This window comes from Oreochromis aureus, linkage group 7 (assembly GCF_013358895.1).
Source record: "Oreochromis aureus strain Israel breed Guangdong linkage group 7, ZZ_aureus, whole genome shotgun sequence".
Classification (NCBI taxonomy): domain Eukaryota; kingdom Metazoa; phylum Chordata; class Actinopteri; order Cichliformes; family Cichlidae; genus Oreochromis; species Oreochromis aureus.
This window is the reverse complement of record NC_052948.1, coordinates 21,085,116-21,157,204: the sequence shown is the minus strand read 5'-3', so window position 1 is coordinate 21,157,204 and position 72,089 is coordinate 21,085,116.

The following is a 72,089-nucleotide window of genomic DNA, read 5'->3' as shown; positions in this document are numbered from 1 at the left end:
CACACAAGGATGTAATAATTTTTGGGGGTCTGGAATGAAAAACAACCAACCAAACAAACGATTCATCTAAAAGAGATGTGTGTCAACCACTATTACTTTAGGGTGTTGAGTCAAAAATGTAATTTCAGACAATGGTGGCAAGTCAAGGTGTCTGCTGTCAAAAGTGTCTTATGGCTGTTTCTGATGATAAATTATGAGGCCAGCTAATGCAGTGATGCATTCTGAAACTCAATAAAGAAGGAGACGGTTAAGCTAGAAAACTCAGACTGAACCATTTCCTGTCAGTTTCTTTTTCTTCAAAACGACTCTGGAAATGTTTTGGGAGATGAAAATGTGTTCAACATGTTTGAGTTGCAGGTGTCCCTGATGTGGGATCCAGGGACATGTCTGAATACCATGTCAAGAACATGCACTTGAAATGCTAGAATCAAGTGGTTTTTGCTCGTTTATTCAAGGAAAACATCACATGGCAAAAACGAAAATACAGCATAAAATCTCGGCGATCAAGAAATGACAAAACACGATGAAGGCGATGATGATTTCGTCTTTTCTAAATAAAGCCTCTTAGTCTTCTAACAAGTTCACACCCCCATGCTAGAATGTGCATGAATTTGAAAATATTTTATTCTTTTTTTCTTTCTTTCTTCCTTTCTTTCTTTTTTAAACCAAACCCCACACAAGTTAAGAGAAGAGCAGACAATATGATTCATAAAGGGAATGACTCATCTCCCAAGTGTGTTTGCTTGTTGTGAGATGTTGGTGTGTTTGAAGCGCACAGAGAAACGTCTTTATATTAGAGTGAAACCTTAATCGTGTTTCCACATTTTGAAGACATGAAGGGAGCAGCCATGCCTGTCTCTTTGCTTCTCACTACAACTAACCTGAGCCTCGGTTAGTGAGGGACCCTAAACCAGGCAAAATGCACTGTAGCCTCATTATGTCACTTCTCGTCTCAGTATAATGTATTCATGCTACACAGTGTTTTCTCTTTCTGAGCGCCTATCTGATGTTCTGCACAACACCTACAGTACTCGTCTTTCTCATAGCTTCCTTGAGATGTTGCGTAAATAAAAGCATGTGTTAAACAGGGACATGTCTGAATCACATGTCCAGTTAATGCTTGTTAGTGTCACAGATGTGATTGTGCTGTCACTTTTAGTTGTTGTGTCTCTTTGTATTTTTCCGTGGCGGAACAGCGTGGCTCCGTCATGTCACTTTATGCAAAGTGACATCAGAAATAAAAAACTACCAACAGGAGCAGGAGGAATAGTGGTATTGTCAACATGGTCTTAATCTCTTTCTATTGCTTAGTTCAAACCAACAACAGTTTACTCTGTTTTGGGCTTGCAGGAGACTCGAGTCTGTATTTTCATCTTTTGTGCACAGCTTTATTTGTGTTGCATGTAATTCAAAATGCTGACTCCATATGTGCTTTTCCCTTGTGCGATTCTCACTGTGAAACTGTTTTGATTTTGTTTGGCTTTGATGTTCTTAATACTAACATTTCATGTTTTTGGCATTGCTCTTTAAAACTGAACACTTTTATTCCTGTCTGCCAGCTATTGTGCTGTTGCCTATGCTCATGTGGATTTATGTTGATCACCACTGTGGGGATCGCTGATAAGTGTCCTTTGGACAGGGATAAACAGGATTTTTATTTGAAAATGCTGAATTAAAGTGATACTTGAAAACCACTAAAATATCAGTTCGGTGCAGGACAGCACCTTGTTGCAAAAACTCTATCATTTCATCTCATTCAAAAATCCAAACAGAGGAATCCAATGAGCGTGTTTGAAAGATTACAATTCAGCTTTGTGAATAAATTGGCTGACTCTACTGAAAGTAGCGTATGGAGAGAAATAAAGCAAGCATGAGCACAAGCACTGAAGCACACTCCTATCATCATTATTGTACTGAATGCTGTGGATACTGTAAGTACTTGCAAGCATTGCTAACTAAGTCACAGTGCTTTTTAAAATCACTGCTCAAAACTGAAACTGTCAGGACCACTTTAGCTGAGATAGGATTCCAATTCCAGTTTGCCCCCCAAATTTTATGGTCCATAGTTTGAACATATATATAATGATTACTCTGAAATTTTCAGTTTGATTCGTTCGAGATATATTTTCTGTCAACCTACTTTGTATAGTTTTTCACACTCTGAAATCTGAACATGAATATCTCCAAAACTATTAAATAAGAGCCTGAAATTTTCCTTTCTTTCTTCTTTTTAAACACACTTTAAGAAAATTGTAGTGCAGCAGAAGTCCAATATGGGTGCCATGACAGATGCTTACTTTGACTAGACAAACATTATGTTTAAGTAGGTAATGAATCAACAGCAGTTGGCTGTCCCACAGGAGCCAAACATTAACACCACTATGGATCGAATTGCATCTTTGTGGACATTTTTAGAATAACTCCCAAGATACATAACTGTCTTGTGTGATATAATTACATTTTTTTAACCCATATCTCACTATCTAATTATTTTACAGTGGAATATATAATCATTCTTTCTAATTTTATACAGGTTCTTGTATTTTTCTGTTGTGTATCTGCGAAACACGAAGTGAGGTGTACATCTAGGGGCGTGTCCACTCACACAGCATGCCCGTCTGTGCAGGGCGGTGTGCTTGCTGTTGCTGCACATAAAGAGTGTAATCCATGAATTGGCACTCTGTGTGAAACAAGAATCAAATTAATATGTAACAACATGACCTAATTGTAAGTTTGAAACTCTCTTAGGTTAATAACTACTTTATCAAAACTACAGTGACAAAAATTTTTGACTGGAAAATTAGTTGACTTCATGCTGGATATTAGAGGCATGCTCAAACTTTGTGCAAGACTTTTACATTAAATATTAATGTACTTTATTTTATGTGTTTAGCTGAAGTTATATTTTTAATAAATTATTAATATTCAGAAATGCAAAATAATGCATATATCCAATTGTTGAATAAATTTAGTCCAGTTTCCATGTTATTGGTATGTCTAGAGTATAAATTTTAACTCTAAAAACATAAAAATGGAGCAAACTAAATGGAGCAAAATAAAGGAAAATAAATATATAAAATAAAAAAAGTTGTACTTTTTACATTAGTGATTATTGTTGCAACAACATGTAGATTGTAGGAATCCTGGTAAAGTTGGCCCCTTTTGCTCTCTTGTGTGTGTGTGCATGCATGTGTGTACATTATAATGCTATGTTAGAATTGTCATTATATTATGAAAAAGTAATATGGCTAGAAATATGGTCTTAACAGGAAGCTGATTAGAATATTGCGCACCTATATATTTGTGACCACCTCACTGTTATTTTCAAAGTAATACTGCATTATTACAACATTGATTTCTGAAGAAAAGCTTGTGGCCTGACAGCAACCTGCCTGTCACTGAGTGTGGCCCATTTTCAGTCTTGATTGACGAGTCTATTGACAAGAGAGATGACACGCAGCTTGGTGCTCTTATTCAAGGTTTTAAGGAGCAGAGAGCAGCGAGTTGTTTATACTGATCTGTTACACGGTGACAAGTGGGGGCATCTTTGTAACAGGCGATGTTTCACTGCAGTAAACTGACTACTCGTGAGTGGCATTTAAATTAGACTGAGGGTTTGGTTGGGGGGGGGTTGTATCACTATGAATGTATGTTGTTGTGGCAAAGCAGCTAGAGCTGTTTTGATTTGCATTAAGTAAAGTGAGAGTGGAACTCTCACTGGCCAGGAAAATACACAGCGATCACAGCGAAAGCATACGGACTGACACTCTCACTGCACTGCTGAAATGTAAATTGAATACTGACAGCTACTGCTACCATTTAATGGCTGCTTCAGAAATGCTGTAGAGTGGAAAGCAGGCTGTGTGCTCCTGCAGCACAGTGCTGAGGGTTAATTGAGCCCAAAATATATAACGCACACACTTAAATTCCTAACATGAGATTTTTAAAATTTGAAACACCAAATTTAAAACATTTAGAGGCAAAAAAGTTGCATCAGATTTCGCATCATGCAAAGTATTTTAAACATTCAAACCATTGGTATGAATTTAGAAATGTACAAACGAGCACAGTGCAAACTACTTAGCCAGAGCTATTAACAGCAAGCTTCCATAACTAAACTGTGTATTCAGCAAAAAAGTATAACGTCACAACCCCTTTGGTGCTATTACTTCATCTGCCATTAGCTGGCAGTTACACAATAACAAGTAAATAATGGCAGATGTGTAATATTTCACCTAAAACATGATCTAAAAGTAAGATGAAGTCAATATCAGCTGTGATGTTTTTGTGTAACCTACACCATCAATACATCTCTGCTATGAAACTTAACCATGAGGAGAGCTGAAGGAGTCACTCAACTTTCTTAGCATAACCTATTATACTAGCATTTTCCCCCCTTTAGACTGGAGCAATTTGTGTATAGCAATAGTTTGCAAAGTGGTACTTACATTAGATACTGGTGTGATACTCACTCAAAGATGGATGGATTTGAATCTGTGACATCTGGCTGTTTTATGGGAGTGATCTATTTAAATCAAATTCTATGTTTAGTATGTCGCCTGTCAGCTTCATTCATAAGTAGAACAGTACATTTTGGTAGAAAACCTAACAAAGCATGAAGGGAGCTAATGACAAAAGATCACCAATTTGGAAGAATTCAGTTCCATTTCTTTCTCTGTGTGTACGCGTCTCTGTATACACTCACATAAGTTTTGTTTTTTTACCCGTTTACTGAAACATATTCCACTTATAGTGACAAAATGTCTAGACCCATGGCTTTCATTCAGATTGGATGAAGGGGTTTAGGAGCTTCAGCTCCTTAACATGCAGTACCCTCTTTTAAAAGAGACCAAAAGTAATTGGACACGCTAACTCAAAGGCTATTCTATGGGCAGGTGTGTGCAGTTCCTTCATTATGTCATAATTAATAAACAGATAAAAGGCCTGGAGTGCTTGCATTTGGAAGATTTTGTTGTAAACAGACAACATGTGATCAAATGAGCTCTCCATGCAGGTGAAACAAGACATACTTAAGCTGAGAAAACAGAAAAAAAAACCCATCTGAGAAACTGCTACAATATTAGGAGTGGCAAAATCTACAGTTTGGTACATCCTGGACATCCACGGATGACAACAGTGGTGGATGATCGCAGAATTTCCATGGTGATAAGAAACCCCTTTGCAACAGCCAACCAAGTGAACAACACTCTCCAGAACGTAGTCTACCAAAGTCTACCATAAAGAAGACTGCATGAAAGTAAATACAGAGGGTTCACTGCAAGGTGCAAGCCACTCCTAAGCCCCAAGAATAGAAATGCCAGCACAGTTCTAGAAAAACTTGAACTTGGACAGATGAAACCAAGATTTATCTCTATGAGAATGATGGTAAGAAAAAAGTATGTAGATGGCATAAAAATGCTAATGAGCCAAAGCAAACCACACCCTCTGCTAAACACGGCAGAGGCAGTGTGATAGCTTGGGCGTGCATGGGACAGTACTGTTGTTCCAGAGCCACATAATACAACACCAAACATAAATAAAGTGCAAAATGTCCTCCTGAGCTCCTCCATTAGCCCAATCAAAATCCTACTGATGTTGCTATCATTCAACACAACTACATCTGTCACTATGGCTATCTTCCTCTGCTTGTCCACCTGTACTATTTCCGGTTGATTAGCCATCAACAGGTTGTCTGTCTGTATTTGGAAGTCGGACAGCATCTCAGCCCAGTCATTCTGGACTACGCTAGGGGGTGTATCCCATTTTGACTTCTGGAAATCCAAGTCACAGTTGGCACAGATGTTCCTGTATACTATGTTGTTCCATTTATGCCGTGCCGTTCAGTCAATCTTTATCCAGCCACTGGTAGGATGTCTCAGTATTAGCCACTTCTTTTATCTGTTCTTCTAATTTATATGTTCACAAATATAAATTTTGTCTCTCATTTGTCAACTGAAATTTGTTGACTCTAACTACACAAAATGCAGTTTTGTTTATTTTTTGGTTATTTTTTTTCTGTATTTTGCTGTGTTTTTTGTGGTTCCTTCTTTAATGTTTAGCTTTTTTTCTTCTTCTCCGTGATTCACTTTTTGTTCCCTCTGCAGACTACTTTGCTGATTGACATTGACTTCGCTTGCCCTTAATTTGCTTTGATAGCTGGGCTAAGCTGCAGCCCTGGACATGCACGAGGATCAATGTCAGCCATAACTTTGTAGGCCCGGGACAACAGAACAAATGACTTATCCATCTTATCAACACTTTAAGCTAAACTTGCTCTCTGGATTTTCTTTTCCATTCAGGATTCATAGCAGATATTTTTAAGCTGTACTCCTGTGACAGAACAGACAGGAGTAATTAAGAGTGGTTGCTCTGTCTAGCCAAAATTGACCGATGCTTTATCTAACCAGCACTAAGAGGGTCACCACTCTGGTGGGTGATATAACAATTTCAGCTTGAGGCATGTGTACATTTTAACACTGAGGCAGTGCAGCACATATGAAATCTACTTTGTATTCCAGTCAAATCGTGTTTTTTTGTGTGTGTGTGTGTTAATGTACTAGATGCTTTAAATTAGACGGAGCCAGATACAAACAATTTCTTATCCAATTTATCATGGTTTCATGGTAATGTTGTTTCCCAATTTGCACCTATTTTCGTAGAAGTCACTCATAATCAAGTCAAAGCCAAGGGCATAAATAATTTGTTAATATGCAGTGCCAGAATCATTCTAAAGGCAATATTTTTCTCCTGAGTAGGCAAAGAAAAAAACCTCACTTGTCTTTTGTTAAATGATTACAACCTTTTTTTAGTATGCAAAGCAAACACTGAATCTAAAAAACAGTGAGTCACTGCTCAACTTGCTCCATGAAAAAACAAACAAACAACTGAGCTGTGATGATGATTGTGATAGCGTCACAAGGCAAGCAATGTCAACTGATGTGGCTTTGACTGTGAATGGACTGAGGACGGCATGCGAGCGTGTATGGATCACATTCAAGGTCATATTGATTAGGAAATGAAACCACAAAGCACCCTCGATAGCCACTACAGGGAAATAATAGACAATATATTAGACGTCTTCTGTTCTGGTTTGTAAAATGTCAAAGATAAGAGAGTTTCTTATATCTAGTGTGATTTAACACTACATTATTTCTCACATTTGGCCTGCTGTACTGAGTGCGTCACTATCAGCTGTTAGTGAATCATCTGCATTTGGCTTTGCAGAACCTGACATGCCTTCTCAAGAGTTTACTCTTGGCCCAAATCAGGGCGTGACATTTAAAGCAGGGCATCCACTTACAGATTGGATATGTCTACTGCTCTTGGCTGCGGCTGTCTTTGGCCATGTTGCCAGGATCCTCTTTTCTTGATGCCATTGAATTCATGATAACAGTGTATGGAATCTAATCTTGCCATTTTGTCTTAAATGGATTAAGAATTAGCCCTGCTGTCTTTAAGAACTCCATAAGATTGAAGGCAGTAGTAATGGTCTCAACAGCGTGGGGGCATGGGGCAGACTGCACACACTGGCCTTTTCATTTATGGTAGCAGCGCTGACTTGTTCTTGCACTGTCAGTGCAGATAACTTCATTGTCATTGTCATGCAGAACTGCTCATCTGTGTTGGCTTCCTATTTAGTCTGACACTGGTGACAGGGAGAGGTTTTGTTTTTTTTTGGTCTTGTAAGGTCAAACTAAAATGCTGACTTTTTGCTTGTTTTGCAGTCTCTGCTATGAAAGAAGAATAAAAAAAAAAGACAGTGTTTCCTTATAATATAACTTATAACTGAATACAGACTAATCTCAGGCCTTCAGGGCAGAAGGAGAAGAAGCCCCCTTCAAGGAAATTCGCTGAAATACAGCAGCACAACAGGAACTTCCGCCGCTTCCGCAGGTGCCATTTGGCTCTCTGGCCAAGCTTAATCTGATTTAGCTCTGCCTGCTCCTTACATTCTGTGTGTCTGCCACCGGTGCCTGTCGAGAACATGTATCACACTGAGCAAGAAACAAGTTGAACCAGTGACACGACACCATCTGCACATGCAGGTAGCAATCTGTGCTTTCCCTTTCCTGTCCTGGCCTGCAATCAGTGTCTCCGGCAAACTTCTTATTGATTCAAACGTCCTGTGATTTCTTAAGATGGCCACTCACAGTGGAATGGCAGGATCTTGTTCCGTGTTTCAATAAATTGTTGAGCGGTACCAGGAAAAAGAAGACGGCAAGAAGTTAAGCTTGACATAGATGTTGTTTTCCTGTTGATGTACAGTTTTCTACTAGAAGTACCAAAATGTAGAAAAAGGTATTGAAAATCACATAAACAATAGAGGTGATTTGTTTTTATTGTAGTGTCCAAGTAAACTGCCAATTTTACCAAAGTTAAATTGGTTTGTCAAACCACAAAAAAAATATTTAGTGAAGTATTGTTTTCAAGAAAAGGAAAAAAAGAGAACGTACGGCACCGAAACACACACACTTTCTTTAGTGCGGATAAAGCTATTTGGCGCTTTTTGATGCGGACATCAATTGATGTCAGTAGAGTGAAACAGCTTTTCTTGCTGGTATCACACACAACACATGAAGCCTAAGAAGGAGACTATCTGAAAGGCGAGTGACTCGCATGCATTACACGGTCCCAGACACACTCCCAGGAGACAAGGTCCAAATGGCCTCACTGAGCAAGTTCTGCACGACTGCTCCGCACAGCACAGCCAGAGTGCATGAAAGTGGTGTGAGACACGGAACTTAATATCTTTCGCTCTGGCGGGCTGCTTTAATAGAAGCTGCCCATCCCGAACAGCATAAGAGACAGAAAATAACAAAATATTCTGTTTGGTCTAATTTTACTATTGTCACAGTGTTTTTATTTACACATTCGTGTAAACAAAAGTGGGAGTTGCATGGGTTTTTTTGGAGGAGGGGCAAGCAAAGGTCAGCAAACCAAGTCATGTTATCACGAAAGAGTAAATGAATGTAATGGTTCTTGAATCAAATTTCCACATCAGAAAGAATTGGTTTGGTAATGGATGGAGTTTTACTGTGCATAGTAACTCTGCACTTCCCTGTCAAACTTATTCATCTTATAGAAACACTGAGAAAAATCATTCTCTTCAGCTAAGTCAGTTCTTTTGACCTTCATACCAATAAATTAAATATTGCGGTTGGGTGCAGGATAAACACTGACATCACAGCACATCATCCACCTTGGCTCTGTCACTCCATCCTTGGCTGATTTACTGGAGATCAAAGGCATGGCATGCATTCAGTGTTTGTCTTGGCAACTGCAAGTGTGTGGCAAAGACAGGATATTCTCTCAGTTTTGTACTGTGTTATTATATTATACAGCACATACTTTGCAAGTCATATGCAACAGTTACAGACATTAAGTAATAATTGCAGAGAAAAGTAAAAGAGTGTTCAATGACAGGTCATTAAAGATTACCGACGTCCCAAAACACAGATGGTGTACATTTGGCTGAGCTGTCACGTTTCAGCCCTGTCTCCACGATCCATATTCCAATGCTTGTAGCTTTAACTGCAGACTGATGGTTGGGACTTTCAGGTGCTATGAACACATAATTATAGCTTGTAAGCTGCACATTTAAATAAGCCTTTAACATGCATGCTAGTATAATTTTACCTGAAATAAGCTATTGGAAAGTTTTGACAGGGATCAGAAAAGTCTTTAATGATGTAAAGTCTTTGCAATTTCTAGTTTAGTAAGCATCCACATATCCATATTGATATGTCTATGCTTATGCTATGGTAGGGTATTTTAGGGTCTTTACCTTACAATATAAAGCGCTTTGTTCTTGTGTTGTGGTGCTATATTAATAAAGCTCACTTGAATTGTCATATATGTGGGTTTTTTTCATCTTTTTTTGTACGTTTTTGAGTGTTTGAGATGATCTAGAGTTTTTACATATGGGCAAGTTAAAGGCCATAAATAAATTGATTTAATTGATAATTAAATCTGGATTAAGCCATGATTTTTTTTCATAATGAAGCCATCATTATTATTATTTTTATTACTTACTAGTATGCAAATCTTCCAAATTTGCTAAATGCTGTAAAGCTTTGGGAAACTACAGCGACAGATGTGATACAGATACATGTCCCAGTTTTTATTTATTGATTTTAAATCGAGTAGTTCAAGAAAAAAAGAGGCAATTTATGTTTCAAAGGACACTGCTGGCTGCATTATGCGCAAATTAAAAATTTTCAGTACAGCAGCAGAACTTTTCTCCACAAACAAATTTCATACAGGAATCACATGTGGAAACTTTGAAATCCTTCAGACTGATACAATTTAAATTTAAACAACAAAAACAACTTGACTTACATGACCTAAAGTCAGGTTAACCGAAAAGCTCATTTTGTCATGGATAACTGATAGATCATTTTGGTGTAAATGTTGGTCCATGTTTCGGTATATGTGATCATTTTATCTTCTAGACTCGGCGGTCATGTTATTTTAAACCATTTTAAGCCTGTTAGCAATGGGATTTGAAGTTGCTTGACACTGTTCTCTTTCTGATTTACCTTGTAGCCGATCTCTTTTCCTGTTGGTTGCTAGTGTTCCTACAGATTGTCACACCGGTCAGCTTTGAAACTGCCTCTTTAGGACAGCTGAGGTGAGTCTAATTCATTGTGTGCCATTTGAGATTGTATCTGTGCCAAAGGCTTTAAGCATACTATCCTGTTTCTCTCTTCAAAAAAAGTGCAAAGTCATGAGGATGAGAGTCAGGAAGAGAGAGCGACGGGCTGTACAGATGCTGAGGGGTTGCTGCCATGGTTCACTTGGATTCATTTAGAGTATTTTGAAGTGACAGATGCCTGTGTCTATCTCATACAGACAGAGCAGTGTTCCGACTGGCTGTACGCACAAAGACAGGTTGCAGTGCCAAGCAGTCTTCTATTAAAGACAACTGGACATGGCCTGTGTGGTTATGTGAGTGCACTTAAATGACCTGATGACAGTCCTTACAACAAGACTATGCAATATGCCAGTATTATTTGCACCGTAAATAACAAAGTCCAGAGGACTTTAAAGTTGTATTTCATTTTCCATTTTATATTTTACATAGTGCACATGCAGAAGTTCATGTTAAGCTAACCTCAAACATAAGTTTCCTTCCCTCTTTTATTACCTCTGACTCTCAGACACTGCTCTCAGCTCTTAAAACTGGTATGTGTCAAAGAGTGAAATTACTTATTGAACAGCTAAGATTCACGGCACCGAATTAAATGGTATTGACTGCATTTACTTTTTGTACTGACTGTAAGTGTTCGGAATGTTCTGGTTTTAAACACCCAATTCCTGGATATTGACCTAGCTTTGTCCAAATAAGGACAAACGAACTCACCATAGTGAAACTGGGAGTCTGGAAATGAATATGTATAAACTGCTGTGATCTCACTCTTCTTTCAGCTGGTCCTTTTAGGGGTCATCTGTCTCCATCTCACCCTAGCATCCTCCTCTATCATCACACCTACCCTCTGCATGTATTCTGTCACTACATCCATGACCCTCTTCTGAGGTCTTCCTCTTTTTCTCCAGCCTGGAAACTCCAGCTTCAACATCTACTACATCCTTTTCCCAGTATATCGACTATCTCTCCTCTGCACATGTCCAAACCATCTCAGCTTTCCCTCTCTTTGTCTCTTAAACTGCTTGAGCTGAGCTCTCTGATATACTCCTTTCTAGTCTTCTCAATTCTGATCACTCCCAATGAAAATCATAACATCTTCAGCTCGGCCTGCTGTATTTTTGTCAGTACCACTATCTCCAACCATGCAGCAAGTCTCTCTGCCATGTTGTAAACATTCCCTTTCACTCTTGCTGTTATCCTTTTGTCAAAAATCACCTCTGACATTCATCTCCACCCACTCCACCCTCCCTGCCTCACCTCTCTTATGCACTACAGTTGCTTTAAATGGTTAACACTAGATATGTAAACTACTCCATCTTCACTTCCTCTGCTCCCTGCATGTACATCTTTCCACCAGCCATGTATTTTGTCTTTCTTCTACTGACTTTCATTCCTCTTCTTTCCAGTACATACCGCTCTCCCCCACCTGCTACTTACTCTCACTACAGATCACAATGTTGTCTGCAAACATCATAGTCCACAGAGACTCCTGCCTGACCTCATCTGTCAGCCTGTCCATCACCACTGCAAAAAAGAAGGGGCTCAGAGCCAATCCGTGATGAAATCTTCCCCACCTTGAACCCATATGTCACTCCTACCACACACCTCACCACTGTCTCACTGTCCTCACACACGTAGAAATTCTAATAAGATGATTTTTCAGAGGAAATGCAAGTCTTGTTGGAATATGTTTAAGATATTCCATAGAGAGTGTATTTTCTTCATGCATGATGAGTGCTTCAAGAGATGACGGGGAGTGTGTCGGGTGTGGGTGTCATAGCGCAACCACAGAACAGTTTTAGCATGTTTTAGTTGCTAAAAGCAGATATTGCGTTGCATGTGCCAGGCGCCGCTCTGAAAACACAATTTTTCAATCATTATTTTACACTTCTTTGCAAAAACATGAAAACATAATATTATTTTAAAGAGTTTTCAGGAACCAGTGATATTTCCTGTTATGTGAATTCCAAGTATTGTAAGACAGCCTACACCAGCAAGGGATCACAGTTTAGATCTGTGAAAAACAAAATTAATACCAAGCCACTGTATGGTACAAAACAGAATGATGGATGGCCCGTGAGATAGCAGCCTGTAAATGAGCAGATAGGCCCTGGTAAATGGAATGAGAAAGTGCATAAGACCAAAGTGAAAAAAGATGGCAGCGCAGAATATTTGGGTCATCCGGCCTGCAGTGAGCTGTCCCTCAGGCATCAACCCTCATAGAAGACTTTGAAGAACTTAAAAGATGGATGTTGCAATGAAGACAGCAGACTTGGCTCACACAGAATATAGACAGATGTATTTCAGATTGTTCAGAGTATTTTAAGATGGATGTGGGGAGGTCCCGGCTAGACGCTTAAGACACTGTTGATGCAAGATTATTGGTCTGGTCTGTCTAACACCCCATTTAAAGTGATCCAAAAGTCAAGACCTGATTTTGAATAAAGTAACTGTTTTTCCAGCTTTTGATTCAGAGGAATATAGTAACTGTAGTAACTAAAAAAAGTGAATGGTTCGGTCAAGAATGACTAGCAATGTCGTACCCACGAAAAATATTTCTACAATAACTGAGCTCTTGAAAATTTTGAAAGGTAAAGCGTGTGTAATGCAGTAGTTAGCACTAATGTCTCACAACAAGATGGTCCTGGCCAGCTGGAGCCTTTTCATGGGGAGTTTCCATGTTCACCTTGTGCCTGTACACAGATAAAGGTAAAAAAGAAAAGGTGGTAGCCATAACTGCTTTGGAATTCAGGATATGTCAACATCTCCAGATTGTGGCAGGATGTGAAAGGTACAACTTGTCATAGAGCTGAACAAAAAGCCAAATTCAGAATTCATGACCTGCTCACTGAAATTGATAAGGTGTTTGGCTCGATTACAAAATCCTAATGGAAAGTCATGCCTGTCAACGTGCAGCTGGTGAATGTGTTACAGCTGTCCCTTTTCCATATTAACTACTATTGTTGAGCAGAGCAGCAGAACTGCTTCTTCTACTATAACTTGGGTTAGGACACTTTCTAAAGTTTTAAAATGGAACCGAATTTTTTAAACATACATGGTTCGCACTATTGTTTTTTTTCTTTCCTTATATAAATTAATAAAAAAAGCCCCTAAAGGCATTAAAGAAGACTTTTTTCAACATAGGCATAACCGGTCAAAGGTAATAGATTGTTGGCCACATAGTTTTGATGAAAGAATACAAACTATAAGAACACAAAATCACAAGGACCTTTCCTATTTGTATTAATTTCAAGGTATCCGAGGTACATGGCCACCTAATTAAAGAATCCCTGAAGCAGTTTTTGAGTGACCTCCTCTCTAGAGGCTGAGGTAACCTCGAGAAAAGTGTCCCTATTATAATCGCTATACATTTCACGGGCATTTCATGATGATACTGCCATTAATAGCTTAAGATTAATTAATCATCATATTTATGCTCCCAAGAGAACCTTGAGGGCTTTTTATAATTATGACGATATCACCATAGCATATAATTTAGGCCATATTTTTGGCATATAAATATCATGAGATTAGGATCTGCAGTTAATTACAGAAAGTTAAGCAGAGTGGGTTCTTAATGTACACACTTATGTTCTTTCATTTTCACTTTTTAATTTGGAATTTCTTGTAATATTTAGTGTGCATGTTAAAGAAATAAGATTTCAAGCAAAGCTTGTTTTGAGAATTAGTTGAAGAGAAGACCGGAGAAGGGTCGACTTTATCATATCTGATTTTAAACTCTTCTGTTATGGCTTATAAACAAGTCATAGATTCTGTTATTGGGTTAAAATATTTGACTCTTTTTTTCATTTTCCAGGAAGGCCCTTTGCAAAAGCACTTTATAGTTGATAGCACATTAAGCTTCAATGTGAAGAAAAACTGCAAAGTTATATAAAAAATATATAAAAGCCTTCTCTTTACCCCTTCAAGGAAACCAACTTATGTAACACACTTTATGGTCAGCGCTTGAATGGCAGGAGAGTTTGGCTTCAGATGATCACTGAATGCAAAGTTATTTTAGTCAATAAAATTAAATCTTTCTTTGTGTCACTTAGATATTAAGTGGATCCCAGTGTTTACATGGTTATACAGGGAGTGCAGAATTATTAGGCAAGTTGTATTTTTGAGGAACAATTTTATTATTGAACAACAACCATGTTCTCAATGAACCCAAAAAACTCATTAATATCAAAGCTGAATGTTTTTGGAAGTAGTTTTTAGTTTGTTTTTAGTTTTAGCTATTTTAAGGGGATATCTGTGTGTGCAGGTGACTATTACTGTGCATAATTATTAGGCAACTTAACAAAAAACAAATATATACCCATTTCAATTATTTATTTTTACCAGTGAAACCAATATAACATCTCCACATTCACAAATATACATTTCTGACATTCAAAAACAAAACAAAAACAAATCAGCGACCAATATAGCCACCTTTCTTTGCAAGGACACTCAAAAGCCTGCCATCCATGGATTCTGCCAGTGTTTTGATCTGTTCACCATCAACATTGCGTGCAGCAGCAACCACAGCCTCCCAGACACTGTTCAGAGAGGTGTACTGTTTTCCCTCCTTGTAAATCTCACATTTGATGATGGACCACAGGTTCTCAATGGGGTTCAGATCAGGTGAACAAGGAGGCCATGTCATTAGTTTTTCTTCTTTTATACCCTTTCTTGCCAGCCACGCTGTGGAGTACTTGGACGCGTGTGATGGAGCATTGTCCTGCATGAAAATCATGTTTTTCTTGAAGGATGCAGAATTCTTCCTGTACCACTGCTTGAAGAAGGTGTCTTCCAGAAACTGGCAGTTTGGACTGGGAGTTGAGCTTAACTCCATCCTCAACCCGAAAAGGCCCCACAAGCTCATCTTTGATGATACCAGCCCAAACCAGTACTCCACCTCCACCTTGCTGGCGTCTGAGTCGGACTGGAGCTCTCTGCCCTTTACCAATCCAGCCACGGGCCCATCCATCTGGCCCATTAAGACTCACTCTCATTTCATCAGTCCATAAAACCTTAGAAAAATCAGTCTTGAGATATTTCTTGGCCCAGTCTTGACGTTTCAGCTTGTGTGTCTTGTTCAGTGGTGGTCGTCTTTCAGCCTTTCTTACCTTGGCCATGTCTCTGAGTATTGCACACCTTGTGCTTTTGGGCACTCCAGTGATGTTGCAGCTCTGAAATATGGCCAAACTGGTGGCAAGTGGCATCTTGGCAGCTGCACGCTTGACTTTTCTCAGTTCATGGGCAGTTATTTTGCGCCTTGGTTTTTCCACACGCTTCTTGCGACCCTGTTGACTATTTTGAATGAAACGCTTGATTGTTCGATGATCACGCTTCAGAAGCTTTGCGATTTTAAGACTGCTGCATCCCTCTGCAAGATATTTCACTATTTTTGACTTTTCTGAGCCTGTCAAGTCCTTCTTTTGACCCATTTTGCCAAAGGAAAGGAAGTTGCCTAATAATTATGCACACCTGATATAGGGTGTTGATGTCATTAGACCACACCCCTTCTCATTACAGAGATGCACATCACCTAATATGCTTAATTGGTAGTAGGCTTTCGAGCCTATACAGCTTGGAGTAAGACAACATGCATGAAGAGGATGATGTGGACAAAATACTCATTTGCCTAATAATTCTGCACTCCCTGTATATTATATGTGGCTGAGGCAACCTGTGTGACACTATGCGAGGCACCTATGGTTAATGAAGTTTAAAAGGAACTGACCGCATAGCCTGGTCTCTGCAGAACTTTTGAACCTTTTCTGAAATGAAGGTCTAGTTCTTATAACTCTTCCCTTCTTGTCTTATTTGTTTACTTGCTCAATCCCTGGAGGCCGGTTTAAATGTCACGGACAGGACTGCAAGATGAGGTCTGTGTTGGAGGTCACTGTCATCGCCTCAAGAAAAAGCTGTGATATCTTTGGCTTGGAAAATGAGAGCTGATTGTGAGCACAGGCAGAGATGGTCAACGTTCAACAGATGAAGTATTTAGAGGCTGCAAAAATGTCAAAAATATTTGTGATAGATAACTTAAATTATTAGGGAAGACAAGATAATGTGTCTGAACAATAGTCTGACTTTCTTTTTTTAGTGTCCATGTTTTATAGCTAAGCGATTAAATGCATAAAAAAATGCCATCAAGAGCATGTTGCCATATAAATGCCTTTTAATTCAATTCTGTTTTGTTTTAATGAATATCAGAACAAACCAGCTAATGTTTCAAGTGGTACTTCATAAGAAATTAGATAAGAACGGGAACATAGAGGGTAAATCCAGTAGGGTTGCGGCTATAGATTATTTCAATCAATTAATTGAATAATCGGATAAGAAATATTTTTGTCTTATTAATGAATAACAAATATTCAAAAGAGAAAAAATACAGGTCTTTCAAACTGAAGTGCTCACTGGTTTCCATTTTAGAAATTGCAATGTTTTTGTTTCATTTGTCAAAAAAAAAATCATATTCAATTTTAGTTTTTTTAATTGCAAAAATATATAAACACTCTAACAAGAGTCAGAGTCTAATAAAATAAGATAAATATACAATCTAAAATAAGGCATTAAAAACCTTTACTCTGTAATCTTGAAAGGCTTTTATACATGTGTTTCTGCGTGTTTAAGTGTGCAAGTGAATGAGTGCGTTTGTGTCTGTAAGCCTTTAAAGCAGAATGTGGTGGCTGCTGCGAGGACAAGTGAACATATCAGCATTCTGAAGTTTGCCCTGTGCTCTGAAGCAAAGTTAATTAATATTAAAAGTAATTCACTGTCCAACCTAAAGTCCCTCAGGTCAGTGTCTCAGTTTTACTGGCCCATGTACATTTTTATTAAAGAAAAAAAGCTTTCATTTTTATATTTTTAAATATTAATGCAATTTAAATGAGACTCTATTTTATATTATTTCACTTTCAATCTGAAAAATGTCATAACAGGCCTGAAGTAAATATGGTCTGATACACCCCATGCCCCCCTTTAGACTCACCCCTGTTCCTTTCCATGTAAAATAAGAGCCTGCCTTCATTAAGATGTATATTTTAAACACAGTATCAGACTAAGTTAACAGTTCATCTGCTTATTTTAATACAAATTCTGGAGCTTTACTGCGGATTTTTCGCCGGGTAAAACAGCTGGAGCAGCTACAAAGTTTGCTTTTCTTCATGTTGATAAAGGACTTCCGCTCTTTTTCCCCCAGTAAGTCATTTAATGGTGATCACAGCCTCTTTGCTGTTCTCGGTGTGTAAACAGACTCCACATTAAACTGTGCCAGCGTCATCATCACTGCTGCCGTTGTGTTATCAGTGTTTCTGTTTAAAACTGGAGGCTGTGAGCTTAATGTTGTCAAACTTTTCATTCACACGCTGCTCAAATAGGTTCGTGTTGCAGGTCTGTTTTTAGTCGCAAATGTGCGTTTCCATGGTGACAATGGCGCGCTACAGAGCGGTGCCACAAAACGAAACATCGAAGCGAAGAATTTGCGTCGAGAATTTTTTTATAATCGAATTTTTCGAAATACTCGTTGTAGCACTAAATTCCAGTGCTCAAGCTAAACAGAAAATCACGGCACTCTGTAGCTCTCATTTGATTCTGAGGTCTAATAGATGACTGTCTAAGCAAATAGCAAGTTCCTAGTCAAAAAAGTGTGCCAGAGAAAAAGAAGCAGAATGCATTGTTTTTAAGGAATTAATTAGCATCCACTATGTTTTTTTTCAGTTTGGTGTCAGCACTGTTGGATATACTTTTTGTTGGCAAAAACAGAAAAGAAACTGACAAATGGCCAAACAACTGTGAAAAGAAAAAACCCCAAAAACAGTTTGATAAGAAACACCCACAAATCTGTAGCTAGTGTTCATGCTTCCCTACTGACTGCTGGAGGCCCATACAGTGCAGAAATGACATTCACTGTGCTATCCTGCAAACAGATCCAAAGAAGCATGCTAATGAGGCCAGCTTCTCCTTTAACGGTGTAAATATTGTAGTCAATTTTTAAATCAGTGCCGTGCGGGTTGTAACTGATACAGCATGTTAAACCAAAAGAAAATCTTTAACAAAAACTAAAAGATTAAAAGCTGAAATGTTTGCTAATGTGTGCCACTGCAGAAGGTCACAGTTGTCATTATAACCTGCTACAGCCACATTCTGGGCTAAATATACTTGTGTTTTCTCAAAATCATTTCCATGAATCATCAGATAATAATGAAAGCAATCTGTTTTAAGTGGATAAGAGCATCATGAGACAGAGCTGACACTGTCCATACTGTTCATCCTATTTATATGTGTCAGTCAACAAGTTAACAGTGCTCTGAAAGATGGCTTTTGCTTTATCTATGCTTTATCATCATAACCATGACTCAAACTGATACTTACATACAGTACATAGGTATTTGATTGTACTCTGGTGCTGTGAAAGGGCATGTCAAGGTATTCAGAATTTAAGCAGACTCATTTTAAATTATGCTAAGCAACAGTTCAAGTAATTTAATATAAGCAGTTTTGCAATGCAACAAGAACTGGATTACACTAGACATTAAAAGGCATAGAGGAGGGTTTAAATGGAAAGTCATCCATAAGAACTGCAGAGGTTTGTAGAGGTTTGACCTTTAAGAAGTCTTAGGATGAATCTATTTTTTTTCACACACACACACTGCAGCTGTCTGCTGGATTGTCAGCCAGTGACTGTGAGGAGACAGATAGCTGCTGGTTTCCAACAAAAATGAGGAAAAAAGCAGCAGGAGATGATCGTGCTGTACAATATGTCTTGCCCTTAAGACCTTGCTGGCCCCTGCTGATGAATTTGACTATTATCAGAGGTAAAGGGTCCGCTGAGAGGTCTCTTAAACGAGGGATGGATTGGAGAGATTGGGGTTTGACCAATAAAATGAAAGCAGATCAGCCACGCCCAGATAATCTTATTCCAATAATTGGATTGCCTGGAGACCTCTTAGTGGTATTTGCAGCTGAAAAAACAGAAAAGACTAGACAAAAATCTATAAAGCTTTGCTGGTGTATTTTTCTACACTAATCATCACTAAACAAGACATCACTTTGGACATTTTTTGCTTCTTCTTCTTCTATTCGTCTGTGATTGACAAATTAACTCATCTGACTTCACTGGATTACAAGTTCCAGGTTTTTAAAGACACATTTCTCTGGTGAAATATCTGTTTACCTCCCATGTTGTATCTTTTCTACTCTGCTTCTGTCCATTTCCACAAAAGTTGGGGTGCTGTGTAAAACAGCAAAGCATAGAAAGTAGATCAAATGTTTAAACTGAGGCATTTTCCAATTTCATGAAAAATATTATATTATTTTGAATTTGACAGCAGCAATACACTTCAGAAGCAAACTTCATAATAAAGACTTCCAGAAATCATTGTGCGTGAATGCAGGTTGCTGCGCCATCCTCAAAATACAGGTTAAAGCCATATAGCCCCCCCCCCCCCCCAAAAAAAAAGCTATATGTGAACATGACCTAGAAACGCAGCTGTGTTCTCTGGACCAAAGGTCTGAGGCAAAACTGTGGTCAGGCAAACTGAAGTTTGAAATTCTTTTTTGAAAACATGAATGAGTGGGACCATCTGGCTTGTTATCAGCCTGCATCTCTGATGGTATATGGGTAGTAGCTAAAGAAATGGGAGCTTGCACACCTTGAAAGGAGCCATCAATGCTCAGAGGTAAATACAGCTTTTAGAGAAACCTACACTCTCATTGCAACAATGTCTTGTCAGGAAGAGCCATGCATATTTCACTCAAGACAATGCTAAACTGCACACTCCATTTATAACAACAGTATATCGAGTCTGACTTCTCTGCAGACCAGATTTTCAATAACTGAAAACATTTGGGGCATCAGGAAACAAAAGTCCCAGAACTGTTGAGGAACAAGAATCTTATATCGTATAAGAATGGGACGAAGTTGTTCTCCCAAAAGCCAACAACTCTATCCTCACTTCCCAGATATTTACAGACTGTTGTTCATAGAAGAGTACAGGGCTGCATAGTTATGGGCAAAATGATTATTATGATAAGTTTGATCAATAATGAACACGGTCCACCTTATTCACCTAAAATCAGTGCATCTCTCAGAAGAAAAATAAAGAAAGATAACGTTAATTAAACATTTTTTGTACCAAAGCTTAACACAAATTAAACTGACAGAGTAAAGAAAAATAATTGGATGAGGCAATATCATATCTTTTACTGTTATGTCTTTGTTACTCACCTTGTTTATCCAATGGGATGCGATTGCATCGGTGATTTCAGTACGTCTTTTTTTTTGAGCTTGATGGTGATGCTGATGTGTCGCTTTTATCGACGTTTGAGTTGTTATTCTTGGCCTTCATGCATTAATTATACTGCAATTTGGGGTGTGTTTGTAGGCAGTCGAATAAGTTAGTTGTGTTGCTTTGCGATGCAGACAAAACTCTGCGCATATTATTCCATCTAGGTTTGCATCACTTGACCCTAAAAAGTATTTCCAAACAACGAATGACGGTCCGAAGGACAAGCGCTTCATCATCTGCATCTGAATTGTGTTGCATGTCTGTCTTTTATGATATTGTTACTCATCCAGACTAGTCTAGATGATGCAGATGATGCAGAAAACCCCTGTGATTGGCTCATGCAGACATGTGGTCAGATGCTTATTTAGGAAGCATTTGATCTGCTTTTGCTTCTACTGGCAGGCGATGCATTTTCTGTATCACTCAATCATATTCATTTAATAGTGGGAAAATCCTGATTAGGATCAAAGTTTGATGAATTGTGCATTCCTAGAAGAGAGAATGCTACACTGTGGTAAAGAACTTTTTTTTTTTTAATTTGTTGGTACCATCACATTTAAAATTACCTTATTTTTTCCTTAAATAGTCATAAAATGTAACATGTCACAAGAGAGACTTCAGTTGAATTGCTAAAAACAAAACCAAAAAAACAGGGCGATTTTAAAAGGAAACAACTTAAGCTTATTAAATTAGCCTGACTGTTATTCTTCTGTGGTCATCTGTGCTATACTTTGTGCATTTTCTTTTTCTACAGATGCAAATAAAAATTATTTTTTATTAGTGGTTCTACTGCTACATACGGTTATTGGCTGAAGAGAAAAAAAATCATTAACTTTCCCACGCATGGGAATGTACTCATCGTTACATGGGTGCTAACACAGACATTAACCACTCCCTCCCCACAGAAAGATCTGAGTAAATCGTTCCCACGCCTACATAGGTGATGCCACAGCTTGCTCACTTAATCCTACCAAAGATATGGGCTGCTAATCAGTATGGGTATTTTTGTGTGGATGCGAATGTGTGTTTCATCAAATCAGCACTTATTATTGTTCATGGTGGGTGGTTGATCTGCCTTTGCTGTTGTAATTCACATCAATAAGATACAGGGGGGTGGCTTCTCTACTGCTGCAGGTTGGTCTATAAAGATTTGTATGGGGACTGGGGGCTGGGTGATCTACTGTTCATTCTTCAACTCTCGTAATGTAAAACTTCTCTATGCATCTTCTCCTTCTGTTTTTGTTGTATTTTGTTGTTCTTGTTGAATTATTCACGGGGGTGGGGGTGGTAGCAGTGGGGGTGGTGCTGAAATCAGGATAGGGAGAGGAAGCATGACTCACAGGTCGTGGCAGGGCCTGTCATTTTTCATAAACTTTGCAGGTGATTTAGACTCTGCACTACGCATGTTGTTGTGGTGCAGTGTTTCTATTTAAATGGCTAAACTTCTCAGATTAAAACCCATTACCTTTGGTATTTGTCATTTGGTATTGATGCAAAAACATTGCATGGTTGTGTAGAGTGGTCATACACTGTGTTCTTCTCACAGCAAGAAGGTCTAGAGTTGAATCCACCATCTGGTCAGTGCCTTTCTGTGTAGAGTTTGCATGTTCTTGCCGTGTTTGCGTGGGTTCTCTGCAGGTACTCTGACTTCTTCACACAGTCTGACATGTAAGAAAGACATGTGGTTAGTGGGGTTAAATTATTTGGACATTCTAAACTGCCCATAGGTGTGAATGGTTCTCTCTCTCCTGTCCTGCGACAGGCTGGTGACCTGTCCAAGGTCCACCCTGCCTTTCGTACTGGATAGACTCCAGCCACCCCTCATGAATTTGATAAGGATTAGGGGAAGAGAATGGATGGATGAACTATGTATTGCCCTTAAGCTTTAGCTTAAGGCAGCAGGCAATGCAATGTGAAGTCAATAACCCCGGTTTGCTCCCAAAAATCAACAGAACCCAGTGAGTTTTCAATCAAAAATTCTGATATTTCAAACTATGAAATTGCAATCCATTGTGATCATCTGAGAATTGTTGCATTTCTGTCAGCTCATTGGTGCCCTGCAGTGGTTAATTCTATTGCCAAAGCTTAGAGCTGGAGGTAGTTGCACAACTCTGCAAAGTGGCAGCTTACAACATCCAATACTGGCAGGTATTAGAACAATCACAGAGTAAAACTTTACTGATTTGGATGAATAAAGGATAATTTATTTGACCGTTAGCAGATCCACAGTGTTTACATGACAAGGCAAAGAACGTGAAATCAACAGCCAGTGCAGCACACGTGTAAAGAAACTGATCCTCTCAGATAATGTAATTCACAAGAAGTCAAAGCAAACTAATTCTGTATGTGACATTTATAGCATGCTGTTGTCCAAACACCAGCATCCCAGTGGATTTGCTAAACTGCCACCCAACCCTTTCAGCATGAAAGCAAATGCTTGAGTTCTAATGCTTTTAACAGATATGCCAGACCTTATTATTTATCCTGGGGCATGAAGTCAAGGAAGATGTTGCTGCTTTTAATTATCACGTGTTGACTTAATTAAAGTGCCAACATACTGAGATGCAAATTGCATTAAGCACAGCACATAAATGGAAGCCACACACATATAAAAAAATTAGTCCCTTAAATTTGAGTAGCTTTGTTTTACAAATTGAGTTTACATGTCACACTTATAAACAGGTAAAGCAGTGAATAAGTGACTGAGCCTCGTCCAGTAAAGTGGACTTGGTGGAAAATTAGTGGTTATGATCATCTGTTGCTAGGCTTGACTTTCACCTGTATTTCAGTCTCTGTTATCTTTAGGATGTGGTTACATTGATGAAGGAAGGAAGATCTCAGCTTGACAGTTGTCTTCAAAGCATCAGTATCACTGCAATTGAAATGATGGGAGAATATAAACTTCCCTGCTTGACATTCCTTGAAATCATCTCCTTCAGACTACTACTACTCTACTTCCACGCAAGGGCTCCTTTGGTTGCTGCCAACAGCCTATTTCTAATGCTAACAAGAGAATTCTACACAAGAGAATCCAAAGCCACGGTTCAATATTTTAGCATTCCTTTCCAAGACAGATGCCAGCTTTTTACACAGGTATCCCTAAGGTGCAATTCAAAACACACTCTTAAAACGTGGGGGTTATCCGACCCACAACTTTTCAGACCCAGTAAAGACCCATTAGTTGCTCAGCTGTGGCACAGAAACTAGGTTGACTGTTCAGCATGCTTGGATGAAGAAGGTTATTTTACAGGCAACCAGGCAGATAGTGGCTAGGACAAGCATCAAAAATCCTTTTAGAGTAATCTGTGGACTTCTCAGTGCCGGTATCCATAAAAGTGTGGTGTAAACATGACCTCAATGGCATCCACATCCAAAGTCTTTCAGACGGTGAGCAGTTGCTGTCACTTCCATGTAAATATGTGTGCAGACTGAATTCTTCTGAATGTGTGCAGCTCTGTGCCGTTGCCTTTGGAGTACAAGATTGCTCAGTCCTTTGGCTTGCTTTATGTTTATGGCAACTATAAAAACTACACTAAACAAAACCATACAGGAGCTGTATGTGTACTGAGTTATCCAAACGACATACATCTCCAATATCAGAAAACAGAAGATATCCTGAAAAAGCATCAACTTCTAGGTATCACTGTTCAGTCGTTATGATATTGATGTGGATTATCAGACTTTTCTATATCACTTGTTTCATCTTTCTTACCATTTAAGGCTTTTTTTGGTAACTGTGGGTAGGCACAGCAACCTCCTGCTGGCAGTTTGTAAAAATAAATTATACTCACATCCCATCAGAAATGCTTAGTTATCAGCACTGAAAAAAGATTTCTAAGTCTGCAGTTTAAAAATATCTGGGTAGCTTGAACTTTAACATTACAGAAAGTTGTCTGTGAAGGTTCTCAGTCATCCAGGTCATCGTAGTTCAAGGAGCTTGGAAAGAAAAGCGTCTGGACTTCTTTGAGTTGCTTGAAGACGTTTCACCTCTCATCTGAGAAGCTTCTTCAGTTCTAAGGGTCAATGGTGGAGAGTCCCAGATTTAAACCCAGTGGGAGTTTCCCCCCAAAGAGGAACAAAGGACCCCTGATGATCCTCTACCTAATCACATGAGCCAAGGTGTGAAAGTGGGTGTGGGTCCCAATCAGCCAGGGTTTCGGGATGGTTTGAAAGAGGAGTGAAAGAAGCCACTCCTCTTTCAAAGTGGCTTCTTTCGCACACATTCACACCAGTGTGAATGTGTGCGTGAATGGGTGAATGACTGGATATGTAAAGCGCTTTGGGGTCCTTAGGGACTAGAAAGGGCTATATAAATACAGGCCATTTACCATTTACGTCCACTGTGAGCGACCATCTTTGAACAGAGGCGGTGGTTTACGACACCAACTGTCTGCCATCTATAATCCAGTTTTGAGATTCCTTCCCAGACGCCTTAACGCCCACTCACATCCTGGGCCATCTGACCTCAGGAAATCACATGATAGGGTGGGGCCAGGTTTCACAATGAGCTCACCCGAAACCCTGGCTGATTGGGACCCCCACCCACTTTCACACCTTGGCTCATGTGATTAGGTAGAGGATCATCAGGGGGTCCTTTGTTCCTCTTTGGGGGGAAACTCCCACTGGGTTTAAATCTGGGACTCTCCACCATTGACCCTTAGAACTGAAGAAGCTTCTCGGATGAGAGGTGAAACGTCTTCAAGCAACTCAAAGAAGTCCAGACGCTTTTCTTTACAAGCTCCTTAAATTACAGAAAGTTGCTAGTAGATTCCGGACCTTGACATTGGTTAGACGATTACCTCAGAGAATACCTTTCACAGACAGCTGGATAGCTACAATCTAAAGTATTATTCACAACTGTCATCTGCACTATAAACACATCACAGCGATGGGAAGGAAAAAGGGATGTTTTGGCAGTGTAAGTGGATTGTGAAAAGTCATTATTTTCTTATTACTGAGCAAGTATCTCCATGCCATCAGCTAGAGGTTGACACAAAAAAGAAAGGCCTAATTTGGCAGTATTATGCATTAACCTGCCTACTTGAGTTAACTGCTCATTAAGCGAAGGTGCTGGAATGCCATTCAGGAGCGTTCCGGCCCACTTTAAGTTGTGCTTTTGGGACTAAGAGCATCAAGAGTCTTTTTTATGACTAACTGTGAACTTGTATATGTGACTACAAATTAAACCTCCTTCTGTGTGAGACACACTCTAAACTCAGGTGTCCTCTCTAGGTCCATGTGCAATGAATTAATCTTTATCTACAGTTCAGGTCAAACTGGACCTGTTTTAATATTTGACAGCAGTAAAAAAACAAAACAAAAAACCCCAAAATGTTGTTCTTTTATCCTTAAATTTGATGACCTTCTCTAAGCTGTCCTAAGATGTTTAGAATGAAAATGTTTTAAAACTTTACTTTGTTGTACATGTGCTACATTTTTTTGTACATTGAGACTATTTGGGGTCAGATTTTCGTAACTAACGTAACTGATTTGAGATCCACCAGCGTGGGTGAAATCAAGCAAAATGATTGTTTTTGGGAATCTTGAAACTGTTCATGCCATGCCTATGTGTAATTTTGACGTAATAGTGGTTACAGAGTTCATGGTGCACTTTGACATGTTAATGAGAACTACCCGGGTTTCTGCAGGTTCCTGCAGAGACAGCCACCTGCTGGTCTTTAAAGGATCATGGGGGAATGCCAAAATATACTGAGTATAAGAGCTGAATAATTAAATAGCATAGGAGTGATCATATCCATATATGTAGAACACAGGACAGAGAGTGTCTGGACACAGGCAGTGGGCGGCATAGTGATTGAGTGGTTCAAAGACAGAAGACAGAAAGATCTAGAGAGGTGATTGGTGAGTCCAGATTGATCATGGATGAGAGGTAGATAAAGTCCTTTGATTGTATAGAATAAAGTGTTGCCAAACATTGCTAACACTCACTTGTATAGGACAGATAATTGTGTGGTTAAGGCAGCATTTTGATCAGGAGACCAGAGAGTGTGGTTATGAGCTGTGTAGAATAAAATGACACTTGGCAGTACATCAGAAACACACTTAGAACAAGCACCCGCTAACCAGCTAAAACCAAATCAATATGATGCATTTGTAATTCTGTGCACAATGTAAATTGCCACACATCAAAAGCATGTGGATATGATTAGTGATTACTGACTGAAGAATGTGTTTAGCTCTTAGTTTCAAATGGCTCTTAATTCACTTAAAATTTTAAATGAAATTGTTCTAAAATTTAGCTGCTTCTTTTCCCTACTTTCACACAACTTTATTAGTCATTTTCATGTTAAATTGACTAACAATTTCGCCACCAGTCAGTCTTTCAGCATTATAGTTCCTGGCATACTTGCCACTGAAGACAGGGATACAGTCTACGAGTCTACAAATATCCAGTATTTTTTGTTTTTTAATCTCATCATCCATTGTTAATGCATTTAGCTTTAAAGTAAATCAAATAAGTCTTATTTGCAACAAGTATTTTCATTTCCGTCTGCAGGAATAGCACAGGTGTGACTAATAATATTAATGATGGCTCAGTCTCATTTAAGGTATGCCAGGAAGCACTACCAGTGAGTCAATGTGCACAATGCACCACCTGACACTGGAAAACCAGAATGACTGGTTATTAATCTTATTAGTTACACCTGTGCTTGACAAGTTAGCATATCCTCTCCGGGAAAATGCCTGTAATATGCATCAGGGAATTTATGCCATGAAATATATCTCGTATCTAGAAGTAACCCCCTCTTAATTCAATGCTGTCATTGACAGTAAAGCTCTTTTGTTATTTGCTGGGGCTTATTTTAACGTGTTTTGCAAATGTAATATTCTGAGGGGTTCCTTGTGTCCTTTATAGCTATATAATAGAATATATAGTGAGATGTTTGGAAAGTTGTCATAAATTGTTATTGTTTTTAGTCACTCAAAGTTGAAAGTAGTTCATCTTAGTATTGCCTTTGGTGCGGTTTTAGATCTTTGATAGTGTGAAATGATTTCTATCATAATCATCTTCTTCTTCTTCTTTCAGCTGCTCCACCCTCCATCTCACCCTTTTATTAGCTCCCTCTTCAGTCACACTGATCCTCTGCATGTCCTCCTTGACTACATCCACGCATCTTCTCTGTGATCTTCCTCTTTTCCTGCTCCCTGGCAGCATCCTTTGTTCAATATATCCACTATCCCTCCCCTGCATGTCCAAACCCTCTCAGCCTTTCATCTCTAACTTTGTCTTCAAACCGCTTCAGCTGAGCTCTCTGATATATTCCTTTCTAATCTTCTCCATCCTGGTCACTCCCAATGAAAATCTTAACATCTTCAGCTCCCGTCTTTTTCCACTGCCTCCAGACCATACATCACAGCAGATCTCACTGCCATCTTGTCATTTTTCCCTTTTACTCTCGCTACTGTCCTTGTCATTTCCACCTCCACCCTTCCTACACTCAGTTTTTCACCTCTCTTGTTCGCTGTCCATTGCTTTAGATTTTTGGCTCCATGTATTTAAGCTCACCTACTTTTGACACTTCTACTCCTTGCATGTTCACCTTTCATCTGTCTCCTCCTCCTGTCTCATTCACACACATATTCTATCGTTCTTCTACCATCTTTTATTCCTCTTCTCTCCAGAGCATACCTCCACCTCCTCCTCGCCAGGCTCTCTTCCAACTGCTCCCTACTTTCACTGCAAGTCACAATGTTATCTGTGAATATCATAGTCCATGAAGACTCCCGCCTGAGCTCATCAGTTAGTCTGGGCATCATGACTGCAAACAAGAAGGGTGTAAAAGCAGATCTTTAATGTAATCCCACTCTGACCTTGAATCCATCTGCCTCTCCCTCTTCACACCTCACCACTCTGTTGCTACCATCATGCATGTCATTTCTCTCATAATGATGAAGAGTATTGTGGGTCCTTTTTTCCCAGGAATAGGAAATGCCTTTCAAAGTGTGCGCAATACATTTTAACTTCATTATTGGATTTTATTCTGAACACACTACTCCTTTCACATTTTTATTCATGACTTATCAGAACCCTGTTTTATAAATAGATATGTTATTTCAAGTCCTCTTGATCAAGCTAACTATATGAAATCCTCAAATCCCCAGCTTATATTGTGTTACGTATACACATCTGGGCATTCAACCACTATGTGTGCAATCTCTGCACATTGTTTTGTAAGACTAGAACTTATCATATATTGTATCTTTGAAAGAAGATGAAAACTTTATGTCCTATAGCAAATCATTCATATTAGCATGAGTTAACTGTCTCATCGCTGACTGTGGTTGACAAACTGAAACCTTCCTAAACTCTTTCTTGGCATTAATGCTCTATTTAATAATTTAACGGGGTCATGCAAATGCTAAATTCTGTCACATTCATGCCACATTTTTTGTGAGGTCATTCAAAACTGAAAGACAAACAAACAGTCACTTCACACTGTAACATGGAGATTTAGGCATGGTAATGTGTGTGCTATGATCACTAACTGGTGTTTCTTTATTTACCTATGCAAACACAAGAGCTGTGTTCAGCAGTTAGCACACCCCTGTGCTCAATTAATGAAACAATTTGCATTTTAATAGGCAATTGAAATGTACTTAGTTAAGCAAAGAGCTGAAGGAAAATAGCTATTATCCATCCAACCCCTAATACTAAATCAACAAATTATAACAAAGAAAAGCTTCATTCAGCTGAGGATGCAAGTGACATGTGTACAGCCATTTGTCATTATTGACTTCATTCTTCTCTGAGATTGGAGTCTATTCAATTATGTGAGGTTGCAAGAAATGCATTTGACCTTTTCTTAATTATCCTAAATATTAGATCACATCTTTTTTCTTGCTAATTTAAAGTAAAGCACAGTATGTTCAGATTTACAAAAGCAGATGTCTGACGAAGTGGACGTAGCATTGAAAGCGCCCGCGAGCAAGACAGCAATCATCCAGCTAACCAACTATGCATGGTTGTAATTAATTTATTGACCAAAGTCTAGAGAGACCGAGAGATGGACAAAATGACAGACAAAATCAAGGTAAAGCCTTTTGACAACCTGTTTATGAGATGTCAGTTTGGATTTGGATCAAACCTTGTAGGGCTCTGCAAGGGCAAGTGTTGGCCAGTATATAGCGGCTCCTGCTGGTCGCATGCTGTCCTGATGAAGAGGCTGGGGGAAAAAAAAAGAAAAAAGAAAGAAAACCAAAAAACTTTGGGGATAAATAAAGTATTTATCTATGTGTCTATCATTTGTCTTTCACCTGTTTAAAGTAGCATTAAAATATCAGATGTATGTTTATGTAACAAAGAAAACCTACAGTACAATATCAACGGTAGATCGGCATTGTCCAATTAGAGCTAATTAAATAAATTACATGCTTAAAGCCAATCATGCCCTGAAACTTCAGGGTAATAAGAGGAAAGAGAGCATTTTAATGAATGAATGAAAAAAACATAGGAGTCAAGCATTTTTTTCATAGTTTGAAGAATCAGTGGTGTTTCTTGTATCTATCTGAACCAACAGACTTGTGCAATCTGCAGACAACCGGGATACCATCTGCAAACCACCACACCCCCCTTCTCTATATGAGAAAATATGGTTATCTACAGGTGAAGCACAGAATGTAGTAACAATGTTGCAAGAGAGAAGCCTGCACCGCTAAGGCTGGCTCAAGGAAAAGAAAAGCTTGGACATCAAAGATAATGTGAAAAAAGATTAACCAAAAAGTAGAAGACAGGGGAAGGAAAAGGAGCATGTGAAAAATAAACAAAAAACAAAAACAGAACCAAAAGAAATAAGAGTGAGAGGACATGATTTTCCAGCATCAGTGCCAAGAACTGAAAGTAACAACATCCAGTGTTTTTAATGAAATGTTGCCCATTGAGTCCAGTTCTTTCTACGTGTACACATAGTTGTTCTGATTAAGTCTATGGCTGCATCTACAGGTTGTATGTGTGGTTGATCCAGAAACTGCATGTAGTAAGGCACATTCATAGACTGTGCATCTGTTCTACAAGCTTGGTTAGGTTAGCAACTTAGCAACAACTTAGCGCTTGAACCTTTTAACCCTTACATGGTCACTTCTGGTTCAAAAGACAACATGCAGCAGCTGTGGTGAAAACTTTAACAACACTTCATACTCATGGGTACATCACAGTTGTTATGCCCACATTTTATATAGTTTATATAGTTTTATATAGTTTATACATGTTTTCTTAGCATTCACATTTCTGCAGGCACTTTTGCCTCTATGCAAATCAGCTGTGACAGTAGCTACCTGTATGGGCCATCACATGTCAGCTGAAGGCATTTTAAAACACATAAAGTAATAAATATTGCCTCTGTTTTTCCTGAACAATGCACTGTATAGCAAAAGTAGTTTTACAGTTTGGGTACTGAAGCCAGAAGTCATGAGCAACAGCACCAAATGTTCTGTTGCTGTCAGGACAGATTAATCCCATTTAAAAAACAGCTTTCACTCATAATTCCCTGGAAGAAAATTCTCTCGACGGTCCTTTTCATCCTCATGACTCTTGTGTGACTCAGAAGGAGACGATGACGGCACACATGAATATTCTAGTGTTTCGTCTACACCATTCTTGTATTGTGTTTGTCTCTGTACCTCCTTCTTTCTCTCTTTCATTTCCCTTTTCCTCTCCCATCTTTGTTTCTCCCTTTTTTTAGTTACAAATGCTAAGTCAGCTGGATTATTTGCACAGCCCTTTTAAACGAAAGCCTGTTTCATTCCTTGTGACACGTCATTTGTTTTGTTTTTGTGGGGCTGCACAAATGCTGATGCTCTACTTCTGGGCCCAACCATCCAAAGCTGTAGTATTCCAAAGAGCCTCTACATGATGCCCAGTTTGTGGACTTAATTAAGGTTTTCATTAATTCTCCATTTAGGTCATGTGTAAGTTAAAGCAATGTGGAGATTGAGCTGTGCCCAGAGGCCTACAGGCCGACATACTCATGTCGGAATACGGTGAATCTTGTCCAATATGTTTCTTTTGCAATATATTCACATGGATTCACATGAAGCACTCTGATTAACGTTAGCCTTGTCTCTATTCTGTGTGTTTGGGGAGGGGGCCTCAGCTGAAATAAAAGAAGAATGTTGTGATTTGCCATAAATAAAAAGAACACCTGCACAATCAGCTAGTCTTGAGTAGGAGAGTCAATCGAGTTTCACCTGTCCCATCTCATCCATAATTCCCAAACTGATAGCAACAACTGTAGCAGACTGCAAAGGCTATCTGGACTACTTTATCAGTCCTTGAGATGTTTGGTATTCTCACGGTTCAGAGCATTCCCTCAGGCTGTTTTTGGAACTCAAATTAACCCTCCCAAAATTCTGCTTTCCGTTCTGTCCTCCCACAAGTAGGACAGAGGTTGCATATGAATATAGAACCGCTTCTCTGGAGCTTGTTGGGATTCTGAATTTTGCTCATGGACACTTCAGTAGAGCAGAGGACTGTTGCTACAGGATCCCAGGGAATTGTGCTCAATAATTTCACTTCCCCCCTTCAGTATAAAATGACAGGCACTGTCTATGTCAGAAGTGACTTGTTTTGTGAAAAGCAAACTGGGTGCTAGTCTGGATTCTATGCAAAATACCATTCATAGTGTGTTAAATAAATAGCATTCAGTATTATAAATAGATATTTAGTGACAGTCATGACAGGTTGATAGCAGTGAGTAGTAATTTAATTGCAAAGTTGTCTGAAAGCCTTGTGCTGCTGTTTTCTATGTCGTCGGGTTATTTCAGTTATTTTCCATTTGTTACTTTGAAAAACAAAATCCCTACCCTCATCTTTAATGGCTCTAAAGAATAAACGTTTCACTGCACCTGGTTTAAGGTACAGTGCTGTAAAAAGGTATTTGTTCCTGTCATTTTCCTCCCATTTCAGACATTAAATAGGTTGAATATTTGATGCACATATTTTAAAAAATTATCCAAGCCTATCTGGAACTGTATGAAAAAGTAATTGCTCATAAATCTGTTTGGTTGTGCCACCAGAAGCAGCAAGAACTGTATGTAAGCGTTTGCAATAATTGGCAACGAGTCTTTCACATCACTGTGGAGAAATTTTGGCCAGTCGTCTTTACAGAATTAGTTTAGATTAGCCATACTGGAGGGTTTCCGAGCCTAAGTGAGGACATGCTATCTCAGTTGGATTTATATGTGAAAACCTTACTTTTGTTTTTGTTTCTGAGCTGTTCAGAGGTGGAGTTACAAGAATGTTTTAGCTCATTGTCCTGCTTCATTACTGAAGTGCTTTTTTTCTGGTAGAGAGCAGAATTCATGTTTCCATCAATTACAGCAAGTCATTCAAGTCCTGAAGCAGCAAAGCAGCCCTAGACCATAACACTACCACCATGTTTGACTGTTCGTATGCTGTGTTAAAAAAAAGTTCAGCTTTTGTCTCATCAGTCCACAGAATATTTTCCTGAAAATCTTGAGAAACATCAAGGTTTTTTTGGTAAATGTTAGACCAGCCTCTGTGAGCTGTTTGGTCAGCAGTCGTTTGCTGCATGGACCTTTTCCATGTGTGCCATTTTTGCCAAGTCTCTTTCTTATTGAATCATTAACTTTGACGTCAGCTGAAGTAGTGAGGCCTGCAGTTCATTTGATGTTGTTGTGGGGTCTTTTGTGACCTCCTGGATGAGTTGTCCGTGCACTCTTGGAGTAATTTTGATAGACTGGCCACTCCTGGAAACGATCACCACTGTTCCAAGTTTTTGCCATTTGTGGATAATGTCTTTCACCGTGGTTCACTGGAATTCCCAATTTCTTAGAAATGGCTTTGTAATCCTTTCCAGAGTGATAGATGTCAATGACCTTATTTCTTATGTGTTCTTGAGTTTCTTTAGGTTATAAGTTCTTGATTCAGCAGTTCTGGCAGTACTCAGGCGTGGGTGTGGCTTGTGGAAATTAATTAGTTTTTTATACAGGGCCAGTTAGGTTAGGATAGTTTTTTTTTTTTTACCTTAATAAATGAAAAAATGAATATGTTTGTGTAATGTTTTAGACTGAAACAAATTTTGAGAAACTTAAGTGAGGCAAATATGCAAACAAACATTAAAAACTCAGGGATTGGAGAAATACTTTGCTCGTCAAAATTATTAAAGTAAACCCCTTTTGGAAAAAAAAGAGTAATGCCATCATGTTATGTCAATAGAAGTAACTTTTGTTGTTATGCTATTATGTAGAATCTGAATAAGTTGCCCAGATTTGATAAAGTATAACATTTAAAGCCCAAAGTCAAGCTTAGCAATGACTTTTGCTGTTTTTACAAACACCCCACACTGTTTATATGAGATAGTGGATGGTGACACTAAATCATTCCTGTATTGACTCTCCTAATTTTGCAAAGTCATTTAGCTGCATTTGAACAAAATCAAATATATTACTCTAAAATTTCATAATTAAAGGAAAAAAAAAGAGAGCAACACAAAGGATACTATAAACTGCTTGTAGCAGAACCATCAGTTATTGGGAATGTTTCCCTGAGTAATTCCATTAACACTTATCTCTGGTTTGATTCATTGTGTGTCATTTGGAGACATTTCATCACGCTTTTCTTTGATATCACCAAGGTTGGCTCTGGACTAAAATAACAGTGGATGGCTGAGATCCACAGCTATAAATCTGTCCTTAATTCTCTTCCTCCCTCACTCCGGTCTTCTTCCTGTGCAGCTGAGATGATAGTTGACAATTTAATTGAAGAATTGCTAAGGGAAGAGAATATGAATTAGATTTGCCTGCTTTTGTGCTTTGTTTTTCCACTAAATGTCGCATGCACACCCCCAGACAACCTTTGTGTTTCATGGACCTCTGATCGGATGACTATCAGATTGTCCTTTTAGAGTCCCACCTACACGCAAGCGGGGAATTGGTAGTGACAACTTATCAGGCGTCAAATGATGTCTGTAATAGTGGATTAGCCATTGACATGGCCTTTCATGAACAGCCGAGAGGGGACTGACATTGTATTTAATGAAAGATTCTATCTGCTTCTGCCGTGACTTACTCTGACTTAACGCTAACTTTAAGAGGTGGCCATTAAGCTGTCATAAATATCTTATTACTGCTTGTGATTTTCTATTTTGATGGGCAAGGTGCATCAAAGGTGCATGTTTCATAGACTTCATCTGAGCAGTCTCATTGTACAGTAATCCTAACACTACAGATTTTTTACATTTTATGTAAATTAAAAAAAGGCTGATTTAAATGCTTTCATATCAAGCATGTGCAGATACACCAGCATGCTGTCCAAACAACTACGTTACAGTTGTTATGTCTGAGATTTTTTTTTTTGTCAACAGCATTCAGCACCCATTTTACAGTCCACCTTCTGCAGTGCAATAGCCTGTAATTTAGGAGAGGCAGTAGCCGACAGCAAGGGCTTCTGCAGACCATTAAAGTATTTATTCAAGATGGAAGAAAAACATCTGTGAAAATGAGACAAAAAATGACTGAAGGCAAAGTCATTCTGTGCTCAACGAAATCAAGGACAAATCTCATGAAGAAGAGGATATGGTCACATTATATTTAACATTGTTCCTTCACTTCTAGGCAGCATTAAGTTTTAATACCTCGCCGAAAGGAATAATTTGACATTTTTGAAAATCCACATGTTCGCTTTTTTGCAACTGCAAGGAAACCTTGTAGTGAAATGACCAAATGTAGTCATTGTTGGCAGGTGTAATGTGACCTGAAGCTTCAGTCAGCTTGCAGTTTTGATATATTGTCTTTCTAATATTCACTTGCAGCTTAGGGTAGTCATTTGAGTGATCTTAGAAAAAATGAAAACTGTATTGTCTGATGTTCATATCATGCAAATATCTATTCCAACCATAGTTAGCAAATGCAGTTTCCTAGCTGTGGACTTGCCATGAAGTGTATCTAACAGCTGTTGCAATAACAAGAACCATCTTAAAGATGGTCAGTTCAGTTCAGTGGGTTTAACTGGCAAGCTAGTATAAATAAATGGCCAAACAATCAGCTGTCTTAATAATTTTTATTTATTTTTTACTAAACTAACAAAAGTTATTCATGATACCATTCCTGAACTCAGGAATCCAAACACTTTCTCCACAAGTACCGAAAGCAGTTCAGTCAGGACTTACCCAGTGAAATCAATGCACATTGATGCTAACAGCTCTCATATTTTAACAACTTTAAAGTAAAAGAATATAATAAAAATAAGTATGCGGCAGTTCTTTTATTGCAGAAGGGACAGAAAATGTTTCAGACTGCAGGCTCAGCTGTTTTTAACACAACCTGGCCAAGTCATTTTTATCTGTAAACAGTGTAAAACCCTTTTGTTTTAGCTATCCTGAGTTACTCCGATGTGTTTAGATTTGAATATCAACTTTGATTAATGCGATTTATTCTTTTTAATTTCATTCAGACATTTTCACTCACATGTTGTTGTGACCACTTTTAAAACTTTCTCTTTCAAATCTCTTGAAACATTTCAGCTTCCAATACTCTGGGAAATTGTCTAAAAAGCGTCTTTATACCAGTTCTGTCTGTAGCAGTCAATAGCAGTATTCATATACAGTATGTACCTCTAGGTAATACATTAGTATTTCTTAACATTATGTGATTTACTGCATAAAAATACATGCAGTCAGTAGGGGTGCATTAACTGATTCAGTTTTCAGTTTACAATAAAAACATGTGTCAACTCTAAACTTGAAGTATTATTATTTTTATGTAAAACTGCAGGAAGAAAAGTGCTTGTAATGCATTATAGTGCAAAATTAACTCTTGAATGAAAGGCCTGTTTTAGTCAGTGAATCACATAAAGCCACAAACAAAAAGCTAGCAGGCATACACATGTTTTCCTTAGCTCATTTTATTCCAATATCCACTGTTCCCCTGAATGCAATTTACAGATGGCGGCTCATCGTTGTCTAGGGAAGATTTCATTTGACACCAGATATTGTGCTTAGGTTGCAATGGGACAGAGCTTGACATTTTATTTTCCTTATACAATCCCCCCCTGCCAGAAGACACGTTGACTGGAAAACTGTCTCTGCAGGCATCCAGGTCCTCCATGAAGATTTTTCTTTTCTTTTATTACTCTTTCGTTCTTTCTTTCTTTCTTTCTTTCTTTCTTTCTTTCTTTCTTTCTTTCTTTCTTTCTTCAAGAAGGTTGTAAGAACTTTTCAATCATTGCTGGCAAAAAAACTTCAGTTACCTGTAGACTCTGAAATGTATTTCAGTGGGGAACATGGAGGTGGCACAACATCAGTAAGCAGCTACTCTCACAGCAAAGGGAATCTGAGTTTAATGTAGTTTCATTCAGCTTCTTACCCTAGATATGTAGTAATTACTACCAAATATTCTACACAAAACAGTTGAAGCAATAATACAAGTCACATTTCACACTTAATTGCACTCACATTACGCTCCAGGACATCCTCGTCTCTGCGGTAGTTAAATGCAATGTCAGTGCCACATCTCACGGTGATATCCTTAGGTCTAAGTGGCAACACTGATATTTTGCATTAAACTATATTACAAATGATACATACCACACACACACACACACACACACACACACACACACACACACACACACACACACACACACACACACACACACACACACACACACACACACACACACACACACACACTTCACCGTGTTCTTCCTGGTTCTTCCTGCTCTTTTTGAGGCATACTCATGATCCTGTTTTTCAGTATGTGATAGAAATATGCCAACATTAGACAGCATCACTTTCTCTGGGACCTAATCCCTGCCTCGCTGAAAGCTGTTTATATAATTACCCATTCTCTCTAAAAGATGGGATGAGGGAGCCCTGTGCCTATGTGCATAAAAGAGGGGTAGAGTCTGTGTGCGTGTGAGAGAGCGAATGAGAGACAGGGGGGTGACTTGGCTTAAACAGAGGAGTTAAATATATGGAATCAAACAAATAGACAGTCAGCACTGGGACCAAAGTTAATGGTATTTTGTACCACTGGGTATCTCAGATTGCAGTGAGAGTAAAAAAGGAAAAGAAAACAAAGCCATTACTGCTGAACATAATTTAATAATGTAGTATAATAAATATTTGAGGAGACTTATTCTGTCACCATTCAAACTGTGTAGGGAACATCATTACGCTATCAGTGATGAATATGCTTTAGTGAATAGATGGGAAAATGATGATTGAAATTCATGTTAAATCCCAAAATGCAATTTCAGAAACTATCTGGTGGAAAATCTACTGCGTGATATATAAATCAATAGTCATATTAAGCAAACATTTTTACTACGATTTACAGTTTTAGATGCTCCCTGCTGTGGCTCAAAATAGCACCACCTTCATTTTTTGGAATGTGAATGTTTATTCAAGATATGCATCTGTGCTTTGACCTCAAATTGGATTTGTAGCTTATGGATTATGATATTTTATTTAATACATTCTGTGAAAACGCTGCATGGGTGTTTCTGGAGGGCTCAGTTTGTAAGGAGGGACCTGATAACAAGGACATTGGGAAAATTTTTGCTAAAAGTAGAAAGATGTGCTGATAATGTCTCTCTTAGTTAATGGTAAATCTTGGCATTTGTATGATGACAAAACATTTCTTTAAATGTATTTATAGAATTCATAATCTAGCAATCATTTAAAAAATGAAATACTTTAGAACTCAGTACTATAAATCCCCGTGTCACTAAAAATAAATACTAATCTAATGGCATGATATTAGACTATGCATTCTTCTGCTGTTGTAAGGCATACAGAACGACTGTGCACCCTAGCAGTGCTGCTGTAGATATGTAAAGTAACATTTCTGCAGGTTGCACCAGATCAAACCGGCATGTCAAACTTTGACTTGTTCACGATAACTGGATCAAAAAAAGAAAGCATCTCAAAAACTAACAGTGCTGGCAACACACCACGATCACGGCAGCCTGCTAAAAATCACACTGTTCAGACTGATGACAATAGAAACCCTCAGTAGCAATGAGATGCCAGCATGGCCTTTTCCCTACTGCTATCCTACATCCAATCGTATAATAATAATTAGACCTCATAAATAGACCTTAAACTTGCCTTTGCTTCACTTCAGAATACCTTGTCACTCCTCTGTGCCTTAGAACAGGATTTCATTTTTTTTGTTGGTCTCCTATCCTCACTGCTTATTCCAGCTGTGTGCCAAAAATATGTGGCACAACCAGTCTATGTGCACTCTTGTTTGTCTTTGTGCTGTTTGAGTCAGAGTCATGATAGAGAAGGGACTTCCTCTCTTCTTTAAAGTGAAACTGAGTATTAAGAAATAAAAACTGTCCTCTGCAGACACAGTCTGTGTTTCACATCGTGCTTTTTTTGTGATATATTTATTTCCTACACTTCTTCCTATTCATGAACCCTGCTGTCACCTCCCAAAGCCAACTTTTCAATCAACCTACCTACTTATAGCATAATTACTGTCTATCACGCAAGCATGTCTACGTGGGTTGCATACCCAAAATTCTTCACTCCGTGTAGCCAAATACCCACACAAATGTTGTACCACGAATTCCACTTAAGAGTTTTTTTTAAGTGGCCAAATAAGGCATACAAATATAAATAAGGCATTCCATAATAATGAAGAGCATCATCCATATTTGAAAACAGAGTTAAACAGCAATATTATCTAACATGAGCGGAGAACTATCCACCGTGTAGTCACAGAACACAATATGAAACTATAGACAGTTCAAGCAGATGCAGATTTTGTTTGTAGCAGAATGGATCTGTATTAGACTGCAAACGCAATCTTTCAGTGAAGCAAAGAAATGTCAGGATCACACGAAATAAAACACTGATCGCATGAGGTGTTGATATGGACCTAATCAAAGTGACTGAAAGTGGCCAAGCACACAAACATGGTCCTTTGATCTAAGGCAGGCTTTCTTTCTGCCCCTACTATTGAGATTAAGGAAAATTAGATTGCTTTCATGCCTTTGCAAATATCTTCATGTTAGGAATTAATTTTCCCTTGGCCCAAGATGCAATGAATAATAAATTGGCTGAAAAGTTCCCCATCTGTGAAGAAGAGTAGGAGCATGAATCTCTTGAGGGGAAACTTTAAGACTATAAACTCTTTCTGACTGGGTGTCTAAAAACTGTTTATTTCAGAATATTCAAAAGTCTAGACTGACTAGTGCTGCTATTACCTGTTGAAAGTATCAAAAAAGGAACATTGCATGACCCACTTATTCTGGTCGACATAATGTTTGCATAGAGTAGTCGAAGCGGAAAGCCTCGTGGAAAAATTACTTTGTAAATATGCCTTTAATTGTGTTTTATTTCTCCTCAGGATGATGCAAATTATCCAGTGAATCACTCATCCTATATGCAGGCTGGATTACACAGGCCTTTGTTAGCTTGTTAAGTGGGCCTGGTGGTCAAAATGGATTTCACATTTTAATGGGCTTATAGAACCACTGGGCAGTTTGTTTTCCCACTGTAACCCACCCGTTGTATGTGCTAACTGGGATGCTTCTTAACGCAGTGCTTTTTATGATGGGGTGTAATTACTGTTAATTTGCCCCAAATAAGAGTGACCTCTTGTGTTTGTTGCACTCCCTTCCTAATAGGCTCTATTCCAGAACAATGAAAGAATCCGACTACTGCGAAACAGCAGAGGATGGGGTGGATAGCATTGTATATAACAGAAGCCAAGAAGATAACACTGAAATATTACTGTTATGGAACTTCATCTAGCATTTTGTTCTGCACTGTCAATAATGATGACATAAAAATTACCGATGCCTTTGTTACCTCTACCAACAGAACTTCACACACAGCGACTTTGCAAGCTTTAAATGGCAGACCATTGATTTTCCATTGTGTACAGACGGAGACGACAGTCAACCAGGTAAACAAACGCACAGCCGTGACAGCAACTATGGGAAATACCCGTTTTCGTTCCTTCTTGTTTTATTTTCCTTTTTTTTTTCTTCTTGAAGAAGACAAATTGTCTAAATATTAGTCAACATTACCTCTGTTACTCCATACGCTTTCTCCTTTCTCTACTTTCTCTGACACAAATGTAAGAAGTTTTGCAATGTCAGCACATTGAGCTAAACTGTTAATTATATCGTTTTTTGCTTTCTCTAAGAGCGACCCCTCATTTTACTCGTTTGCTTTGTTGTCACATACTCACCTTCAGTTGAATATGTGTCTAGCGCCTATTTGCAACAAGAGTCACCCCATACTTGGGTCCATCTGTCATGTTGAGTTTTTCACAACTTCAGTGTATTAATGTATTTAAGCTGCATTTAAACAACGCAAACACACTACCTGAGACACAAGCACGTGTTCACGATCATTTAAACTTTGAATCTCCTCTCAGAAATTCAGATGTTTTAACATATTAGACATATACAAGAAAACATGTCGGGTGAGGATGCAGTCTTAATGGGAAATTGTACTGTCACACATATTCATGTTGGAAACCCATCTGTATATGTGTGTCTTTTGCAAATAAGAATTCATTTTGTGCCTTATTGACAGATTACAAGTCTCAAGTAAACCATCTGTAATTGATTTAATAAGGATGACTTCTAACTTTGAACATTTTGAAGAGAAATGCATTGCAGAGTTTCTATGAATTTGATCTTCAGTGAGTGTAATCTCAGTTTGTGTGTCACTGCACTGCAGGGTGTGACTTGACAGAGTGAAACATCTGTGGCTTCCATCGGTGCTCCTGACATGACTTTGTGTCTGTGTGGTTTAATCATTGCAATCTCCTGCCCCCCATCCTGTGGTGACTCATCCCGTCTGACTGAGAACTTCTCCTCACAAATTGCAGCACTACACTACCACGTAATTCCCTCTTGGAAAAAGCAGATCAAAATGTTTTCTGCTGTATGATATTTTTATCCACCAACCAGCCAGAGTTGCAATTATAGCAAATATTCATACAATCAATTAAAGCCTCCTGTTAACCGTCAGATTGCAGCAGGAGACACTCTTTGACATAGCAGCAATGTTTAAACCGTGGCAGTGATGTTACTTCCACATGCTGACCACTGCAAACTGGTATAATCATGTATATCACAGGGTGTTAAGCACAGAGGAGCTTCATGTTTCAGGCTGTATTTAAAATAAGTATAATCAAGAGGGGGAAAAAAAACAGTAAAGAAGAAATAAACAGGCGTGGTTATAATAAGTAATTGGGTGACTGATTAAGATGATTTCATTACAATGTTCAAGTGGTGAAGCTGAAACTAGGAACAATATTTTATGCGGAACATGCTGGTTATTTATGAAAAGCATCATCTCTATTTGGCATCACCTTGTAACCATGCTGGGTGAAAACTAACTGAAAACCAAAACAGAGACATGTGAGCTGCTTAAAATTTGAGACCACAGTGGTGGTGTTTTGCTTTTAAGGGGCAACATTTTTAAGATGGAGCAGAATAGATAATTTAGGGAACAATTATGGAAAAGAAATGTTCAAGACATACCTCAGAATTACTTGCATACAGAAAATTATAAATTCTGCTTGGTATTTGGTAATCAAGCATGGATGCTCAAATACACTTACAACATTTTTGGGTATATTGATTGATATATTGATGATTACGTAGGGTGTGAGTGAGGTAAATTTCATTATATGTATACAAGGCTCTGTGGGAAAAATGATGTCGTAAGCTCTCGTGATCAAGATGACTTGACTTAGCTGATGTTACTATGTTAGTTAATGAACATGCCAGAATAAATACTTTATTAATAGGTATAATGTAGTATAGTGGTAGTATAGTATACTAATATAGTAGGTACTATTACCACTTCCACTACTACTACTACAGTCGATCCCATTTATAAACAATGTAGCATGGCATTGGCTGAAAAAATATAAAAACACAATACATACATAATATTATAAAAACAACAGAAACAGAAACCAAACAGGTGTATAAAGTAAAGTATTTTTATTATTATTATTATTATGATATTGGCTCTAAACATAAAATGAAACAGAGTCCGAGAATACCTCATAACTTCAAAGTGGAAAGGATTAGAAATACTGTACAGTGAAGATGCCTGACGTCTGTCTGCTGTACAAAAGCAATTTTTCAGTCCTATGCTAACAAAGTCTAATTGCAGTTGAAAATGACCCAGGCACTGGCAGACTGTTTATTGAGCAACTAATCTGTGCTGCTGCTTCTTGCCTGAGGCCACAGAAATTAGTGGGACCTGATCAATGTCCCATCACTAGCTTGAGTCTCTAAACCACACATACAGTATGCAAAGCCCTCCACTGAAAACATGCTGAAAAGGGTCTTCATTAATCAATCCCATTAATGTAAGAGTGGGCCGGAGTGGGGATACACTGGAACAACCCAGGATATGGTAGTCACAGTGTGAGGTACTTAAAGCAATTCTCTTTGAAGTTCTGTGCTTGGTGTAAGTTTCAGTCTTATCTGTGAATGAAATATTAACCTCCAGACCGTTGGCTAAGTGTTTCATAAATATTGCATAGTGTAGAAGAAGTAATTGGCTCCCCCATCTATAATGGTTGTCACCCTGGCCCACAGAAAAGTGAATGGCTATGCGGAAGATGGTGGTAAAGCTCATAATAGAATTTCACAGATCTTACTTGAATTATGTCCTGAGAAAATCACTTACTGGCTGCTTGTTTGTAACTGTACAATTTTTTTTTTATATTGTGTCTGGGAAAAATCATTAAATGTATTTATGACAGCGCAATAATTTATCTATCATCCAAATTCGCCAAATTATTTAGCTTATATTGATGTTTTGTTTTCAGTCAATTCATGGGAAGAAGTGTCAGCATTTTAAAATGTTGATAACACACTTAGGAACCAAACAGATTCTATTAGCCCGGCGCTGCAGACATGGTAAATGTGTTCTTGCCTCCCTTTCACTAGCTCAGTTACTCTGACTTGTTTATCTAACAGTGAGGATCAATATTTCTAATGAAAGGGGTATCTCAGTCATGTCAAAGCTTGAGGAGGTTCTTTCTTCATATAAATCACACCTTTACTGGGCCACATTTAAAAGGTGAGGTCTTGAGAGATTAGCAAGCTTGGTGAAAATATCAGACTTGTGCCGAATTCTCAATATATGTTCTGATCTTGTCAGTTTACATTGTAGCAAGATTTTCAGAGCTTAGCTGAAAACCTTGCTACAGTATCTGGAGAGAAGGCCATTACTTGTCAAAAAGTTCTAGCTGACATGAATGATCAATAAACTGAATAACAAAAAATCAATCTGAAACTATTTTTCATAAGTCAAAGACTTTTTTAATAAAACTTTTTTTAATATTAAAATTTTTTAACAAAAATATTAAATTTTATAGAGTTTATTCTTCTCAAACAAATTTGTTTTCTGAGTTAAAATATGAAAATCCTGAGGATTTCAATTCGGCGTGTTCTAATGAAGTGGAGCTTTCATCACAACGGGTCATAATTTGATTATTAACACAAAAGAGATGCAGGGATTTATTTTACAAAGTGAAAGGGAGAGCCACTGCTGGAATTTTGCATCTTTTAAGTCTGGACCAGGTATTGTTATGTATTCTGCTTCGGCTCTGCTATCTCTTTTATGAAAAAGGCATCAGCACAGCAGTGCTGTGTTGACATGTACAAACTCTGCATGACTACGCAGTTTTGTAACCAAGGGGCGATGGTCTGAACTTTGGATGGAGGGGATTATGGAGCTGGGCTCAAATTTCAGTCGTAAGAAAGGCTCATCAGTGTCAAGCCGTCCGCTGTTGGGAGCGGGAGTAAGAGCTCATCCTTCTGTGGAGAATTTTGGATTCCACATTCAGCTCTGTCTTTTATCTTGCCGCTTGCAGATGCCTCAGTCCACGTGAGGATGGCTATCTGGGATTTGGGTCTAATACAATTTGTCTTCTCACATTCAGACTTTATATGTGTTTCTGTGCATTTTATCATGGATGTAACACGTTTGTAAAACCCTTTTCTGATGCCATCAATTTTTGAAGGCCAAGCTAATTGCCTACAAGTTCAAAATGAATAACTAATAATAATGAAAATATCAATCATAATAATATTTATTTACATTTTTTTTTTACTTAATTGCAAAACGACTTAAAAAGGTTTTCTGAAATCCGGATAAGAGTGCACACAGTAAACTTAGTCCCTGCAGAGAGTGAATTGGACTCGATACGATCAACAGACTGTGATATAGGGAAGATGTGGTATCAACTGATCTCTCGCTAAATGCTATGAGAAATCCTGTCTGTGTGGATGACCTGCAGGACACACATCTAGTAAACAACTTTGTGCCTTTGTCCTCACAGACACAGACTTGTCTGTCCAGTCTGCACCACGCCAATTCTGTTCTGTTAACTCTTGCAGTACATCTTTTATATTTGCAGCATGATGTCAGCTCAGATTAACCTCGAGTGGAATCAGTCAGTGCAATTACTTCACTGTGTTCCTGACAGAATGTGAATACATTCATAAGCAGAGAGGCATCCCATTTGATAGTTGCCATCATGGGTATTGACCAGTCTACTCTACTGTACCACAAAGAAAATCTGAGAAGTCTGTTACTTTGTGCTTAAGTGGAATCTGTTATTTGTTTTGGAGTCCATCTTGAAACACTTAATCCCTTTCCCCACAAGTTGAGTTCTACAGGGCACGAACGAGGAGCTGTGGTGAAAGCATCTTCCCACTCCGCTATGCCAGCATGCTCCGGGGCAAACTCCAAGCTTTCCCACATGACAAAAAACATCTTGAAAGATATAAAGACATCACCACTTAACGATTTCCAAGAATTCACTCCAGCTTCCTAACCGGAAAGGATAATGGATAATAATGTGTAAAGAAACATCTTTTATTCCATTTGAAATTGAATTGATTTTTGAATATTTTTTTTGTGACAGTTGATGCTATCTGCTGCCACAGAGATAATGATTGAGTTCATGTTGAAATCTAGTGCAAATTGCTCAGCATTGCATATAAACTGTCACGGTACTGGGTCGGTGACCCGGTATTTGTGTTTCAGATCTTGATTTAATATTCTTTCATGATTGTTATTCCTGGTTTTGGTTATCTTTCGTTTGTGCTTAGTGATCTTCCTTTCTTTGTATTTTTCTTAGCTTGTGTTTAATCTCTGTTCTCATGTTTTCTCTGTGCCTGTCCTGGTCCCACGTCTCATGTCTAGTCACCCTTGTCTCTATGTTCCCTCTGTTCCCGAGTCAGTCATGTCTGGGTGTGAAGCTCGTGCCTCCGAGTCTGTATCTTTGCACATGCTTCCTGTTTTACTTTGATAGTCCTTGTCTTATGTCAGTGTATTCTGCTTTGTTATGTCTGATGTGTCCCAGCTGTGTTACTACCTGTTCCCCATCCTCTCGTTGTCCTGCTTGTGTATTCAGGCCCTGTGTTTTTCTCTGTATGTCGTTGTGTTGTACCAATCCTGTGCTATGGTTTTCCTAGGTGCTTCTGGTACTGTTTAGTTTAGTTTTCTTATATTTAGTGTTCAAGTTTTCTCCAGCAATGAAGCTGCTGCTTTGAGTTAATCACCCTGTCTCCGAGCATTTCGGGCCTATCCTGCCTGCCACAGCACACACCTTGACATAAACTTAAAATTGTTATAGTAACATGAAACATTAGATATCTTGGAGCTGACAGGTGTGCTGAAGACAAAGAAAGGAAGAATTATAAGTAGTAAGAATTATAGCACAAGGATCATATTCATAAACATAATCTTAGTTTTTTTTTTAAGTTTGCATTAGCTCCCCTTTTAAAAGACTCACTCTTTACTTAAAACAGGATATAGCTTATTAGGAAAAAAATTAAGGTATAACATTAAATTGAAATATAAGTGACCCTTGCTCCGCTATCTAATATTTCTAAATGTTCCAGGATTTTTGATCATTCTTATTCCATAAATAAGAAAACAGTTTTTCAGACGTAAATGTAATGCACTCAGACGCACCTATTGGTCTGAACAAGTTATAGTATGGTGGACAAAAGTGTAAGTTTGAGAGGTAGGTGCTGAAATGTGTGTGATTACAAGGAAATAGCTGACTGAGTTTAAACGCTCATTCTATTTGACAATACAGGGCCACCAATTTAAAAGGTTGCATATTAACTACATGTTGTAATGTAATTGTGCTTTCCACCATAAGGTGAGGTGAGGATATCAGCAGACTTAATACAAAAAAAGTGATAACATTCTCTTTAAGCTCAATACATTTATTGATTTCATTCGATTCTGTCCCAATCAGTGGTTATATACTCTGGCAACTGGGCAGAGGTTAGTCAGGACTTCATTACTGCCTGCTTCTCCTGGCTGGAGAGTATTTAGTCAGATTTTAGATCAGTTGTTTCTTCATGGTTAGTCAACAACTTTTGGCTATCTAGCAAGCTTACTTCTCAGCGCTCTCTTATGTCGTGTGTGTCACTGTGTGTCTCTGGTCTAGCTGACCGTGGATGCTAGGAAAGTGCAGGACAAGGTTTCTCCTTCCATTGGGATTCCAAAAGGGGCCGTGTAAACCAAGAAAATGAATACTTTTTAAAACTTGAAAAATAAAAAAATAAAAAAAATAACCAAAAAAATTACACTTTGAATTCCAATGTGTTATATAAACATAAAATAAAAGAAAGGGCCACATAAAGTATGCAGCTCTTTCTTGTTAAAATGACCTGAATTTTAATACAGGATTAAAAAACAGTTCAGGCAGTTTAATGATAATTAAAATGTCGGTAAAAGCACACGTTGATTGACGAACGTCTTAGTCCAAAAAAACATGGAGCCTCTCTTCCTTCTATGTGATAGAACCTCTCTGTAAATCACAATTGAACAGTCCAGTGTTTGTTTTCTCTGAAGAGAGACTGGAGCTGCTGTTCACAGGCTTCCCAGTGTCACATCTGATACTCACCGTGCCAGCACATTTCTATCAGCAGCATCAAGCCTCAACCATCACACTGATAGAAACACACCCCAGCTTTATGCTTGTCTGATGAGAGAGCAGTGTATGTTAACTGATTAATAACCTGCTATGCAGAGCTGTGGGAGATAATAAGTGGCTTATTTCCCCTGACTGGCATTTATCCCACCATTTTTCCCATGACCACTAACACCATTACATCCACCAGCATCCATTGTGCTTTCACCCCCCCCCAAAAGACTGTGACTTCATATATAAACACTGTTTTTTTAATGTAATTTTGTTTCAAACAAATAGCTATATTGCTATTTGTAGCACAAATAAAAAAAGCTGCTTTCACTCTTTTACACCCAAATTTGAGCCGGTACACTGAACTTCTCTGAGAAATCAGAAATTAATCAAGCATAACATCCAACCACTAAAACAAATGAACCATTAATTACCCATTACAGAAACATAAAAAAATGATCCTGACAGTTTCCAGTACTGGTAATTTAGAGCAGCTATCAAATAACAGTTTCATTGGGTGGTGGCCTAATAAATTTGCTTAGCACTGTATGTGAATGTAAGCATATTTTGCTGAGAGATGTATCAGACATTCGGTTTCATTTATATTGTTCTTGGTTAGAAGAAATAGAAACATTATAAAGTACAATGCGGTGTGTTGGTGGTGGAATGATTAGCACTTCTTGTCTCACAGCAAGATGCTTCCTGGTTTGAAGCTGGCCTTTCAGTGTTGTGTCTTTCAACCCTCACACTCTTTACATGAAGTGCATTGAAAGTGCTTGGATGGTGTACTGAAAAAGGGGAGTGTAAAATCCCATATTGTACTTATCCTGAGTATTTGCCATCTTCATTCTGTGGCAGAAAGGGAGCGACTAACAAACAATTTTCAGCCACTAGTAGGAGAATACAATATCACTGTGGACGGTAATGCCAGTGATAACTAGCAAGTAATTATATATATCGATGTTGGATGTGCTGTGGGTTTGTTTGGTATTTATGTTGGTTACATTGTCATCTTTACCTTATGAGAACTTAATAACATTTTATTCACATGAATATGGCAGGTAGTATGATAATTGGGGCCACACGTCACAGTTTCTGGGAATTGAGTCGATCGATTTGAGACAAAGCCTTATATTCATGAAGTAGATTATTAAGTATGTCACTATATGGACAAAGAAGTGGGCCACCGACAGATTACACCTACACGAGTTGTTCGGCCATGGAAACCCATACATGAAGATCCTGGTGCACAGTTTTTGTGCTGATGTTAATGACAGAGGGAGTTTTGGAATTCTGAATACTGAGTCAGCAGAACGTTGGCGAATGCTCCTCAGCACTTGGCGAACATGCTCTGTAATGTGACATTGTCAGACACCTCTTGGCTTATAAATGCTTCAGTTTGGTCCCATTTGATGGCTGATTACACTGACACGCTCAAATTCAATGAGCTCTTTAGAACAACCAATTCTTTCACAAATGTTTGTAAAGGTAGAACGCATAGTATCATGCTTTTATACACCTGTGCCAATAGAAGTAAAGTGAAGTGAAGTAAATCCTAATCCTCTTCTCATTCATCTAGGTTCATCTTTGCTCTTTCCCTTTTTTCTCCTTAACTGGAAAAGTATTGAGAAATTCCAGATATAGTGTTTCACCAGGAAAATGTAACATAATAATTTTTTTGTAATCTTACCATTTTATAAATATAGTAGTTTTATCTACCAAATAACCAGTCTGCAAATTTTGCAGATCACAAAATTAAAAATGATTGTATACTCTGAGTGAAACCCATTTTCTCTTCCATCTTGGGTCCTAAAAGTGGACTCTAAATGGAAAACATGAATTTTTTTTAAATGTTGTTTTTTTTCCTTGTCTATGACGGCACTAAATTGTATATGTGTTATCTGATTTCTCTTGAAAATGACATGTATGTTATTTATTAAATATTGATTTGCACTATTTGTGATGGCTAATGCCAAGTGGCAGGCATGGTCAGTTGCGGCACATTAAACATCATACTTGTAAATGTCACTTCGTTTATCGTATCTCAACAATGCCACTGACTTCAAAAACAACCGAGTCAGTCACTAAACGGACTGGGACATCATCACAAAGGACATGACCTATAAGCTATATAGATCTATCTCAAAAAACAAAAACAGAACCAATAAATATAAAGACAATTGTAGCTGAAGACTTCCTGTCTCACAGGATTGATACAAATCATCATGATTTGTGTCCATAAAAATGCTTAGAAATACTGGCAACTGAGAATTAAATGATTGAACTGAACAGTGAGATGTACTGACATTTTTTTAAGTTGTAATCTTTAATTGCTACTCGTTTAGCTTTTTTTGACAACAGAACAAATGGCTGCCTCATTTTCCAAATGTTTTATGTGCTGAATCTTAGATGAGTCTAAAATAATTTAATTCACAATAATGAGATTCTGGTAATGATGAGGGATGTTATTGGTTCAGTCAGTGGGAATAAATGTGTAGATATGTTTGGCTTTATTTTGGTAGATATAAAATAATATGGCTCCAACAGACAATTTGACAGAAATGAACTGTCCTATTGTAAAATACAACACAATAGTATTGTTGTGTGCACTGTTAGCACTGATGGCTACTAGGATGAACACAAGTTTTCACTAAAATTTGAAGCAAGCTTCCTGTGTTCACTTGCACTGAAAGCTGTCTGAACACAGTAATCAGTGCAACACCAAACTACAATAACAGGTGTGACATAAGTCTAATTATTTGACACATTCAACCCAAAGACATGAATGAAATATTTCTAAGTGTCACACTTTTGAGCCAAAGAACGTTGTCACAGTGTTTGGTTTTTATAAACTTTATTGCAAGCAACTATATTACAAAAGTACAACTGACGTGCTTACATGTTTAGATTTTGTGCTTTCTGTTTTCACAAACATTCATTTTTTAAAAACGATTTTCACTGTAGCAGTTTCATTTGTCGGCAAATATACTGTAACACACTTCTGGTTAATGGAAACTGGAATCATCCTAACACACAGTTCAATCATACTGTCCTTGCTCTTTGGATGTTTACATGTCTTCGCTCTAGCTCTATGAAAGGTACTTTGCTTTATTTTGAAGAGTGATAACCCTCTGGGATGTTTGGAGAAAAAGACTCATCCATTCAGGGTTCTCCTCATTATAATCTGCCTTCGAGGACAAAAAGTCTCACTGTGTTTGATGAGCATTTGGGTAATACACCTTTTACCACTTTTTCGAAGGCTGCAGCACATGTAATATACCTTTATGGTAAAATGAGAAAATAATTCAAAATTTAATGTTGCTGTTGTTATATTTTTGACACCAGCTTCATAGTTGAGAGAGATACTTTGCTAAAAACACTCTGTATATAAAAGATGGGTGTAGCTACAGTGATAACCTCATTATCACCATCTTGGTTTATGGAATGTATCATGCACAAAGAGGGAATCTGAGTGAAAAACTAGTGAACACTGCGTGCTTGCAAGGTAGAAACTTGTCATCGCAAAGCAGCAATGCCAATAATAGGTCTTCTACTCCAGGTGGGCCAATGATATGGAAGCTGACCAACATCCTGTATTTAAAAAAGGCATGAATCTAACAATAAAGTCTATAATCCCATTTACTTTGGTATTAAATAATGTAAGAAGTAGGGTTATTTTCTCATATACCTTTATACAATTAGGGGGAGTCTTCCCCGTTAGTAAATAGGAAGAACACAAGTTTAAGACACTTTTGCAATTGCTTCATTTTTTTAGACTCAGAGGCTATGTCCAACTTTTATTTACAGTCTGTGTTTGCAACATGATTGTATATGGTTTTTATAGCAATTCTAAATTTGAACAAGAAAGTTTATTTAAAATTCAAATTATTGCTAAGTGGTATTTCAAAATTAAAACGAGGAGTATACCATTGAGTGGAAGACCATCCATTCCCTTCCACTTATCCTTGTCAGGGTCGCAGGAGGGAGCTGGAGCCTATTCCAGCTACCACATGGCGAGATGCGGGGTACACCCTGCACAAGTCACTAGTCTGACACAGGGCTAGCACAACTATGAGCAATTTAGCAATTAACCTAACCCCACTAACTACATGGCAGAGAGAACCACACCTAAAGGCCCTGGCTAGGTGATGGGATCAAACTCAGTACCTCAGCTGTGAGGCACCAGTGCTTATAACTGTGAAAGTGGAGGACCTATACAGTCAAAGCTGAAAATACACACCTGAATAAACACTGCAATGTAATACAATAGAAATATATTTTAAAAAAACATGAATAAATTTACATGAACATCCAGCTGTCTCACTTTTGTCGCCGGTCTTTCAGCAAATCTATAGGTCTTATCACAGGCTTCACACACTACTTTGAAAACCTCCAAATTGCGTCACATTTATTGTGCTGGAGGGCATTTAAAGATTACTCCTCATATGCTATATAAATTCCACTTAATGTATAGAAACACAGATGGTGTAACATTCTTGCAAAGCCAAAGAGCGTCCAAAGGCTACATTTTAAATTTAGCGCTAGCAGAGTGTGATACCATCTTCAGTAGTTAAGTGAATATATTCAGTTTGCAGTTATTATTGAATGAAATAGCTGGATAGTTGAATTCATGCCTTTAGGGATTTTCTCACACTACTTTTATGTATGAGCAGCAACTGCTAAAAATGGACTAATATAAGTAAAGAAAAGAAACAAATGATTGAATATATCAATGTTAAGACAAATGGCCAAATATATTGAAAGTCTTGCCTTCTATTCAGTCTCAGTGCATTTACGTTGGTGTAAAATCACAGACTTAGACAGTTTCCCTTCTTTTTCCAACCAGTATATGTCAGCAGGAGTTAGTCATATTATGGATATGCTACAGTGTGTATAGTGTATTTAAAAATATCCATAATGCCTGGAGTTTATGGGTATTCCACTTAAGTCGAGGTTAGAATAAGTATTTTGTACCTGTATATTGTTCAGCATGTTTTTATAAGCAGAAATCTTTATCCCAGGAGCACATCCTGCAGGAGAGTGCTTACCCCAGCAATCATATTAGTGTGCTAGGAGACAGAAAATCCACAAGAGAAGGCATGAGGTGTAAATGAAGGTTAGTATCATACTTTAGACCAACACGTAAACGTCAAATAGCTTTCATGAGAGAAGAAAAATAAGGTTGGGGCATTTGGTGCATTTCAGATGGGTGAATCAAACTGAGGTTATTTTTATTGCAATATTATCATGTAGATGCATGAATTAATTTGTAGAAGCTGAGTGCTTCTCAAAAATACAACAACAACTTTTAAATTTTAATTACCATGGTTGTTTACGGGCAAGTGCTTTGGGCTTGCACTGAGTCACATGAGTTTTGGGCTGCTGCAGACAATATGCTGCTCGCGTTCTTAATAGATTTGCTTTCGACTAAATGGGAATTCATCAATAGACTGTTAAAGACAGCTAAACCTGTTACGCTTTGCAACTAGATTTAGGCATAATTTATTGATGAGGCAATCTGGCAGAGACTGGGTGTGAGGGTCTGACTTTAAATACTCTACTTGTTTGATTAGACGGCGCATAAGTAAATATGTGCCAGCCGAGCACTGGGCAGAAATATTGAGTAGCTATTGCTGTGTATTGTTCAGTCCTAGTGAGAGAGAGAGTGAAAAAGGAAAGGACACTCAAGCAAGCACTGAAGGCCTAATGACGATACCACACCTTTCCCTTTGGAATACTCCGGGGAGCTGATTCATGCACTCAGACATCAAGTTGAATCCTTTAAAGATTATTTTTCTGATCATTAATTTTAGTGGCATTATTCTTGTTCCCGAGTGTGTCACAGACCTTTCATGTCTTTGGCATTCCACTGAAGTGCAGTATAGAAAAACTACACTACTGTCATTTGTTTTTGCTGTATTTCTTTTGTTAGTTTTTATAACAAAATTGATCGGTAGTGCTCATTTGCACTACACATATATTTAAAGGACTGTGGGCACACTGTAGCTTTCAGAATCAAACAACTAGTTGTTATTTTTCCTTACTTTGCTCATAACAATCACGGTATATCCTCCCAGTCCCTGTAATTGTAGCTCCTCATAATCCTGAATAGCATGTTCACTATGGAAAGCAAAAACGTCAATTTTCCATACATCAAGCACTGAAATACATAACATTACCCAAACACGAGTGCCACCAAGTTGCTGTGTACCCCCCACTGCAAAAAGAGAATTTAATTAAGTGCTTAAATATTCAATCACGCCTCTCTGTTTGGATTTGACAATGAGCCAGGGCACAAAGTGCATGCCTGGTAGTCAAAGATAGTAGTGAGTTGCCACCATTCACCCGAGACCCTGGGTTTTTCCCGAGAACAGGAGGCATAACACCAGAGCGACTGGGAGTTCCTGCTATTAACCATGAATTTAATATGAAATAAACGTCCTTGCTTGTTAATGTAAATGAAAATTATATGTTGCAAAGATGTTGCACCTAAAGTCTGAAGTAGTTTCATCACCCTTGCCCGTCATATTAAATGGATAAATTAAAAGGGGTGCAGCTCACCATTAATTATAACTTTTAATCCTTTGAGACACTGTTTTTAGATATGTGAATTTGCGATGGTAAAAAGATCAAAGATGGAAAAATTGAAGTGTCGTTAGCGATTTATGGGTATTACGCGCTAAAAATAAATTGCACTACAGTAGTATTAGTAGCTTAATATGTTGCGGAAAGACGAATCTGTTGGGAAGTGCTGTTCTTGTGGTAGCATGTCCTCCAAATGCTAAAGTTTAATAAGAATGTCTTGTATCATAAAAAGCTATGTATGCGTACAGAATATATATATACACACATACAAGCTGGTGCAGCATACCTTCAGAGCCATTTTACAGAACTGCAACTTCCCACAAAAGCCCCCATTGGCATCAAATGATACAATAAAGGATATATGACTTGTCATATATAATATGTCAGCTAAGTGTGCTCTACCAGTATGTAGAGAAAATGCTGGGTTTTTTTTTTTTTTTTTTTTAGATTTTCACCTCTGTTTGTATGTGTCAAATCTTGGAAATGGTAAGACCTTTTCTGGGGCTGTTAGCATTTTGAAGAAGTGCCTATTATGCAATGTGTTTACGCTCAGGGGGCTTCTCCTCGCTTCCTCTGAGTTTTCATTAGCTTGGAGGCAGCCAGAAGAATATGAGAAAGGTCTGAAAAGTGAATACTGAGCTCCGTGGTTCCTTGATGGCCAGGAGCTTGTAATTTCCTAGAGAAGCCAAGCTGATATTTTCATTTTTGTTTTAGATTTATGGTCGCTGAACTGTGTCGAGATCATGTCACCTGGTTGGAAATGGCTCTGAATCAGAGGCCCAAAACTAATCTTGATTTTGTTACCAACTTAATTACATTTTATTTGTAAGTATTTGTTTTTCACATGCATCCCCAGCTTTGCTAGCGCCCCGAAGAATTAGGTAGATTATACATGTTCTGTTCATTCAGTGGATGAAAGACTCCTCAAAGTTTCTTAAGCTCTACTGTAGATTCTGTTGAAAATCACATGTTTTTAAGGCACACATCTGCGCACACTCTAAATATTTATCCGAGTATGTGTGACTGTTTGGTTTTATACTAAGTCTACTTTCTTTAAATATATTTTTTGGCCTTTTTCAGCTTTATTTGATAGACACAGTAAAGACAGGACAGGAAAACAGTGGCAGAGAGAGAAGGGGGAAGACATGTGGCAAAGGGCCACGGGTCGGGCTTGAAACTGGGCCGGTCGCTCTCAGCCGTATGGCATGTGGTCGCCTGCTCAACGAACTGAACTAAACCGGCGCCCCATTCTAAGTCTATTTTGAAATATATGAACATGCCTCAAGTCACCTACTCTACTCACAGCACACACCTGTGGAAAAAACAAAAATCAGAGGGATTTGTTGCAGTTCCCAGAGCCCATTTTGGGGCTAAAAAGCTGTCATGGCTCCTTACTACAAGTACAGTATTAATTAGATCACTCTTAGAACTTTATTTATTTCACCTTTAATTTTTTTAAGTTAAAAGACTCTAATTGTTGGATTATCACAAGCTGTCATCAAACACTTAATACTTTTATAGTCAAAGTGTGTAGGATGGAGACTATCCAGGATGTTTGCACACTTATTTCATTAATTACAGTACTAGTACATTTAAACAATCCTCTGTGCTTTTATACAATACTCTAAAGCAGACCAAAGCATTTTTTTTTCTTTTTGATCAGGTAGGTTGCAGGAGTACTGAATTGTGCCAGCCAGTGCATTTTGATAGAAGTGGGAAGATGTGTGCAAATTTGAACCTTTTAGATGTTTAACATCTCAACCACCGCTGGCCACAGTCTCATTACTTTGGGCAAGAAAGAACTTAAAGCCACTACAACCTTGAGCTCAGCCAGAAATACAAAGGGGCACAAATCTCATTTCTGCATTCTTTAAGCTCTCTGACCCTTTGGGAAGACGGGTCACAATAGCTATTCATCCCTCTCCTCTGATACAGATCCCTGATCCCATCCCATCCACTGTCTCATCAGTGCAAAGCCTAATGTTTCCACATAACTATCGAACTTAAGTAGCTAAAATCCCTTAATATGTATCTATTTTAAACAAAAGGATTTTCTCTAGGTAATTGTCCATCCATACTGCAATGAAGCTAATATCATTCTTCTAACTTTTTTCTGCCTTAAATATCTGATCAATGTGAATCTATGGTAAGGCCCAAATACTTAACTATTCCTTTGAAAATGTTTTTTTTATGGAAAAAAGACATAAAATGATTTGATTGATTTCCACAAATTGAAAAATGAACCACATAAAGTAATTATTCCTGTACTGTCATCCATTTCAAAATTTTGTCTTCTCAACATACCGCACTTTGATGACATTATAGCTGTAGCAGTTACAGTAAGCTGTACTGAGAGTTTGAGCACTGAAGCAGAAATGGGAATATTAATGTGCACCATGTGCTGTGATCTCCTAAGGCCTGTGTAGCATACAGAGAAGATATAACCCTGCTCTTTTCCTCTGCACACAAGAGGATTTTATTGTGTAATTCTGCATCAAGGATCATTGTCTTGTCCTCAGTGGTCGGAAGTACTGACATGTGTAATACATGTAAAGCCTGTGTTAGAATTTCCATAAACCTATAGTGATGTGCAGCACAAAAAATACAGATAGCATTCATTCACAAATACATTAACTTCGATTATATACACACTTGCACATTGTCATATCCTTGTCATATTGGAAGAAATTTCATTTGCAGTTTGAATTATTCAGGACGGTGACATTGGTTGAAGAATTAATGGGGTTGAAGACAAGAAGTGTAGAGAGTGATTAAAAATTAATAGCTTCAGGTGTTTAAGTTGAATCACATTAAAATGTGGAACTTGTGCATTAAGTACCTCACATTAGTTTAGGGAGTCAGTCAGTTTCAAGTTCAAATTATTTAAAAAACAATCTTAATTGAAATGATTTAGTCATGCCATATTTCTATGCAGTTTCATGCTTCATATATGCTTTGATTAGTACTGTTTTCTTTTTTTGTTTTATGACATTAAATGTCTGCTGCCAATATTGATCATTTGATGTAAGAATTGACTGGATTATGTTAAAGTAGCAAATGCAGATTTTCACAGTGATCTGACGGTACTACAGTAAACTGTTTAACTTAGAATCTGAGCTCAGAGTTCCCTGTATGTGTTTTTGAATCAATCTGAAAGCTAAAAACTATCATCGCCTTTCAAATGGTTTCATATTAAAGTTGTCTTATCATGTCCTAGCTATTAGAGTTTGATCTAGGTTAAGCAACTTGGTTACTTAGGAGCCTGGAATTCATGTTAATAAAAAATTTAGCAAATTGGATTGCATTGGTAGGGATTATGATAAAACCATAAAATCTCCACCTTTGATTCTAGTTTGGACACATGACTTATTCTCTGGTGAATGTTTGGGAAAAAAATTATGTTAAAGACATCAGACTGACTTCTTAATTCTCACTCTGTCTGCATGACATCCTGTCAAGAACTTGGCCTCTTGTTGGGCAATAAACCATTCATTCATGTTTGTTTGTTTTTTTTCTCTGCAGTGTTTAGTTTAGTAGTTTGAAAGTGAAATATTATCCAGAGTGTTTTGTCAGTGTGGAAAAACAAAATTACTTTATTTGAAGTTTCTTGTCACAAAACACTTTGTGGAGCCAAAATGCAGGACTCTTGAAATAGGAATAAACTCTTCAAAAGTTTAATGCATTTTGGACACTCAATACGACAAAATATATCATAAAAAGTTTATACAAAACTTCAGATAACCAAGACTATAAACCAAAGGAAATAGAAAAAACTTTATTAATAGTAAATCAGGGACTAAAGAAACAAAACTAAATCATAAAACATTATGAAAATAAAAGGCATAATGATCACAAATCTTAAACTCTTCATCCTTCATCAATAAATTCATCAATAAATGATAAACTGACAGATAATGGAACGTTAAGACTGATTTTATGATAATCTGTGGTGAAATGATGATACCTGATACTAATGTGATCATTTCAATTTCAATTTAATACTAATTTCAATTTATTTCAATTTTACTTATATAGTAGCAAATCACAACAACAGTCACCTCAAGGCACTTTATATTGTAAGGTAAATACTCTACAATAATACAGAGAAATCCCAACAACTGAACGACGCCCTTTGAGCAAGCACTTGTAGCTTAACTAAAGGAGATTCAGGGTCACCTGATCCAGCCCTAACTATAAGCTTTATCAAAAAGGAAAGTTTTAAACCTAATCTTAAAAGTAGAGAGGATGTCTGTCTCCTGAATCCAAAATTGGAGCTGGTTCCATATAGGAGGAGCCTGAAAGTTGAAGGCTCTGCCTCCCATTAAATAGTCAGGAACCACAAGTAAAACAGCAGTCTGAGAGCTAAGTGCTCTGTTAGGGTGCTACTGTACTGTGAGGTCTGTGAGATACGATCAATATACAATATCATTATACAATATCTTGTATGTGAAGATCTTGTAGATGAATTTTGAAGTGTGCATAATCTATGAACATCATTACATGATTTATGAAAAGTTGCAATACATCGTTATATATTTCACTAGGTAATATTTGTAAATGACTTTGTGTTAATATGGGTGTTCACAAATTGATGCCTAAAGATACAGTCCCGATGAAAAGTTTAAGACCACTTGAAAAATGGCAAAAAATCATATATTGCATGGTTGGATCTTAACAAGGTTCCAAGTAGAGCTTCAACATGCAACAAGAAGAAATGAGGGTGAGACAAAACATTTTTTTGAGCATGAAATTTATTGAAAACAACGCTTAAACTGAAACAGGCTGTTTTACAGCTGATCAAAAGTTTAGGACCACACCTCCAAAAAACCCATAAACCACCCAAAAAAGAAATCAAAGTTCCAAACATGAACTCAGTAATAAGTAGCTCCATCGTTAATGTTGATCCCTTTAAAAAATTTGTTGTGGCATGCTTGATGCATGCAGTTTCCATAAGATGAGTGGGAACATTTCTCCAAGTGGTGAAGACGGCCGCACGAAGGGCATCTACTGTCTGGAACTGTTGTCCATTTTTTTAAACTTCCCTTGCCATCCATCCCCAAAGGTTCTAAATTGGATTTAGATCAGGGGAACACACAAAGGGTGATGCTATTCTCCTGGAAGAAGTCCCTTGTTCTGCGGGCATTGTGTACTGTAGCATTGTCCTGTTGAAAAACCCAGTTGTTACCACACAGACGAGGGCCCTCGGTCATGAGGGATGCTCTCTGCAACCTTTGCACATAGCCATAGCCAGTTGTTCCACTGAAGGAAAAAGCACCCCAGGCTATTGTGGCGCCCCTTCTACTGTGGCCCATAGAAAACATCTCAGGTGGGATCTGTTTGTCATGCCAGTAATGTTGGAAACCATCAGGACCATGAAGGTTTAATTTTTTCTCATCAGAGAATAAAACTCTCTTCCACCTTCCAACGTCCCATGTACGGTACTCTCTTGTCCAAATTGACAGTTCTGTGGCGTTCAAGGAGACGAGGCCTTTGAAGATGTTTTTTGTTTTTGAAGTCCTTCAATCTCAGATGCCGTCTGATGGTTGTGGGCCTGCAGTCGGCACCAATAACGGCATTAATTTGGGCCGAGGAGTGTCTTGATGGACAGCCAATTGGATCCTCCGGCTCAGTGCTGGTGAAATTCTTTTGGGTCTTCCACTTGACTTTTTGTTCCATAACCCTCAGGATCATTTAAGAAATTCCAAATGACTTTCTTACTGCGTCCCACCTCAGCAGCAAAGGCACACGGTGAGAGACCCAAAAAGGGAAGGTTTTTTTTGCCTTTGCCATCACTATGTCATGACAGTGTGACTACCTGACAGAAAATGACAATGAATCCATATTTTTGCACAGATTTGGCCTTTTAAAGGCATGTCGTCCTAAACGTTTGATCAGCTGTAAAATCTCCCGTTTTTAGTTTAAGCGTTGTTTTCAATAAATTGCATGCACAGAAAATGTTATGTCTTTCTTCCATTTCTTCTTGTTGCATCTTGAAGGTCTACTTGGAACCTTGTTAAGATCCAACCATGCAATATATGATTTTTTGCCATTTTTCAAGTGGTGTTAAACTTTTCATCGGGACTGTATTAATTGTGTTAGTATATGAAACCAAAGGGTGCTGCCCAAGTGTAGAGGAGGAACAATAAGCGCTGGCTTTTCAGAATGGCATTGTTATTACCAGATTGCAATAACATTTCATAATCATTAGCTAATACATAATATGGTTTATGAAATCTTATGCATACTAATGTCACCCGAACATAGCTGCTGTTTTCACTTATCAACAACTAATTATGTTTTTTGTATGCAAACTAATGACAAAGTAACCAATTACAAAATATCTAATGATTAATAAACAGTGTTAGTCATATTTTCATTTCATTTCTTTTTCTTTTTGTAAAGATTATGATGATTCTAATAAATTATTACAATTCATGATTTATCAGCAGTGGCTATCGTAAGTCTTACCCAATTGTATTATTCATTGTCAACATTTTATTATATTCAATGCTGTGGCGAAGCTGCACTATTTATGTACTCCATAGTCTTCAACATTTTTCAGCATCCATTGTAGCAGCAGTCACACATACCAGGCAGAAACTGAAAGTGACCTCATTCTTGTTTCTCTATATACCACCAGGGCACCCCCCTTTTTACCCGGTAAAAAGTCTGTGGGGTGTCGCCCCAGTGAGTCTTTAAGTGACAGAATCTAATTCTCAGCACATCAGTCAAAAGGGACACAGGAGGGAACCCACTGTGCGAGCAGGCACTGGTGAAAGCAGCACAAATAGCTGAAGGGGTCTGATTTTCCCTCTATCCAGCAGCATTTCCTCATTCTGGTACCACACTTCCGCATAGGTCATAGTTTATGTTTGTGAAATGTGTACCAATGGGCTGTTGCTGGTCTCCAGGGAAAGACATGGAGTTTCTTGGACATCTGTGGCTATGCATCTATGGCCACCATCTACAGCACCATGCACTAGAAGTGTTGTTTATAGATTCCAATGGACGTTTTTAACTTCACATTCGGAATTAAAGGTGAGAATGTCTTAATGTTCCCAGAACATTTCAACAAAGTCAAATTGTTAGAGGTTTGACCTTTAAGAAGTCTTAGGATGAATCTATTTTTTTTTCACACACACACACACACACACACACACCGGGTTGTGTGTCCTCACAAGTGACTGCTGGTTCTCACAAGTATAGTAGAATGCAGATTCCGGTCCTCACAACGATAGCTAGACAGGAACACACGCACACACACACACACACACACGCATGAGATACCCTTCTGAGATAATAAGCTGGCCAAAAAAGTAGATAGAAGCATGGAGGGCTTCACCTCAGGTCGAACACAATGAGACACCCTGTGGCCTTCAGACTGGCTCAAGAACAGTTCTTAGAGAGCTTCATGGAATGGGTTTTCATGGCTGAGCACCTGCAGCTAATGCAGTGGTGTAAAGCACGCTTCACTGGACTCCAAAGCAATGGAGATTGTCTGGAGTGAAGATTCAAGCTTTTCTGTCTGGAAATCTGATGGACGAGTCTAGATGTGGCAGTTGCCAGGAAACCGGTACTTGTCTGACTACACTGTGCCAAGGGTAAAGTTCATTGGAGTGGGGATTATGGTGTGGACAGTGAAAGGAACTCTTAAGGCTTCAGCATACCAAGAGATTTTGAACAATTTCATGCTCCCTGTCTATGGGGATGGCACCTTCCTCTTCCAACATGACTACACACCAGGCACAAAGCAAGGTCCATAAAGACAGAGCAAGCTTAGTGTGGAAGAACTTGACTAGCCTGCACAGACTACTGACCTCACTCTCATACCGTTATACATAAATTAGAGTGGACACTGTGTCCCAGGCCTTCACGTCCAGCATCAGTGTCTGACCTCACTGAAATTCCCATAAACACACTACTAAACCTTGTGGAGTTCCTTCCCAGAAATGATGAAGCTGTTATAGCTGCAAAGTATGGGCCAACATCATATTAAACCTTATGGATTAAGAACGGGATGTCACTCAAGTTCATATGCGTGTGAAAGCAGACAAGTGAATACTTTTTTCAAAACAGCTGTCCAGTACCTGAGGTTCTATGAGTAGCGGAAAGAGGGATGCTGAAAATTAGTAATTGTCAGAGACACGATCCAGGATGAAACATGGATTGTGTGTAAATATTGCCCCCCCGCTCCAAGAGTGGCAGAATAGCACATAGGCTCTTGTCATGGCAGTGCAAGTACTGGCTCTAATCACCAATCATAGAGGCACGAGTCTACCACAGCTGATAGGACCCAAGTTGGAGAGGGTGAAAAGGTGCCCCAGAGACTGTCCTACACATAGGACAGTCTGTTCCAAACAGACAAGCAGTTGCTGCCCAGCTGACCAGACATATTGGTGATTGACAAGAAGCAGAAGAAGGTTGTAATAAATGTGGCAACCAGTGGACAGCAACATCAGGAAGAAGGAGTCCAAGAAAATAGAGAAATAGTAGGGGCTGAAGGAACAATTGGAGCAGATGTGGAATGTAAAGTCCAAAGTGGAATCAAAAACTGAAAGAGTGGCTCCACCAGATTCAAGGCACAACATCAGAGAGTTCTATCCAGAATAGTGCAGCCCCAACAACAGCTACAATACTGTGCAGAGCCCTCAAAGGCAAGTTTGAGGAACTGACACATACCAGCCCTCAGAGGGTGAAGTACGCCTGAGAGCTTGAAACCCTACAGAGACCCGGTTCATTGTGCGTACCAGCAAAATATTTTTCCCCATAATGAAGACACTATTGTTGGTGAACATGATATATTTTGCCAGATGGATGAGTATTTATTTATTTCAGTTTTGTAAAGGGCCTGTAGTATAACCAAGATAATAACCTCTAAGGCCTTCTGTTGTTGAATAAATTATGCTCTCCTTCGAGGCAAATAACTCCCTCCAGCGCCTCCGTGTCAAGTACACACCTCAGAGAGTGTTATCCAATGCCACACAAGGAGAGGAAAACAAGTAGCTTTATCTGAATGTAGAGACTACAGTACGGTCGAAATTAGAAAGGGAAAACAAGCTCTCCATTAACCTGCTGCAGTGTTGCCTCTTTTTTCATAGGTAAATAATTTTTTTAATTAGTTTATTTATCTTTTCTTATTAACACACCATAAACAAAAGTACACCCGCTTTTGTTTCAGGACCTGTAGGAATGTTGGAAAAATGAATGTGGTTTTATAACAATGATAAATGTGAATCCTCAGTGGTAATGAGACACAGTGGATGCAGCACAAGCTCCTTGAGATCTGTCTCAGCCAGTATTAGGGCCTTCAAATGAATACAGATCAGAGGTTGAAACAGATCTGACAGGTGTCTAAGGAAGCAGCTGGCGCCAGCTTATTCTTGTTGCTGCCTGCACAACCATAAACAGTGATTACTTTGGGATTAGGATGACTCAAATTGTTGAAACATGTGAGTTAAGTTGAGACAGAAGTTAAGATATTCCACATGTGAAGTCTATAAAATTCAAGAAAAATATCGAGATAACAGCTTGATTTTTTTGACAACAACATAAAAAGTCATTAATAGTGATCAAAGTACAAATTAAATCAATTCCGCTGCACCAGATGATACAACACTTGCAATGAGGCCTTCAAAGTGAAAATAAAAAGAAGCTCTTCAGTCACAGGGCACATGGGGAGGAATCAATATCTGAGGAAATAACAAGGCCCCAAAGAGTATATTTAGCCACATGCAACCTGACATCTGTTGTGTTAACAGCCAGAAAGAGACTTGCTACCACATTCCCCCATGTTCAACTTCAAATGAAACCAATTACTTGACTGTTTACTTTCTGGTGTACAAAGTGCTATAAGACAACAGACCTTACCACATCCTTTCCCTCTGCTTCCCTAAAGGTGTAGTAGACAGGAGTAAGAGTATGGGAATTAAAAACAACAACTAACAGCAACAAAAATAATTCAGTCCTCTGCCTCCCTGTCTGCTTCCTCCCTTCATGAAGTCTGTCTGCATACCGGTTTCAAATATATGCATGGGGTGAAGTTACATAAATGCAATTAACTCTTAATCTTTTATGCACAATGCAGCTCCTTTCACTCAATCTCACTGTAACTAAAACATTCATCAGCAAAATTAATATTGCTTTGCTTTTCAGCAAAATCCCCCAATGCAGCAACAAACACACTGTGATACGTTGAGCAGGCAATCAAGCTTCGTTTTATATTAGAGAAGTTTAGCTCCATTAGTATTTCTTAAACCAGAAGGAAACTTTAATAAAAAAAAAAAAAACCTTGAATAGAAGGCAACAATTTTCAAATCTCAAACAGCCATATTTCTACTCACAAGAGACCACAGATGTTGACGTGCCATTTTGAGAAAAATATTGGCTCATTGAATATGATGGTGGCAGTACTTCTCAATAAAGGAGAGAACCACGTTTACAGCTATGTAGCATACCTGCTTTTTTTAATGACATCTGTAAACCAAGGAAACCAGCTGCTGGACTTGTAGGAGAGGAATTCTGCCCTATTACCTGTATGATACTGGATTTTATTTGCTCAGCATTTCTGGTTATTCTTTGCTGTATTTTTCATTTTATGATGCACCAGTTCTTCTCCTTCAACACCATTGCTTCAGTATTTGGTTTAGAATTTTCTTGCTGAAACATGCAAGGCCTTCCCTGCAAAAGATGTCATTTGGATGATGGTGCTCTAAACTGCTCGAAAACTTGCACATCCCTTTCGCCATCGATAATGCTTTTCCATGTATGCAAGCTGCAAATTCAATATGCAGGCTTTTTAACTGTGTACTGATAACATGGATGCACGGTCCCCCTCGTCTTTAGTCTGGAGGCTTCAACATCCATGACTTGTCTGACCACAGAACAATTTTCGCTTTGCCTGGATCCATTTTAAATAGTATTGGCCTTGAAGAGATGGTGGTGTTGATCGGGCGTGATCCGGCCTTTCTGGATCAAGCTCACATTTGGCTTCTTCTTTGCATGTTAGAGCTTAAACCTGCATTTGTGGATTGCACAGACAGTCATTTCTGTAAGTTCTCCAGTGCTGCCTGAGGGCCCAAAAATCATGGGCATCCAATATTAATTTTGGGGCACAGAAATGTCTTTTAATGATATTATGTCCTGTAGACAAACATATTAAAAGTCAGTTTCATATTGAGAATGTGTTCTGAAATTACTGAAATTATTCAATTTGTAGATACAATTTTTGTTTTGCAGATTGGTGACCCTTTGGTGATCATCACTTCAAAGAAATTCTGCCTTGCTAACATATTCTTTTTGTACCAATCATCTTACTGGCCTTTTGCATATTAATGTAGTTAGTTGCAAAATATTCCTCCAGCAATTTAATTTTAGCAACAAGCTGGACTTTACTAGCCTTTTGTTGCCCTTCTCCAAATGTATTTATTTACCATATGACACAGTCATGACACCACTGCTTTAAAAGGCAATTATGACACTGGTGCTCCACAGTGACATGTACGTCTATTGAGTCTAGAAACTGAAAGAAGGGCCTCAAAAACTTCCAGAGTGCATTTCCAGAGATTGGTAGCTCTTTTTTTCTGACTAGAATCTGGAATTCTTTATACCACATTAATATTATTAATGTATACTGATAATGTAACTTACTAATACCAAAGTATTATGTGATATGTATGATTTTAGCTTGAGTCAAGCACTAATAAAAGCAAGCTATTATTGTTAACATGGCAAATATGTGCTGATGTGGAATGCTTAATATTTTAGCACACATTGTCTTATGTTTAATGTTGAGTTTTAAACATTTGTTCAAAGATCAAACACACAGTTATGCTAATAGGAATGTCATTCAGCTTGGTAGCATGAAATCGGTAACAGTATTATACAAACTGATGACCAGATGTTCATTTATGTTAAAACCTTATAGGGTCATGAAGTTTTTGTAATTAATTAACTGGGGGTGACTCAAATTTCCTAATGCAAAAGGCAGTGCATTACTCCCTGAAGATGCAGTTACTGATAGTTTGCTGCGTCTGTCAACACGTGTGGAATAAGGTGCCATATTATGACACACTCAGTGTTTTCCAAAGAAGAACAAATTAGCCCAGTAAATGTATTACTTTTAAAATCTGGTTTGGAGTACAGAAAGCTAAGCCTTATTATAGACTCCAGGATATGCGAGTTTGTTCTCTGCAACTTGTGCTCCTTGATTTTTCTTCTTCCTTTCTGTTTGAAGCATTCTCTGAAAGCTTCCCAAGTAATGACAAAACTGAGCTTTCAGTGACTACTTTGATATTTTGTTAAATGCGTTTAATTAAGGCTAAAATTGTACCTCTGAAAGATATAACAAGATATGAAAAGGTCTTGTTTTTATCCTATTATGTCCACATTAATCAAATCTGGAGTGCTAAATGTCTTGTAATGCTGATGAAGTAGGTCAAACTGCATTCTGAAAAAAACAAATTCTGTATCATTCAGCTGAGAAACTACCAAATTGTCTGACCTTCAGCACAAACTTAAGAATAAGAGTGAGAATAATTCATCAATTTTCTGTTTTTTATCCCCGTCCAGGTTATTGGGGCTTCAGTCTAAAGAGAGTCTAACCTCCCTCTTCAGACGCCATCTGCCCCTTGGGTGTGCACAGAAATTCTAACCATAAAAGTTATGAACAGAACTGGTGACAAAGGTAACACTGGTGGAGTTCAACAGCCACTGAGATCAAGTTTGACTTATTACCAGAAATGCAGTAACATTTTTTTTGTCCGCGAACTTTATATCCACTACAAAAAGCGTGTCAGTACAATTGAGGTCCTTGAAGTATTTCTCCCACCACCTGATTATGCCTTCAACTGAGGTCAGCTGAATCTAACTGCTACTATATGACTATGTGGACGGCGGAGGCCAGAGTAAGAAGCAGACAGGAGGCTGCTTCCTTCTCCTGGTCATCTGGCGGTTTGCTTCTACTTCCAGATTCTTAAACCTCACCTCAAATCAACAGCTAGATGGTTAAAACTTTTAGTTGTCCTGTTGGAACAGTCAATTTTGGCAATCACCCCAAGTACACATAAAAAACAGATTTTGGAAAGCAGACTAACATTAATCTTCAGGAATGGCCTTCTCATAACCCCAACCTCAACTCTACCGAAAATGTGTAATCCAAGTCAGTGTCAGGAAATCAGTCAGTTTGAATAAGTGGTCAAAAATCCAGTCAGAATGATGCCAAAAGCTAGTAAATCGCTACCAAAAACATCTGTTTGAGATGCAACTTGCTATGGTACATTTAACCCCATAGTTTGATGTTGCTGATTGTGTCTGGCCAGCGAATGTGGAGAATCCTTCTGAGACAGCTGTTGAGGAATGTCTGGATTTTCTTTTTTATTTGTCTTCCAGGCTTCAGCTCCATACAACAATACTGACTTCACGTTGAACAGTCTGATCTTGGTAGTCAGGGTCAGCTCTCTGGATGCCCAGATGTTCTTGAGCTGGATGAAGGGGACTCTTGCTTTGCCAATCCTTGCCTTGACGTCTGCATCGGTTCCACCTTGCTGGTCGATGATGCTGCCTAGGTAGTAAAAGAGTGTACTTCCTCCAGAAGACTTCCACTAAGGATGATTGGGTTGTTATTATTGGAGTTGATCTTAAGGATTTTGGTCTTCCCCTTGTTGATGATGAGTCCAGCCTGTGTTGATGTGGCTGCCAATATGTTGGTCAAAGAAATCATTAAAACCCCCAAATTATCATAACATTCATGCCCTTGATGAGGGTTTATAAACTTCTAATCACAACCAGATCTGGCCTTGAAACTTTTTTAACATAATTTATTACTGTGTTAAAGCAGCCAATGGAAAAGTGACAGTGTTCCAGCAAGAGCATATTACTGCAATTACAGATTGGGCCTTTAAGTAATTTGCACTTTGCAGCTGAATGAGTCCCCACTTAACTGCTGACTGAACAGTGTTTCTGTATGCACTTGTGCACTTTTCCCTGAGGAAAAACAAACTCGTCTTCCTCTGCTAAGAAGTTTCATCAAAGTCTAGTGGCAGGGATCCCCCTTGTTTTAAATCCAGTTTCTCACTTTGTCAGAGGCTCTTTGTTGCTCAGGCACAGGTTCTCCACTCTGAACCAATTGCTGCAGCACAAGGACATTTTAATGAATATTTATATAAATATATGCAACATTTCTAAAAATTTGAAATGAATGCAGTTGCAGTCGATACAGTTTTCATGTTTCTGGTCCTAATAGAATTTCAGCCCTGTTTTTTCAAACTTTATATTTTAGGAATTGTCGGGCTCATTAACTGCTAATTTTGTGCAGTAATAATTTTCTGCATAGTGCTCTGGGAGACTGACAGTTTAAGATTCATGAGGTTGCATAATTGCTGGATTATTAAACAGTTATGGGACATTCAAAAGGAGCTACATGGTATAAACAAGATGGAGACACACTTTAGATGTTTTTCACTTTTAAATTGATTAATGTAGTGATAAACAGGGACGACTAAGCAAGAGTTTTGCTTATGAGATGAAATATTACAAGTTAAACTCTAATTAATTTGTAGTTGGTTTATTTGCTCTAGTTTCACTGTAAATGTTGAACGAAAACCTCATTTTAAACATTTCGTGCACGAAGCGTGTCTTGCAAGCATGAGCTCAGTGAAATGCAAAATGTATTTTTTTGGTTTGAAGAAAGAAAAAACTAGCCTGAAACTCGAAACAGTGTGTTTTAACAGCGGGAACTGTGTGCTGCAGTTAGTTTAAATTAATACTTTTCAATTTTTCCTTCATTTAAAAATATTTCCTCCCTAAAAAGCAAAATATCGTTACAATATGTTCTTGTATATGCTGGGCCACAGCATCTTTTTTCCTCCTAGTTTGTTCTCTGCTATGTCTCAGTTCTGCTGTTTGTATGTGACTCTTTGTCTATGACAAATTTTTATCATCCAAAAAAAGGCTCACTTTTGTTTCTTCAATTTGGCTCCACGCTTCTCTTCGATCTTCTTATTTAAACCATCCTGAGCCCCAACACCACAGAAAGGGTCAGTTGAGTACAAACAAAAAAACATCAAAGTGATGCATAAATCCACATCTTAGCTTTGACTAATGTACAAACTGAATGTACTACTTGAATGGCCAGAGGGAGAGCAGAAGCAAGCCTTTGCGCCTTCCAGTGTCTGAGTGCTCTAGCAGCACACTCACTGAGTGAAGAAGTCTTTTGATTTTCCAACAAATTTGAACAAGCTCTTGATGTGTCACTTTCAAAGAAAATTTCTTTTTGTGGGGCACTCTCATAAAGGAAACTTTGTTTCATCATATTTTGACTTAGTTAATAGAAGTATGGTAAGTAAATTAAATTGTAATCTAAAGAATAGCTGTTTCTGTTTGAAGGGACATGTGTTTATTTGAAAAAAACTCTATCATTCTAAAAAAATGTAAAAAGTCAGCATCAGTGTGATACTACAGTTAGAGTTACAGTAACAAACCAGCCTGAACAGCCAAAGTTTTAATAGTATTTAATATACGGAGTACTATTAAATTTATGGGTGTGCATGTTAGCCTTTCCGGATTCAGCTTGACATATCCAAGTGCACTAAACCACGAGTGCACAAAGGAATAGTTTCCTGCTTTGATGGAAAATAATTTGATTGGCCTGCTTACAGCCATCCACTCAACTGCATTCACCATCCCTGGGATGGATGGGAACAATGAGTGAGAGCAAGGCCTTACTGCCCAGCACCAGTACCTGAACAGAATCAGGAGAGACAGTTAAAAAAATGTGTACAACAATTTAAGAAAAAAACCTTACTGAGCTCTGCATGGGTTCCAGAACCTATGCAGTGATTTCCAGGATAGTATCGTAAATGTTTTTAATGCAATGTTGCCTGAGGGCTCAAAGACTGGGGTATCAATTGATTTTTGGCCTTGCCCCTTGTGCTTGGAAACTTCTTATAATTCTCTGAATGTTTTGATGAGTTCATGCACTGTACATAAAGTCTTAGCAATTTTATATTGAGGAATTGTACTCTGAAAATTTTCCACAATTCAATTTGTAGACACAGTTTTTGTTTTCCAGATTGACAGATTAGCCTCTGCCTCTTTACTTCTCAGAACCTCTGCTTAACTAAGATTTTCTTTTTATACCCAATCATGCTACTTACCTGTTGCCAGTTAACCCCCCAGTTGTTCCACTTAAGCTGGGCATACACTGTGCGATTTTTTTCAGTTGCGCGATTCAGCTCCTGCTCAAACTGTACGACTGACTCGCAGAGGTTAGAAGTTCATAGGTCACGATGCAGGGTCTCACACTATACGGCCCGATGCTCTGATGCGACCTGAGTGCTCACGCTGTGCGTCCATAAAAATGAAGGTTATAACAGAAAATCTGTCGCTCGCTCTCCCTCTCTGTCTTTAACTCACACAGACACGCACCATCACCATCAACTTTGCTAAAGTGCTAATGAAAAACATTGATCAGGCAGCTGTGATTGAGCAGCAGTGTAAATCCAACTATTTTCACGATTGTTGTGGTCGTGATAATTTTGTGAGGCCACATCGAAAATGCTCGGATGAGCTTTCCAAAGTTCTACAAGTGCCTCCATCGCTTGTGTCCAGACCACACGCTGCACTGCTGTGCTACTCCGTCTTTTTCGCCGTCGTTTATGTGTTTGCGCGTGCGCAGTGTGAGCGGCTGCAGTGACACCCTCACGACCAAGCGACTGACGATCGGGAGCTGGTCGTGAGGTGTTAATCGCTTCTCGTTACCCCACGTATACTACATGATGCACGACGCACGATGAAGGCCAAAATCGGGCCGATCACCAAAACGGTCGCACGACTCAAAAGTCGGCTCAAAATGGGCCAAAAAATCGCACAGCCTTTTATTGCTCTTTTCCCAACTTTTTTACACATGTTGCTTCTATCAAATTCAAAATTCAAAAAATTCAAAATAACAAATATATATATATATATATATCATATTATATTATAATAAGTCTAATGTCTCAGTTCAAACATTTGATCCATTTAATTTTTTCTATTGTGAATTCAAATATAAGTTTCTGACATTTTCGAATCATTGTATTCTATTTTTATTTAGACTTTACATAAGTCCCAACTATGCGAGCAGATCATTGACCATATAACCTAAACATGACATCTCTGTTTTAAGGGGGTATTTATGTCATAAGCTTCAGAGTAATATACCCCTACTCAGTCTGGTGGTACCTCAAGAACAATGCTGAGGACTTGGATCAGTCTTATGTAGAGCTGACATATTTGTGTGTTGTACTAGTCATAAAAAACACTGTGTGTCTTCAAAGGAGCATCATGGTTGTTGATAACCAGATGGATGGATAGATGGATGGTTGTGTCATGAAGGTCAAAAACCACTGTGAAAACAGAGACATCTATTCCAAATGTCTGAGGAGACAATCAGGAAAATGCTGTTGAGGAAGTGGGATATAGCTAATTATTTGGCATATCGACTTTACCTCTGGTGAGAATCTGCTGTCTCCATCGTCACCAGGAGAAAACAATGTTTCTGTGCTTCTCATTTGTAGGTTTTAGACTGTGGCTAATGAGCCGTAGTTATATAGTCAGTCTCAGCTCAGCACTGGCAGTTGCAGGGGTCCGCTCAGCCAGAAATCAGACAATAA